Source organism: Prunus persica, chromosome G2 (genome assembly GCF_000346465.2).
Source record: "Prunus persica cultivar Lovell chromosome G2, Prunus_persica_NCBIv2, whole genome shotgun sequence".
Taxonomy (NCBI): Eukaryota; Viridiplantae; Streptophyta; class Magnoliopsida; order Rosales; family Rosaceae; genus Prunus; species Prunus persica.
The window spans coordinates 14,848,385-14,920,157 of record NC_034010.1 but is presented as its reverse complement, the minus strand read 5'-3'; the positions used below and the strand labels follow the sequence as shown (position 1 = coordinate 14,920,157).

At 36.0% G+C, this 71,773-nt stretch overlaps 7 protein-coding genes across 10 annotated transcripts; 3 read left to right on the top strand and 4 right to left on the bottom strand.

The window, feature by feature from the left end:
- On the bottom strand, positions 32,441-37,111 carry LOC18785709 (uncharacterized protein SYNPCC7002_A1590). The gene is made up of 6 exons (XM_007218144.2): positions 36,717-37,111; positions 36,407-36,597; positions 36,257-36,302; positions 34,908-34,990; positions 34,675-34,791; positions 32,441-32,741 (listed from the first exon to the last, which is right to left on the bottom strand). Exons 1-6 carry the CDS (start codon positions 36,934-36,936, stop codon positions 32,670-32,672), a joined length of 729 nt encoding a protein of 242 aa, XP_007218206.1. The 5' UTR covers positions 36,937-37,111; the 3' UTR covers positions 32,441-32,669.
- Positions 38,256-42,314, top strand: LOC109947619 (myosin heavy chain, embryonic smooth muscle isoform-like). Of its 2 annotated transcripts, XM_020558201.1 has the most exons (7): positions 38,256-38,352; positions 38,898-38,931; positions 39,054-40,390; positions 41,034-41,201; positions 41,328-41,774; positions 41,859-41,927; positions 42,050-42,314. In XM_020558201.1, the coding sequence occupies exons 2-7, from the start codon at positions 38,922-38,924 to the stop codon at positions 42,194-42,196; spliced, it is 2,178 nt and encodes a 725-aa protein (XP_020413790.1). In that variant the 5' UTR covers positions 38,256-38,352; positions 38,898-38,921; the 3' UTR covers positions 42,197-42,314. The 2 variants fall into 2 exon arrangements, with proteins under 2 accessions (XP_020413790.1, XP_020413791.1); XM_020558202.1 differs by lacking the exon at positions 41,034-41,201.
- LOC18787569 (glutaredoxin-C9) lies at positions 43,357-44,037 on the top strand. The gene has a single exon (XM_007219098.2). The coding sequence runs from the start codon at positions 43,422-43,424 to the stop codon at positions 43,878-43,880; it is 459 nt and encodes a 152-aa protein (XP_007219160.1). The 5' UTR covers positions 43,357-43,421; the 3' UTR covers positions 43,881-44,037.
- On the bottom strand, positions 44,121-48,981 carry LOC18786277. Its single transcript, XM_007220972.2, has 5 exons — positions 48,035-48,981; positions 47,464-47,921; positions 46,587-46,699; positions 45,420-45,524; positions 44,121-44,839 (listed from the first exon to the last, which is right to left on the bottom strand). Exons 2-5 carry the CDS (start codon positions 47,855-47,857, stop codon positions 44,192-44,194), a joined length of 1,260 nt encoding a protein of 419 aa, XP_007221034.2. The 5' UTR covers positions 47,858-47,921; positions 48,035-48,981; the 3' UTR covers positions 44,121-44,191.
- On the bottom strand, positions 49,183-49,899 carry LOC18785289. Its single transcript, XM_007219666.1, has one exon. It carries the CDS (start codon positions 49,897-49,899, stop codon positions 49,183-49,185), a length of 717 nt encoding a protein of 238 aa, XP_007219728.1.
- On the top strand, positions 51,747-59,707 carry LOC18787358 (protein BTR1). Of its 3 annotated transcripts, none has more exons than XM_020557111.1 (8): positions 51,747-52,100; positions 53,605-53,843; positions 53,938-54,044; positions 55,904-56,097; positions 57,874-58,001; positions 58,824-58,919; positions 58,996-59,057; positions 59,145-59,707. In XM_020557111.1, exons 1-8 carry the CDS (start codon positions 52,016-52,018, stop codon positions 59,239-59,241), a joined length of 1,008 nt encoding a protein of 335 aa, XP_020412700.1. In that variant the 5' UTR covers positions 51,747-52,015; the 3' UTR covers positions 59,242-59,707. The 3 variants fall into 3 exon arrangements, with proteins under 3 accessions (XP_020412700.1, XP_020412702.1, XP_020412701.1); XM_020557113.1 differs by having other exon boundaries at positions 51,748-52,100; positions 57,940-58,001; XM_020557112.1 differs by having other exon boundaries at positions 51,748-52,100; positions 57,937-58,001.
- LOC109947046 (glycine-rich cell wall structural protein 2-like) lies at positions 60,950-61,969 on the bottom strand. The gene has a single exon (XM_020556414.1). It carries the CDS (start codon positions 61,840-61,842, stop codon positions 61,222-61,224), a length of 621 nt encoding a protein of 206 aa, XP_020412003.1. The 5' UTR covers positions 61,843-61,969; the 3' UTR covers positions 60,950-61,221.

The following is a 71,773-nucleotide window of genomic DNA, read 5'->3' as shown; positions in this document are numbered from 1 at the left end:
TGTAATACAACCTTAGACAACTAAAAAATGGAGATTCAAATGGCTATTCAAAAACAACGACGTACCTAATTAAACAACCGACGTCTATTTGAAACAGATTTCCGCAGTGTAAAATCAATGCCAACAAAGAACGGCAGAAGTTATGAATCGACCGACGTAGAAAGTAAAGACGACGATTTCAATAAAAACCGCCGTTTTTACTCATAAAATAACACGACGAGGTTTTCGTACAAGACGCCGTATAATTACAAACAAATCCACGGCTTTAAAATACAAAATATCGCCGTATTAAATTAATGTACAACGACGGAAAATATAAATATATCGACGTCATTCTCGTATAGTTCTACGACGTTATCTTTAAATCGTACAATAAAATTTAACATCGTATTTATTCATTTTATACGTCGTACCTTTAATTTAAACCGTCGTCTTAATAAGAATTTTTGTTAACAATTTTTTTCTTTGATTTTCTTATCCTACGTCGGTAGATCTACTTAATGACAAGAATTGAAATAACCACGACGGTTTATATAGAAGACCGCCGACATAATCAGATTTGTCTGAGATCCCAAGGGTTACGAAATCTTACCAGATGGAACTCTGTTCCACATCATAATCTTAACAGATGACACAGATTTGCAATCAGAGAGACAATTTTTTGGAAGTTGATGATGTGTGTGCGTTTGTGTATCTACAAATATTATACCTAACGTCGTTGCAAATTTGCAATCAGAGAGACAATTTTCAACGACGGTTATATTATACCTAACGACGTTTAAAAAACAAATCAACGTCGCTCAACAAATATATTACGTCGTCTTAGTCTTACTTAAGACGACGAAAAACGACGACAGTAATACAAAAACAGTCGTTGTTTTTATATTCTTTCTTTATTTAAATCTGTCATCCAAAAAAGAAACTTTACATATTCCAGAACATTAATTTCCTTCATTTTAAATTTCCTCCGGAAAAAAAAAAAACTATATTTATAACGCACTGTAATTGAAAAATAAACTGAAAGGTCACGGGAAAAAAAATTCTATTCATAATTTAAAAATTCAAATCCACGTCGGTTATATTAAACCTAACGATGTTAAATGAAAAGATTCCACGTCGCAAAACAAATATTGCGTCGTGTTAGTTAAAAACGACGGCATAACAAAAAACCGTCGTTGTTTCAAACTGAATTAATTTAAAATTTCTTCGGGAAAGCAAAATCTATTAATAATTTCCTCGGGTTAGTAATATTGCGTCGTGTTAGTTTACAAATTCTAGAACATTAATTTCCCTCATTTTAAATTTCCTCGGGAAAGAAAAATCTATTTATCACGCTTTGTAATTGAAAACTAAAACTGAAAGAATTCGGGAAAAAAAACTCTATTTATAATTTAAAAATAAAATCCACGTCGGTTGTAGTACACTTAACGACGTTTAACAAAATAATCTACGTCGGTAATTATAAATCTACCGTCATCTTACCTTAATATAGACGACGAGAAAAGACGACGGTAGAACAGAAAACCACCGTTGTTTTAGTTTCTTTAACAGTTTGGTCCTTCATCTTTCTGCAGGACTTGTATAGTTCAAAGCATTGACAATGTCTTCATCATATCTCCCAGCAACTACTGATTCGATTGCTCATGCTTTAGAGGCCATCTGAAGCCATTTCTATTCTTTATCGCATTCTTGAAACCCATCTTCTTCTTCTGAAGCTCTACGGATAAAGGAAGAGGCTATCACAAATCTGACGGATCTTCTTAGTCAAAAAAATTAAGCAGAGGATCAGGCACATCTGATCTTCAGATTTCCCTGAGAAGCGAACTTTCCTTCGACAGCGAGTGGAGGCCAGGCTTGCATCTCTTTTGATGGAAAGCAAGGAGTATTCAGAAGCACTAAGTGTCCTATCAGGCTTGATCAAGGAAGTGAGAAGGCTAGTTGACAAGCTTCTTCTTGTCAACTAGCCTAAATGTAAGCTCAATTTCTCTTTGAGAAAGACATCCAAATTATTGTCTTTGAGATGTGAGAGACAGTGTCTCTGAGAGAGGAAGAACTTGGAACCCTAAATGTAAACCGCGAAAATGAATGAAAGCGACAAATTTATAGAATAAATTTTTAAAACCAACGGCGGTCCTTACCAAAAAACCGCCGTTTAAATTGTAAAATCAACGTCGGTATTACTGACATATATTACAGAACTCCACGTCGGTACATTAATAATCACGACGTCTTAAATAATCTACCATGACGCGAGTTATTACTTATGTACTTTAATTTTTGAGTTTACTACGACGGTACCTACAACACTACTGTCGTATTTATTTACCACGTCCGAAGTTAAATTTACCGTCGTATTTTGTACTTTATACGTCGTAGTTATATGTAACCGCCGTATTATTTTTTTGAAATGGTTTTATATGTAAGCAACTTTTCGTCTACTTGACTTACACATTCGTCGTTTTTATATTCTTATTTTATTTAAATCTGTCATCCAAAAAAGAAACTTTACATATTGCAGAATATTAATTTCCTTCGTTTTAAATTTCCTCCGGAAAAAAAACTCTATTTATAACGCACTGTAATTGAAAAATAAACTGAAAGGTCACGGGAAAAAAAATTCTATTCATAATTTAAAAATTAAAATCCACGTCGGTTATATTAAACCTAACGACGTTAAATGAAATGATTCCACGTCGAACGAAAAATATTGCGTCGTGTTAGTTAAAAACGACGTAGTTAAATGTAACCGCCGTATTATTTTTTTGAAATGGTTTTATATGTAAGCAACTTTTCGACTTACACATGCACTGTTTCCAAACCCGATTAAAAATTTCAATCTCCCAGAGAAACCTTTTCGTCTTTTTTCCTTGTCAGAGCATTGTCAGAGTTTCTCATCGTCTTCCTCTCGTCTTCTTCGTCGTCTCTGAACTTAAACATCGATCATCTTCCTCTTGCTTTCATTGCACGCAAAAGGTAAGCTTTCATTTTCACTATTTTGGTTACTGTTTTGCATGCTCATACGTTTTTTGTTTGAAAAATCTTTTTACCTTTTTTCTGGCCAAAATCATTTTACTTCTTTCCAAGTTTGATAAAATATACAGACAAAGAGGGAAAGTTTCCAACTTTGAAGACAACTACCTCAACTAAATAAGACGACGGTAGACCACGACAGTTCGTCAGTTGTTCTAGCGTCGTCTAAAAATTGACAAAGTTGTTTTTAAAATAATAGTCTTTTTTTATATGCTTGTTTAATTGCAGGTTTGATTTCTCTGAACAATGGTTTTTGTTTTTCCCTTATTTGATAAAATATAAAGAAAAAGAAACTAGGGTTGGTATCTAATATAGACGACAAAATATCTTATTGTTTTACGTCGTGTGAATGTTAATACCACGACGGTGTATTACTATTGACGTCGTATGAACATAAATACCACGACGTTATATAAATAATAGTTTTACCACGACGGTGTATTACTATTGACGTCGTGTGAACATATATACCACGACGTTATATAAATAATGGTTTTAAACATTTATTACGTCTGAGATTATTTCATTGCGTCGTCTAAAATCATATCATACGTCGTATTTTTTTAATACCGTCGTTTGTGTTCTTAATGTTTTCCTGAAATATTTTCACTTGCAGTTTTGTCTGTTAAAATGGTTTCTCAACAACAAACTAAGGATTCTGGCTCCAAGAAGCTTGGAATGGTAGCTCCTCAAGACAAGTCTTCGAAGGAGATGAAGTCTTCGAAGAAGATGAAGTTTGCTTCATCATCTGCTGAGACAGAACCAACCAACCAGACAACAATCTCTGATGATTCAAAGACTGGTCGAGGTATGAGCACAATGCCTCGTGTTGTGAAGAGAAAGCTTCAGAAACTGAGGCCAATTGTTGAGTACAATAAAAGGGGGAAAGGTGTTGGCCAAGCACATATTGAGATGCAGTCGTATATTGGTGTGTTGGCACGCTCCAGGATCCCACTTGTGGATAAGAAATGGTCCCAAATCCCCAAGGATATAAAGGAGCAGATTTGGGAAGCAGTTGACATGGCTTTTGTCGTAGGCCAAGGGGGCAAGACCTCTGTTTTAGCTTCTGCTGCCAAGAAATGGAAGGATTTCAAGTCTACACTAACGAGGCATTATATCCTTCCATACACCAATGACAGGGAGAAATTAAGCCAACCCCCTGAAACATATAAATTCATAGAGAAAGCACAATGGGATGCCTTTGTAGCTTCAAGGCTATCCAAAGATTTTGAGTCTGTGCATTCTCAACATGCACAGATTAGGGAGAAACTCGAGTACAATCATCGATTGTCTCGAAAAGGATATGCTGGATTGGAGGATCAATTGGAGGAAACCATGCCTGGGGTAGAAATTGATCGATCTACCTTATGGAAGAGAGCTAGACAGGACAAACATGGTAACATCCCTGATCCAAAGGTGGCAGAGAAAGCAAAATTAATTGTAAGCCTACTATCACTCTGTTTTAAATTTTTATTAAACTGTGAATTATTCTTATTACGTCGTATGTTATATTTTTCGTTGTGTGAATGATATTACCACGTCGAAAAGTTTTTAAAACGTCGTTAAAGGTCTAAATAGGAATCACTACTATGTTTTCTGTAATTATAGCATAAGACGTCGGTGGTTCATTTTCGCGTCGTGTGAATGATATTACCACGTCGAAACTTTTTTAAAAACGTCGTTAACGGTCTAAATAGGAATCACTACTCTGTTTTCTTTAATTATAGCATAAGACGTCGGTTGTTTATTCATTTCGTCGTTTTAAATAAATAACCACGTCGGTATAACTACCGTCGTGATAAGTTATAATAACGTCGGTTTATACGTTATTGCGTCGTGTGAAATTATATAATACGTCGTTTGTACATAAATAACCGTCGTGTGTTTTTTTGTTTATCTTTGTTTTAGGATGAATTGCAGAAACAAGTCTCGGAAGGCAAAGTCAGAGTAGATGGCAGCAATGATGTGCTGACCATGGCTTTGGGCCCCGAGCATCCAGGCAGAGTGAGGGGAGTTGGTGCTGGTGTTTCCCCAAGGCAATATTTCAATTTGCCCAAACCACAGAGGGTGAGCTTTGACGACCGTTTGAAGGACAGTTTAAGAGTTCTCCTTCAAGGAGAGACTAAAAAGATGGAGGCTAAGGCAAGGGAAGAGGCCTTAAGGATGGAGGCTAGGACAAAACAATTGGTAGAGGCTGAGAGGGAGCATTTCCTGAGTCAGCTTTCCCAATTAATTCCCAATTTTGATCCAAGCATGCTTAAACCAAGAATTAGCCAAAGCCCCAAAAATCCAATGTCTGACAAAGCTAGCTGCTCTGGAGGTGATGTGAGATCCCTACATTTGGAGGATGATACTGCCAAAATGGGGAAACATCAGCCAGATGAAGAGAAGGAAGAAGAAAAAAGAGATGAAGAGAAGGAAGAAGAAAAGGAGAAAGAAGATGAAGAAAAGCATGACGACAAGGTATGTTCACATAACTTTGCCTTTTTTATTTGTTTTTCAAAATTTCAGACGTCGATATTTTTATTTAATCCGTCGTTTGTTTACAACTTAGACGGCGGAATTTTTTTAAGACGTAATAAAATATTTAAACGACGGTTTTTGCACCGTCGTTTAAATGGTTTCAGACGACGCTTTATTCATAAAACCGTCGTCTTTATTGAATTACCACGACAGTTTTTTCACCGTCGTTTAAATACTTTTAAGACGACGTTTTATTCCTTAAACCGTCGTCTTTATTGAATTACCACGTCATTTTTTTTATTTCTTTAAACAGGTTATTGAAGTTGGTGATTATTCAAATATGGAGGCGCCATCTTCTTTAAAAACCCTTTGTCGTTTTGTGGAAACGACACTCCTGCCTGAGGATAAGACACTCCAATTTACAATTGATAAGGAGGTGTTTAGTGGTGAGCGCGATACCTTCCTCCTGCCTGAAGATATTACACAATTTGCAGGCATGGAAGAAATTGGAGCTACTGTATTGGCTGTATATATGAGGTTTGTACTTCTAAAATAATACCTCGTTGGTTTATATATTGAGTCGTCTTAACTAACTAACCACGTCGTCTTAACTAACTACTGTCGTGATAAATATATTATAACGTCCTCATCTATTTTAGTACGTCGTGTGAAATATTATAATACGTCGTTTTTTTATACATAACCGTCGTGTTTTTTTGTGCTGACTTGTTTATATTATTTTATGTATTTAGGTACTTACACGATGTTTTGAAACAAGCCAATATGTGCAGCATGGTTGGCTTTATCGACCCTGCTACAGTTAGTGCCAACTCTGGCACAATAACTGAAAGATCACGACTGGTAGCAGCTCGACTTCAGAAGACAGACGGTGAACAGATTTTCATGATGCCTTACAATCCAGGGTTAGTCTCCTTAGGATTTTGTTTTTATGATTTTCAATAAATGACAGCTTATAAACTAACCACGTCGGTGTTTTATTTTATTTAGTCGTTTGAAACTACTAACCACGTCGGTATTTATTTATCGTCGTGATAAATATATAATGTCGTCGTTATCTACTTTATTTCGTCGTGTGAAATACTATAATACGTCGTTTTTGTAAATAACCGTCGTTTTTATATTAATTTTGTGCAGCCGTCATTGGATCTTGCTGATTGTAAGAGCAAAGAAGGAGACCGTCTATTTTCTGGATCCTCTGCCAGGTCATCGTGTGGTCGACGAAGAGGCGAAAAACATCGTGAACAGTGCTTTAAAAATATATAATACCCACATAGCCCGAGCAGGACGTAAAAATGTAATTTGGAAAACTCTCTCAGGCACACCAAAGCAACCCAGCAATGTCGAATGCGGGTATTATGTGATGCGCTTCATGAGGGACATCATCATGGATCCTTCCTTGGGGGTTTGAGTATAAGGTAAGAAGAAATTACCTTCATACATTTCACGTCGTTTTTTGTATTATCAACGACGGTCATATAAAATTAACGTCGTTGAATGGATATACTACGTCGGTTATGAAAAATATCGTCGTCTGTGATTGAATTTCTTTTTATTTATAAACCCTAATAGTCATTGTTTATGCAGTATGCCAAGGGAAACCAGGAAGCTTCATACCTCCAAGAAGCCATTGATGAAGTCCGGAATGAATGGGCAGAGTTTGTTTTCCAAATTATTAAACAGGGCAATTATTGAACACTTGATATTTATGTATAATGTACAAATTTTCTCTATAATATGTAATGTAAAAATTTGTTGAGGTTTTCTTAAATTAAAAAAAAAACAAACATACAAATTGCTTAACCGACGTGTAATACTTTTCCAACGACCTAATAAAGTCAAAAACCGTCGTATTTTGTTGTTTCGTGTTTTTAAACAAATACGACGTAAAAATATAGTTAGACGACGTTCTTTGAACAATTGAGTCGTTTATGGTTTACAACATCTTCAATTTCTTAAGGGTTTAGGGTATCATCGACGACGTTTATGTAACGACAGCGGTTAAGTCGTGGAATATATATTTTACGTCGTATAGTTAAATAGCCGCCATGGTTTCTCATTTTAACGACGTCATTTTAACGACTTAGTAGTCTATTACAATTTACAACGTCTACAATTTATTAACACCGACGTGGTTTGTTGTTGTGGTAAGAATATTTTATTATTTTTATATCAAAATATTCAAAATAAATTTAAAATAAATCAAAAAATTGAAAAGTCAACTCCTATGAAGTCATTGATATATTTTCTTCCACATAAACCTTGAAAAAATTCATTTTGAATAACAAAAATTTAAAATGACCATCCAAAACAAAATTGTTTTGATGAGTCATAAAATCACTTCTAGTTTTATGGTTTAGGGTTTAGAGTCTAGGGTTTAGAGATTAGGGTTGTTATTTATTGGGGTTTATTTTTAAAGTATAATTTTTGGGTAGTCTAGGGTATATGTTAGGCTTTAAAACCATAAAACCTTTTATAAACTTAATTTTTTAAATTGTATAATTTAGTTTTATGGGTTTAGGGTATTAATTTTTAACGACGGTGGCTGCGTCGTGGAATACATATTTTACGTCGTACAGTAAAACATACGACATGGTTTACGCTTTAAACGACGTCATTTAATATGTAAGTCAGTTTATATAATTTACAACGTCTTTAATTTCTTAACACCGACGTGGTTTTTCAGTGGTCGTTATATAAAAAATTCAAAATAAATTTAAAATTAATCCGAAAAATGAAGCTTCAAAATGAACGGCCTTACGTTCTTAATCCGAAAAATGAAGTTTCTGTCGTGGAATATTAAATTTACGTCGGTACTTGTAGAACTTTCGCCTTGGTTTTTCTTTCGACGTTTTAAAACGCGCGAGCTCTAAAAATTTTCGCGCAACCTAAATTTTTTTAGATTTGGCTCTTATTCTTATACTTCGAACCCTGAAACCTAAAATTTTCAGATTTCGCGCGACATAACATTTCGCTCTCTCACTTCTGCTCTAATTAAAAGTTGCACTCTCCAGGCTCCGTCGAATCTGTGAGCTCGTCCAACCTGTAAGTACAAACCCTATCTTCCCCTTGTAAATTCATTGAATGATATTAGGTTGTTTTGTTAAAGGGTTTTATGTGTATGCTTTGCGATCTGTTAATAATGTGCTTATAGGTATGGGTTCATGAATTTTCTGTTTAATGGGTTCATGGATTACATTATCTGTTATGTTGAATTGGGAATGGATTTAATTTTGTTGTATCTTTTAATCACCCTATGTTATGTTGAATTGGGAATGGATTTATTGTTTTCATGCTTGGTTTCATGTATATGTTGGTTTCTTGCTTGGTTTCATATATATGTTGTGTTCTTAATGGGTTTTGTGTTCTTGAAAATAAACTGAGACACGACGAATTTTAAGGCATACGACGACGATTACACGACGGTTTTTTTAAACTACCGTAGTTGTATTACTTATACACGACGGTTTTTTCATAAACCGTCGTTTGTATTACTTATAATAGACGACGTCTGTTGAAAATCCGTCGTCTATATATGCCAAATACGTCTGTTTTTGTTTAAAACCCGTCGTCTCTGTTGTGTATTACTTGCGATTAGATCATTGTATAATCTGCTTAGTGATGGTCATTGCCTGTATTTTCACTTTATTATAGATAATAGGTTATAGTGTCGGAGATGGATAAGTCATGGATGCACTCGGATAGAAGATCGAAGGCATATGAATTTGGGGTGGAAGCATTTTTGAACTTTGCTGTAGAAAATCTTCTAACTACAACACATATCCGTTGTCCATGTGTTAAATGTGTTAATTTGAAGTTGTTTGGGGTTGGAATTATAAGGGATCACTTATACTTTAATGGAATTGACCAAAGCTATAAGAATTGGACATTTCACGGAGAACCTTGGGAAGCAACTACTAATGCTAGTAGAAATGTTGAAGAAGATGATGGCCATAGTAGGTACAGTTTTGTGTCTGAAGAAATTGATATGGATGATAATGATTTTGGTGATTTTGGTTCGGATCCGTATGAGTTTGCCAATGTGATTGGGGATGGAGATCAACCAGTGTACCCTGGTTGTAGAAAGTACACGAAGTTATCGGCATTAGTGAAGTTGTATAATTTGAAGGCAAAACATGGGATGAGTGATGTCTGTTTTACAGAATTATTGATACTTCAAGGCGATTTGCTTCCAGAAGGAAATACAATACCAACCTCCATGTATGAGGCTAAAAAGACTTTGTGTGCATTGGGGCTGAGTTATGAGAAAATGCACGCATGCCCCAATGATTGCATCTTGTATAGGAAGGAGTATGAGGATTCAACTAATTGTCCTACTTGTGGTATCTCAAGGTGGAAGGAAGGCAAAGATTCAATCTTGAAAGAGGGTGTGCCAGCGAAGGTGGTGTGGTATTTTCCCCCAATTCCAAGGTTTAAAAGGATGTTTCAATCACATGAGACAGCTAAGAGTTTGACTTGGTGGCATGCTGCTAGAAAATCAATTGACGGTCAGATGCCTCATCCGGCGGATTCCCCGTCTTGGAAACTTCTTGATGATAAATGGCCTGAGTTTGGTAATGAGCCGAGAAACTTGAGATTGGCTCTTTCATCTGATGGATTCAATCCCCACAGTTCTCTAAGTAGCAGATATAGTTGTTGGCCGGTTATCTTAGTTACATATAATCTCCCTCCATGGCTGTGCATGAAACGAAAGTTCATGATGTTAACCTTATTGATTTCCGGTCCTAAACAACCCGGAAATGATATAGACGTCTACTTGGAGCCTTTGATTGATGATTTAAAATCCTTGTGGGTTGGGATTAGAGGAGTGTATGATGCACATAATGGAGAATACTTTACACTCAGAGCTGCATTAATGTGGACAATTAATGATTTCCCCGCCTATGGAAACTTATCTGGTTGTGTTGTTAAAGGATATAAAGCTTGTCCAATATGCGGCGATGATACACCTAGTCACAGGTTGAAAAATGGCCACAAAATTTGTTATATTGGGCATAGAAAATGGTTACCAATCAATCATCCATATAGGAGGCAACGTGCAGCTTTTAATGGGAAACCTGAATATGGCATACCTCCCGAGCCATTAACCGGAGAAGAAGTGCTGCATATGGTTGAAAATGGTGACAGAGTTTGTTGGAAGAAGAAATCAATATTCTTTGATCTCGAGTATTGGAAATACCTTCCTGTGAGGCATGCCCTAGATGTTATGCACATTGAGAAGAATGTTTGCGATAGTATCATTGGTACATTGCTGGAGATCCCTGGAAAAAATAAAGATGGGATTGCTGCTCGATTAGATTTATTGAACATGGGGGTCAAAACTGATTTGCAACCCGAGTATGGAGAAAGACGTACTCGTTTGCCTCCTGGGCCTTGGAATTTGTCAAGAGCAGAGAAGAGAGAGGTTTGCAATTCTTTCTATGGTATGAAGGTCCCTGAAGGTTATTCTTCAAATATTAAAAATCTTGTATCTTTACAAGATTCAAGACTTCTTGGCCTTAAATCACATGATTGTCATACCTTAATGCAACAATTGCTCCCTGTGGCAATTCGTTCTGTTTTGGAGAAGCCTGCAAGGTATGCAATAACTCGTTTGTGCTTCTTCTTCAATGCTATATGTGCAAAGACTGTTGATGTTTCCAAGCTAGATAAGTTGGAAGAAGATGTAGTAGTTACTCTGTGTTTGCTTGAGAAGTACTTTCCCCCTTCATTCTTTGATATCATGGTTCATCTAGTAGTACATCTTGTCAGAGAAGTTCGTCTATGTGGGCCAGTATATTTTAGGTGGATGTATCCGTTTGAAAGATATATGAAAGTGCTGAAGGGGTATGTTCAGAATCGTACTCGTCCCGAAGGTTGCATTGCTGAGCGGTATATAGCTGAAGAATCGGTAGAGTTTTGTACTCAGCATTTATCTGATGTTAGTACAGTTGGAGTGCCTTCAAGCCAAAAGATGGGAGTTTCAAAGCCATTATCAGGTTGCACAGTGAGCGTAGTTGATCAGGACCTGTTGAATCAAGCACATCTATATGTCTTGGAGAATACGGAGGAAGTCCTACCTTATATCGAGTACGTATGAGTTTTATTCTTTAAGTTTCCATTTTAAATTATTTCTTATGTTTATCTTATATATTTGGGACCGTAATGCTTGAATTTTTCGTGTCATGTAGGCAACATATGATCCACATCAAGACTGCTTATCCAAAATTTAGAAAGAGAACAAAGTGGCTGCAGGATAAGCACAATAGCACTTTCATTCAATGGCTACGCTTCAAGGTATATGTTGTTGAATAACATATTTCTCTTTTAATTTTCTTCTTATTTCTATGTTAGATTGAATTAAGATTTGATTAATTTGCAGGTTCAAAGTGAACTTGAGGAAGACAATAATGGCGTATCAGAAAATTTAAGGTGGCTAGCAGCTGGTCCAAACATGGCAGTGCCATTATATAGGAGCTATCTTATTAAAGGTATTAAATTCAATATCAAGGCACAAGATGATGTGCGGACAACTCAAAATAGTGGAGTTTATTTACTTGCACATACCATGCAAGTTGCTAGTGCCAAGGATAAAAACCCAATTCTCTCAAATATGGGTTTCTATGGTGTCATTCAAGAAATTTGGGACCTTGACTACCAAAAGTTTACAATCCCAGTCTTTAGGTGTGATTGGATAGATAGTTCTGGTCTTGTAGTCGACGAACTTGGATTTACCCTTGTAGATTTGAGTAAAATTGGACATAGGAATGACCAATTTGTTTTGGCTTCTCAAGTCAAACAAATATTTTTTGTTGACGACCCGATGCATCGTGGTTGGTCGGTAGTGTTATCAATGCCTAATAGAGAATATAATGATGTTATTGATGATGAAATCTTAGGTGATGTGATAATTGAGTGTGAGCCATTTACTAGAGGGATGCCAAATGTTGACACATTTGATGAACTGGTGGGTGAGTTAGGTGCTCAAAATATTCGAGGTGGGTGTGAAGATATATGGATTGAATGATGCTTATGTAATTGGCAGTGTATGACATTCATTTTATAATATATTGTAATGTGATTTCTTCACTTTCATTATACAGGTTTTGGCCACAAAATAATCAGTGCAAAAAATACTGGATCCAGATTACATCATTATATTCTGCATAAAAAACAACGTCTGTTCAAATAAAACACGACGTTATGGTGAACCATTTATTCAGCATATTTACCGACGTCTTAAAGCAACGTAACAATGAAGAACCACGACGCTATTGTGAAGCAATTATCCAGGATATCACGTCGGGGAAGGATTAAGAACCGCCATGTAATTCAAAATAACACGACTCCAATCCCATAATAACGACGTCTAAAAAACGAGATATATAATCTGAACGTTAAAAAATACGACGTCATCATACATTTTCCACGTCGCAAGTTCTTTTATAAACGAAGAGGAACGAAATGAATTCCGACGGAAATTCATTATAACCGCCGTCTAATAACAATTAAACGACGTTATTTGTAATACGGCTCTCATCATAATCTACACCGTCTATATGTTCTGTAATACGGCTCTCATTTATTTGGAACCGACGTTGTTTAGAAGTTCAACGTCGTCTATATTATTAAGTGCGTCGTGAGTAATGAATACATATAAATACAACGTCGACTATATAAATGTATACGTCGCAAATAATGACACTGACAACTATTTCCACGTCATCTTTTTTAGAAAAATCGAAGTGGAAAATTTATTTCACGACGGTTTTTTGTAAATAAGAGACGTAGTAGATTTCAATAACGTCGTCTTCTCATGTATTTAAAGACGTCATATTTTTTCTTGTCGGGTAAATTATATTTAACGGCGTAGTATTTTAGTTGTCGTCGTTGTATGTATATCTTGCGGCCTTGTTCTTTTAATATGTGTCATATTTTTCCTTTTTAACGACGGTGATTTTTTTGAGTTGGTCGTCTATTCTCATCCTCGACTATTTTCTAGAACTTTAGCAGACTAAACACGTCTGTTTTTATTTTTTTTCCGACGTTGTTTTATTTAACAACGTCTAATATTTATCGTCGTTGTTTGTTTCTGAAAATAGGACGTATAAATTTTGTAATGCGACTCTCATATATTTGTAACCGACGTTGTTTAGTTTTTCAACGTCTACTCTATTAACATATACGTCGTAAATAATGACACTGACAACTATTTCCACGTCATCTTTTATCGAAAAATCGAAGTGGAAAATTAATTTTACGACGGTTGTTTTTATATATGCGACGTAGTAGGTATCAATAACGTCGTCTTCTAATGTATTTAAAGACGTCATATTTTTTATTGTCGTGAAAATTATATTTAACGTCGTCGTATTTGTATTTTCGTCGTTGTATGTCTATCTTGCGGCCTTGTTCTGTTAATATGTGTCATATTTTTCCTTTTTAACGACGGTTTTTTTAGAGAGCTGGTCGTCTATTATCATCCTCGATTGCTTTTTTTAGATCTTTTTGCAGTACAAAGACGTCGTTTTGTATTTGTTGATGACGTTGTATATTTTAACAACGACGGTTATTTAGCGTCGTGGTTTATGAGGGAAAAGATGACGGTGGATTCCACGACCATTGAAAAACCCAATACACGACGGTGATTTACCGTCGTCTTTTTGCTTTTTTGTAGTTGTGCTAGCACTGATCAGATCTGACTCGAGTGTGGTTGAAATGATGGTTTTTTTTTTTTGAGGACCTTTCCTATTGAAATGGGCGATAGCATACTAAACTCACACACACTACACAGATGCTAGAACTCGAACCCATGACCTTGCCTGAGGGAGTAAGTGGGGTGGAAATTTGATGGGATCGGACAAGAAACGGGTGTGGAAGTGTGTGGATTTCAGGTTGTGAATCAGATCCAATGACAGGCAGAGAGAGAGAGAGAGAGAGAGAGAGAGTGGGGAACAAAGCCCTATGTTTCTTTGGGTTGTTTAGGTTAGGGCTTGAGCATTGTTGTTGTTGTTGTCGTTGTTGTATGTATCAATGCATGAGGAGAGAGAGAGAGAGAGAGAGAGAGAGAGAGAGAGAGAGAGAGGGGATGGAGAGAAAGTGGTCGACAAGCTGTGATTGGGGGTTATGGACTGGAGTTTGGGGTCGGGACAGGGGGAGAAGAAATTGAGAAGGAGGGGGAGGGGGTCTGGGTTCATTGGGGGTTGGAGGGTGGTGGTCATGGGGGAAAAGAAAATCGGAGGAAGCGGGCTCACTAGGTAGTTGCGGAATAAAGGAAATCACAGAGAGAGAGAGAGAGAGAGAGAGAGTTTTTTTAATTTTCAAATATTTTATTCATATGTGAATCAATTTAAAATTTTATTTAAAAAATATGGGACCCATAGTGCCATATAGGCAACTAATGGAGATATCTAACGGAAACCCTAATGATAGAACCACATTGTAACGAATTTAAAAGATCAGGGTATGTTATTGTAAACTGTAACCACATAGTACTAACATGTCTTAAGGTTGTAACCACATGGTACTAAACTGTAATTAACCCATATTAATTTGTCTCATAACTTCAACTATCAACATAGAAGAGAGTAAAAAGGATTATACCATTGAAGCACCACCCTTGGTATTGGTAAAGAGTCTTTCACTCTTGGATGGGCCTTTAAATATATTCTCCAAAGAATATGGAGCCTTTAAGTCTCCACGCAAAGCCAAGATATAGAATGAATAAGAGATGACCTTGTTTAGATTAAAGTACTAGCAAAATCCCACCAAGGGTGGTCGATTATATGTAAGAGATAAAAGAGAGAGAGAGAGAGAGAGAGAGGTGTTATCTCTCTCCCTCTTACCAAGTTGCATAAAACCCTAAAGATGAAGGCTATGCTATGCTTATACAAGGGCTTCAATTAAGTGAAACCCTAGCCTCCTCACTCCTTGGCCGGCTGTTTCGGCCTAAATTTTGCATGCCAGCCCATATTGGCTATTGGGTTCACTTTCCAAAAGGTGTTAGGCCTTGCTTACCAAAAAATGGTGAATGACGCATACTATTCAACAAAAAGGGGAATTATTTTGATAATAGAGAAAAATTACCACCAATGGTGATTTAATCCAAGAATCAAATCATTTGAATTAATTTAGCCCAAATTCACAATTTCTTAACTATTAATGTATGTCAAAATGACTCATCACCTTCCATGACTAAACTCCAAATCAAATTGATGACCTTAAAAGCTAGAAAGGTGAATTCAGACTTGCTTTAGTTAAAAATCACAACTATTTATTCCAAGATCGCCGGATTTCTGCTACTGACAGAATATTTATATTTTTGGAACTAACGTTGGAAGAATCTGGGTATTATTATTCATTTCAGTTCAGTGTTTTGCAAAAGGAACGATCATGAGGCATTTAGGAGCATTGATGAACAAAGAGCCAAAAAAATAAATCAAAGCAACTGGCTGACAATCTTTTACCACTTGTGCATTGATGAGGATTAGTCCAAAGCCGAAAATATCCACGACTATTCACCATCACATTTTCTCATATAAACACAAGAGTGCCTGGACTGAAAAGAAGACACCCAACCAACCAACCAATCAAACAATACTCAATCTAAACAATCACCTCAAATTGATCAAAGATCACACGATCTTGCAACTACCAAAAGCAAGCGAACAATTTTCCCCCGAAAGCAAGCAAACTCAAGGAAAAGCTCAGACAATCAAGGAGAAAACAAGATTTCTCTTGCAATCCAGACGAGGTAAATCAAACAAAATTCAAAAGAGATTAATTTCTCTTACAAATTTGGTTCAGCAAATTAGACAATTCAAGCAGAAGTCAGGTCATTCATTATATGAAAACCTCAACAAAATTTAATGTCTTTGAATTGTCTAGAAAGCTGCCAGGTCATTCAGAATCAACCAAAACAGGTGCCAGCCTGCATTTCTACTCACTTTTTTCAACCTCTTTATGGCTCCACTTGTTTATAGCTTTGCCAACTTCAATATTGGTATCAATTTTCAGCTAATTTCTATTAGTTGAAGGTGCTAACGTACATTTCCAGTGCAGAAACATCCAGTTCAACCAATAGAAATCCAGTACAACCTGATCCTGAATCGATTCTGCCATTGTATTTTAAGCAGAAGTCAAAGCCTAACACTATGAGGTCCATACTTGGCAATTCATTTTATGCTTTGTACTTCAGATAGTTCCACTTGGACTAGTTTGTTATATATTTCATGAAGAAGGTTGGTAACGTTAGCAACACCAATGTGCGAGGAAACTGAGGTAGAAGAAGAAGCCTTAGTTGCCATGAGAAAGAAGAAAAAGAGAAGTCGCTTGACTTTTAGATTGCTCTGATACCAAGATAGATTTTTGGTAAGCCTACAATTTTCATTCATTTAGGTTCCTATGTATTGTATTTATAAATCACGTATAGTCCTATTACAATAGGAGTTACATTCAATGATATACAAGTTATATCTTATCAGATAAAGAATGTAATATACAAAGATGACTACATGAGAATGAAAGCTATCTAGAACTCTAAATAATTATGTCTAGTCAGGATTTATAGGATTGTTGGCATGAATACTGGAACTGCTCATTAGTAGCTCCATCAACATTGAGCTTTTAGAAACCTTCAGGGAAACAGCTCTAAATCTCATTCTGATTAACCCTACAAACACGTAGTTGTTCTTAAAATTTATGAATTCTTCATAAAGCTCAAAAATTCTCTCAATAAGATGGATAGGATTAATTCGATTATAAAACTGCACTGTGAGATACACATTCGTTTTTAATTGAGTACATCCTCAATTGAGAATTCTTATATGAATATATATATATATATATTAGATTTTCTCTTTTGTGGAACTCCCACTCAATTAAAGCAACCATTTACTTTCTATCAAGAAAACAAAAGAAGCAACTATTTGCTTTAACGGGTCAAATCTGTTGTAGGTGTGTGTAAAAGATCTTATGCCAAATTCCACAAACATTCAATTACATTCATCTATTATGTGGATGAGCACTCAAAGTAGATTTCAATATCAACAGAAATATCTTCTATAATTTTATCTCTACTCTCCCTCTCCAAAACGGATATCAAATTTAAACTTTTTATTTCGTTAATAAATTGGCAGCAAAAAGTAGCTGACATATCCCAACATAGAAAAGTGCTTAATTTGTGTGTAATAAAATTGTTTTGTTTTTTTTTCATAAACAGATATAGAATACAAATTATTTTCTGTCACATCCGAATTTGAATACAATGATTCAAAAAGTAATTATAACAAAAATCAAAATCTAACCATTATATGATGTGACACGTCGGTCACTTGTTAGAATTAAATGTCTATCAACTTTATCAATTACCTTTGACAAAGGCCCAATTATCTCTTGCCATTGCTCGATTCGAATGGTATCCAACCATCCAATGCATTATGTTGAGTTATATTCAACGCAAAATCTATTGACAATGAATAAAGAGACATATGAATTCTGTATTTTCGTTTCTCGATATGAGACAATATTCTCAAACGTTTAATCACTTACGTGTAAATAGCCGGTTCATATTTAGGAAAACGTACTGCAGTGTTTGTACTTTCTCAACGCAGGCTCCTTATGTTAAGGGCATAATTTTTGCATCCTAAAAAGGTATGGAAAAGCTACCAAAGCTCTCAAAAGCTAGAGTGTGAAGATTATAGTGACAGTAGAGCAGAGGAGAATAAAGGCATAGCTTCACAGAGTCGCAAAGCCAAAGGTAGAAATCTAAATACCAAAAAGTGAGTGGTGTGACTTTTTTTTTCTTCTTTTTTTTTTTTTTTTGGGTGGGAAGGACCATTTTTCTTTTTTGTGGTTGAATTTGGCACGAGCGAAATCAGGTCCTTGTCTTACTCTTACACACATTTGGGGTTGCGTGACGGCATCGTTTCATGTACGTTGGGCTGCCTTTTTCAATGTGGCTCAGTGCATTGGTCGAAAATTTAAACTCAAACAAAAAAGGTCGTCATGTGTTGATTGTTTGGGGCAGAGACCAACAAGGTAGTCTAAGAATCTAACTTTACAAGTTCATGTTGGTGTAGAAACCCGAGGAAACAAACATCACTCCGTTGGCATTAATGGCATGGCGTTTAATACTTAGTCAAACTTGTTAACGGAAAAATCATTAATCCAATTCAATTAGGATCATTGCGGATCTAAGAATTTTTTTTTTTTGGGCAAGAAAATACTATTATCAAGTTATTAATAATGAAGATCAATCAACTCTATATTAAGGAGAAAAAAAAATCATATAATGCACAAATTAGTAACACAAATTTTACACATTCTACTTAGTTTCTTTATTGAATGACACAAAAAGAAGAATGAGAAGAGTGAGTCTAGAGAACGAGAAGACTGACATGAGTAAAAAAGTAGAGCATGCCACCCCTTTTGCCCTGCCTTAGTCTTCTCTGAGGAAGTTTATCCAACAAACTTGCCCCCATTCAATACAAAATTTCATAATAATTTGGCACCTTCACATGTAAAAAAAACATAATTGAGTGAAGGCAAGTGCCTTCACTAGACCCTTAATAGATCCGTCATACTTTCTGGAGTCATATTTTGTCACACGGATTAGGTTTTACGTACATAATTTATCGATCATGTGGTTCGGCTCAGGGATGTGGTCATTTTGCTCTTCGACCATTATGTCACGTGGTTTGTGGCTAACAATATGGCCTCTATTTTGAAAGGTGGTTTTAAGAACATGATTAAAACTTTCCAACTCTTACCTTAACTAAGTTTCATAAACTAATTACAAATGAGGCTGCAAGAAAATATAGATATAATCATATAATAAACAAGTAAGGCAGAAAGAATATTAGTCAAAGAATTTCTAATGAGGCCCTCTTGCAAGTTAATTAAGCTAAATAAAACATGATTTGTCCTGTGCTCCTTTTATGATTGGAGAATAAGATTCCAGTACAAGTTTTGCTTTATCTCAAAGTCAAGAAAGTTGAGAAAATGTCATAATTATTTATTTCAATTTGCAGTTTAAAGCTGGATATTATATAATTAAATTAATTAAACTGCTACTCGTTGGCTATCTTTTGCTGTCAAGTGATGAAATTGGAGGGCACTTAAGTTCCTCTAGCATGCCTATGATATTGAAGTGAAACAAAATTATTTTGTTGTGGACCCATTGATTGAAGGGTTTGAACTTGCCTGATGACCAATGTAGAATTAGCATCCTACTATCATTACCACTAGTAATACTTCATTGCGCTAGGCAAACCTTTTTTTTGAATTCTTTTTGTTGGAAGGGAAGGTGGGTTTAAAATGGAAAAAGCAAATTACAAACAAATAAATTTCTGTTTAAAAAAATTAGAAGAGAAAGATATGAATTCTCACATCTCATAATGAGATAATAGAGGAATAAGATATAATTTTGTATAATGCTATAATACGGTCATAATGGTATAATATGTTCACGCAGTGGCAGAGTCAGAATTTCATATATGAGGAGGCCTCTTACAAAATATTTATAAAAATAATTCAAACTCACAGTACATATACAATGACATCTTTACACTTCTTCTTTTTTTCTTTTGGTAATCTACAAATTAATTGAAAGATCCATTGAACTCAATAAAGAATGATTCAAATTTATACAAACCATAGGCAAAGAAAAACAATAAAAAAATAAGAGAAAGATTAACAATCTTAATTAAGTAAGTCAACCCAATTGAAACTTGATAATTTGGCAACAACAAAAAAAATTTGATAATATATTATATGGAGAATAAGATAACTAATAGCCACAAATCTAGAGAAATGGGTGAAAATAACTCTTATATTTGAAGGACTTGTGTAAAAAATAATAATATGTATACTAAGTTTTTAGAAAATTGATCTAAAACATGAAAAAAGATGTAAACTTGAAGAAAAAACCCTAGAAATATTAGAAGTATCATAAAAGATATTAATATATAATATTTTGTTGTAAATAATATTGGTGAAGCCCACATAAAGAGAAATGATAGAAGAAAAATGATGGTGTTGAGTATGGTAGTCAAAAGAAGAAATGATGGTGTTAGAAGTGGGATGATTAGTCAAAAGATGAAATTATAATGTTGGGGAGAAATCATTATGTCTCCATTAGAAGCCTTTTACTTTGCCTATAAATAGGCTTGCTCATTCACTTGTAAGACACACCAAAATGAAGAGAAGAATGAGTGAGGAAAGAAAGAAAGGAAGAGAAGGAAGAAAGAGGGTGAATGAGTTGAGAGGAAAGAGAGCAAGAGAGAAATTCTCCAAGAGAGAAAATTGAGTGAGCCATACTTATTGTAAACACTAAAGTTGTAGCCCTATTATTTTACATAGTGGAAAAGTTACTACTGCTGCTCTCCGGGGACGTAGGCATAGCCGAACCTCGTTAAATACTGTGTCTCATCTACTTTACGTGCAGCTCAATATTCGCACATATCCCAGTTATTTTACAACACGTTATCAGCACGAGAAGCTCTCAGGTATAATTTTTGTGCTGCACTATTATTTATACTACTAACCATTGTATATATATATGAAAAGTTGATGGTAATATAATATGTTATATCTATTCATTTTTCTATTACTAACCACTAACAAAAATGGACCATTGGTAATACTAAACATATTATCAGTGGGAGACCGTTACTAATACTAACATTTTTCTTATTTTATTCGGTGGTGGTTTTAACCCCATATTTATTTTATTTACTGTATGGTGTAGGTTTATTACCCATACAAGCATGTTTACTTTATCACAAATTTACTTTTACTTAAAGTATGATGTAGAATTAACCCTCATACTTTATGAAATTTACTTTACCGCACATTTATTTTATTTACTGTATGATGTAGGTTTATTACCCATACAACAGTATTTATTTAAAAGGGTGGTGCGGGTTTATCGTCCACGCCTTTACTTTTATTTAAATGTATGGAGCAGAATTAGTGCCCATACAAGCACGTTTACTTTATCGCAAATTTACTTTTACTTAAAGTATGATGAGGAATTAACCCTCATACTTTATGAATTTACTTTACCGCATATTTAATTTTATTTAAGATATGGTGCGGAATTAACGTCCATATAGCAAGTAATTTATTTTATCGCACATTTACTTTTACTTAAAGTATGATGAGGAATTAACCCTCATACTTTATGAATTTACTTTACCGCACATTTACTTTTACTTAAAGTATGATGAGGAATTAACCCTCATACTTTATGAATTTACTTTACTGCACATTTACTTTTATTTAACGTATGGTGCGGGTTTATCGTCCATACAAGCAATTCATTTATCAATAATTTAATTTACAAGCAATTTATTTTATGGATTAATTGTGTGGTATGATGAGTTTTTTTTTACAAGGATACAGATCAGAACCAGAAGTTTCTTGATCCTCATCATACAACTACATCAGAACTTGAAGATCCTTGATGATGATATTGATATGAGAGCTGGCAATCTCTCCAGTACTATATTTGTAAACATGTGATCGGACTTGAGGGTCCTTGATTCTTGATATGTAAATAAGGACTTGGGGTTCCTTAAATGATGTAACAGTATTATATTGGTTAATAGTGCCGTACACATGAAAATAACTGTATTGGCAAATGTACTGTACACATGAATAGTGCCGTATATATGAATAGTGATGTATTCATAAATATTTACCATTTTGGGTAAACTGTCACTATTCAAAAAGGGAACCTGCAGTTCCTTAAACTCATGGATGAGCAATTAAATGAGATGCCAGAAGTTCCTCAAGATATGGACAATTATGTAAGGACTTGAAGTCTAGAAATATGTACAGAAAATTGTAAAAATGTCCATACCATGAGAATATGTGATTTTGGCTTGAGGTTCAAAATCTAACAGTGTTGAGAACCTGAAGTTCCAACAATTAAATGGACAACTTTTGAGGTATTATTGCAAATAGTGGTACGCCACATATTTCTTTGGCATAAGAAAATGATGAATTTAATAAAGTTCGATTTTATTATAATCGACACCTCAAGTAAGAAATATATTTTGTGAATTCCGGTTGTTAAGAATACACCGTGAAATGGATAATATCAATATAAATCTCAAATGATGAATTGAGGCTCCCCACATATTTTGATATATCTGGGCCGGAAGCACATGGATTCAAATATATGAGAAATCCCGAATTTGAGATTGTGGGTATATAGTAGTTAACGCTCTTCACTACTATATTACGATATTATCGTAGCTTTTACTCAATCCATATTTCATGTCCATTTGAAAAGGGCGAATAAATTCTGAGTTTTGTGTTTAGCCCAGGCCAAAAGTTACGGGCTCCCATACGATGAAATATGAAATTTGGGAGAGTCGATGTGGTTATTTGAACCTATAAGGCACAAGGTTCCAAACCGTCATTTTGAAAAGACATAAAAACCACATATGCAAGTTTAAGAATGTGCGCAATTATTATTACAGGAACATACAACAGATAGATTTTTTCCTGCAATGAAGGTGCAGGCCCTGTAAAATCTATAAAAATACATTATGTTCTAGAAGCCTCTGAAGGAAGAGGACGGCGCCTCTTAAGCTTAGCCATGAGCCTCTCGTGGTCTCCCAAAATTCTTTCATTGGAGACCTGCAGCATGTCTAGCCTTCTCAGTGTATCAACAGAGTACGAACTCACCAGTTTCAACAAGGCATTATTCTCTCCTTTAAGTTTCTCAACCTCCCGTTGAGACTCATGAAGCATTCTTTGGAGAGACAAATTTTCAGTTGTTAAATTCTGAACCTCGTTTGCTCTAGCACGCAAACGATCAGCCATGTTAGAAACAGAAGCAGCACTCTGAATGCTAAAAGCCATTGAGTCATCAATAGCCTCTTCCTCTGATCTCCCTGTCAACAACATTTCATCCATTGGAATAATGAAATTCCTAGCTACTATGACAGCAGTAGCATCATTCATCATCACAGAATCATTAACTGTGAGATGACGATTTTGGGATACAAAGGATGGACGCCAAACTTTGGCGTCACTGGTTGTTGTGGGAGTATCATTTAAATTGAAATAATCTGGGCAGGAAGAAGAGGAAGCCATTTTTAAGAAGGTTTCGAAGAAAGTCTTAAGAAAACTAAAGTTTCAGAAAATGAAGGAAGTTAAGTTGAAACGCAGTTGCTCCAAGTTTTGCAAAGGCAATATCTATAAGAGGAAATATGGCTACAGTTTTTCAGGATCCCAATATCTTTTCAGATCCCCATATTCTCTTTTTCTTTCCAGATTCCAAAACTTCACGTGGCCTTCATTAATGTTTGTCGGCACTTTCGGCGTTTTCAAAGTATTATTTTCGTCAAAAGCCGATCTTGCTTTGCGGATTTCACGGAGCTACTTTTTCAAAAGTATCCCGAGAATCTCGCAATTTTCTTATGGTTAATTTGAAGTTTACCGGTTCTACCTATTCATTGTATTTGTGTATAAATGTGATACTAAAGAAATTTTCTTTGCAGAAGACATCCAGTTTTCTCCATACCTAGTGATGCGATATCTACTTGTTTTTCTTATCAGTGAGCACTTAATATGCCCGAGAAGCAAGACTATCTCTGATCATCCATTCAGGAAGCGAGACTATCCCTGATCACGTTCCCGCCACATCAGGGAACTGTGAAGGCAACCTTATGCTCTAATCTCCGGAAGTTCTTCTAGACTAGAAGAAATGAGAGCTTGTTGTTTGCTCCCACCAGCTTCCTTCCTTGATTGCTGAGCTTGTTGTCTGCTCCCACCAGCTTCCTTCCTTGATTGCTTACCTTACCTTGCAATCAATATCACATTATTTTTGCATTTTTTCTCTTTTTTTTATAACTCTCTGTTCATAAGAGATTTTATTTCTTTAGAATGAACATCTGAAGAAAGAATTCATAAAGTGATCCTAACTTTGAGGGTTATTTATTTTTGACAGAGAAAAGAGTTGTGATTTTGCTCTTGCAGGATATAAGCAATATTTGTGTTATTTTATGCTTATATACTTATTTGATATTTTATCTTGAAAGGTAACCAAATGGGGAGATAAGTCTGTTCCAAAAGAATGGCTTGTATGTATCCATGAATTATTAATGCAAATTTTACAGATTGCAAGTTGGATACATTGATAATACACTGCACAGATTAAAGTCTCATAAGAACAGAATATGGGTATAGCAGTGATCAATATGATGCACGCCTGTTGCGTAGCAAATGATGTGGATTGAAGTCCCGAAAGGACAATCCTTTGACATGTCAATATTAATATTGTGCACACCTAATGCGTAGCAAATTGTATGGGCTAAAGTCCCAGAAATTAATTGACATGTATGTATTAATATGTGGCATGCCTGCTGCATGACAGATATATGGGTTCTAAATGTTCCAACTCCTTAAATAGAGATTATCCACGTCCTACTGCAAAATAACGCTCCATTGGAAGTTATAATCCACATTCTCACATCATAAAAGCCCCCTGAAGTGGCTTGGGTACCCAAAGGCAAATAAATGCTTATAATTGATGCATGCGCATGCACATGAGAATGATGGGATCATGAATTGATGAATGACAATTTTTGGTTTTGGAGTAGCTACTCAAATCATCAATGGGCTGTGTTGATTGGAACCACGTTCAATTATTAAATGTCGACAATATCATTGGCCAAAATGGAATGAGGTAATTCCATTATAGATGAGAATGAACGTGAAAGAACAAACCCACAATACGAACCCCAAAATTTGTTAATACTGAAAGTTATACTTGGGTGTTCGGAATAAAAGGGAATATGCCTACTTTGTATGACACAATGTTTCTGGCAGAAACAAGGAATGTTGGGTTTTCTCCATATTTACAGATTGAATTGTGCCTCCTTATTACACATTTACGGAGACCAACATGTTATCTTTAAGGGTTATTAAATGCACGGAGCATATCACCAGTAGTGATTCCCTAAAGATGTATAAATAGCCGGGTTAAAGCTATATAATGTGTCATAAAGTTTAATCCCTTTAAACAAAATCCTTGAAAGGATTGAAATTGCATGAAGCAAATCCCTGAAGGATATGTGCCTGAAGCACAAAATCTATACTCAATACTAATGTGCATAAATTGTCTCAGTGAGTACATGGATTATAATGTGTCTGCAACACATTAAAGCTTCTGAAGAGTTCAAGAAATATTTATCTCGACTTAAGGATCGAGCATCATGCCAACGAGATTCTTGCTTATACTAAGAAAGTATTGAAGCATTTTTATGAGGATTATCCGTTGGACACTTTAATGATTTTCCGGAAGTATATTGGACCGGACATCATATTTTCCAGATAGGGCTCAACTCCATCACCATCATTTTGGGATGATGTGAGGTATATTTGATGCTATCTCCGCATAACACCATGTACGGGCATATTCTTTCAAGTGAACTTACAAATAGCCCAAGTTTTGTTAGAAACGCGGACTCTGAAAATTTCTATGATTTACATAGAGATAGCTCACTGGAAATATATTTACTTACTCAACTACGAGAATTATTAATGGTTATATCCTCCACTCACTCCGAAAGATTCTCACTCCAAAAGATAGTCATGAAGACATCAGGGGGAGATATTAATCAGGGGGAGCATCTAGAACTATGCTGCACTGATTACTGTAATCTTCTTCATTCCATCAGTTTTCTACCTCATTGGGTTTTCTCCAAGCAAATCTTTAATGATGCAACCGACATGTCATTTGTGGTCTCCAAGGGGGAGTGTTGTAAATAATATTGGTGAAGCCCACATAAAGAGAAATGATAGAAGAAAAATGATGGTGTTGAGTATGGTAGTCAAAAGAAGAAATGATGGTGTTAGAAGTGGGATGATTAGTCAAAAGATGAAATTATAATGTTGGGGAGAAATCATTATATCTCCATTAGAAGCCTTTTACTTTGCCTATAAATAGGCTTGCTCATTCACTTGTAAGACACACCAAAATGAAGAGAAGAATGAGTGAGGAAAGAAAGAAAGGAAGAGAAGGAAGAAAGAAGGTGAGTGAGTTGAGAGGAAAGAAAGCAAGAGAGAAATTCTCCAAGAGAGAAAATTGAGTGAGCCATACTTATTGTAAACACTAAAGTTGTAGCCCTATTATTTTACATAGTGGAAAAGTTACTACTGCTGCTCTCCGGGGACGTAGGCATAGCCGAACCTCGTTAAATACTGTGTCTCATCTACTTTACGTGCAGCTCAATATTCGCACATATCCCAGTTATTTTACAACATATTTGTTAATATAAAAATTGGGAGAAGGGGGGAGGGAAGGTGGGTTGTTGGGGGTGTTGGGCTTGGACCACACTGGTCCTTTAAGGGTAGTTTGATACGGCGGACTGTCATGGACTGGACTAAATACTATGACTATTTTGGATTAGTTTGGATTGGTCTAAGCTGGATTAAGTACTGAGCTACGTTTAGTGCTACGTCGGACTAAGGAGCTGCACTATAAAAATAGTGAAGATCTATGTTTGGTGCTGTGTCGAACTAAAAAATAATTCTTAAATTTAATTTGGGTTTTTGACCTAAAAGATAAATAAATGCTACAAAGAACCCCAATTCAAAGATTTATAACAATATCTGGCAAAAACAAAGAAAGATTTAAAACAATAATAAAAAGAAAACAAATAAAATTTCTTTTTTTTTAAAATAAAGAATAAAATTATGATTTTTTTTTTTTTGGGGGCTTCTCAAGATTCATCTTAGTTGGTCAAAACATTGTTAAAGGAGCTAAGCTAACTCTATATAATTCTAGGTTTTTCAGGGACCAGGTAAAATAATAATTAAAAAAATTATATACATATATATGTATAATTTATGTATATTTAACTTTTGACTTCAAACTGAAAAATATAATTTGACAAAATAAAAATTACTTGCGATAAAGAAAGCATCACATCATGAATTATTAAACTTGTTTCAATATCAAAAAAATATCAAACATTTGTAAATTACTATAGTTTGATTTTCCAAATGCAATATCAAAATAATTATTGTAATATTTAAATTTAATTAAGGATTTTTATCTATAAAAAAAATAAATGCTGCAAAAAAAAAAAAACCATTCAAAGATCTAAAACAAATAAAATTCTAATATTTTTCAAAGAGAGGCGTCGGACTCACGTGTTCTATTTAGCTAGCGTGTTTTTTAGCGAACCACTTTTCAGACTCACTGTATTAGACGAGTGAGTAATGCGTTTTTTTCACTATTGGACTACACAATCTCATTTAAGTTAGTCCCGTCTCTTACCAAACAAGGATTTCAAATTCTATTTAACCCAATCCAATTCAATAAGACATACCAAATATGACCTTAATAATTTCACTCTGTGTTCACGTATTATAATATAGAAAGATGACATAAAACATTTGTAGATAAAGTGATCACCATCGATCCTCGAAATATATTTCTCTATATTGAAACAATTCCTTATCACTGGAATTATTGTTGTGTGTGTATTATACGCATTTTATATATTATTTGGAGGATATTGGGTAAAAGTTCATGTGGACAAAGCTAGAAGGAGCTATGATCTTCCTAATCTAATGCTCCTCGAGGGCTTATAGGTACTTTCCAAACTGTTTTGATGTTTTTATTCTTTTTCAAGCTAATAATAGAGCAGGATAAGAATTATAAAGAATTCTCCTGTTGTCGTAATCTAGAAATATGCATATGTAGGTACAGGTGTCCTGCCTGCATTGGATCTGTCATGCATGCTGACAAAGAAAGAATGTTACAGTGGAGCCCACGTGCATCTGCTGCTTCTGCATGGCGACACATTGCGTTCCATCTCCCATTATTAATTATGTGAAATGAAAGCCCATGCGTTTGCTTTGACCTTTAGCAAATAAGTGGATAGACCACCAAACTTTTGTAGATAAAGAAACAAAGACAAACAAATGTAGCCCCTAAAATGCTAACCTAACAAGCATGGCTCTATTGTTTTATATTCAAAAGAGAGCAACATCCGTTTATGGGGAGAATATAATGAGGAGTTATAGTAAGGGATTCTTTAATATTTATTCGATTAATTTTAGAATTATTATTGAACGGCAAAATTGAACACTCACTTTCAACATAAGCACTTCATTATTAAAGCTCCCGTTTGTTTATGTCTATAAAAATGGTTAGTTCTCAAAAGGCTCTACAATGCAATCAATCACGGCCTTATTTTAGGTTTGATTACTTCTTTTTAAATTGGGGCTTTTTTATGAAAAAATAAAGTGATATTTAGTCATATACTCATTCTTAGTACTAATGATATAGATCAACCCTACACTATCTAATTTCTATAAACAAATCCGAAAAATGACAGCTGACCATATTAATTTTAATTTTGATTATTAAATTACTTTGATGCCCTATTGAGTATTTTGGGTTTTTTATATATGAGATTTTGGGGTTGGGTTTGTTTTAGGAAAAAAAAACAAAAAAAGTTTTTGGTGTGTTTCTAAAATTCATTTCATAAAAAGTTTTTTTTTATAATTTGAACTCCTATATTGGATAAAATAATAAATCTAAAAATAAATAAATAAACCAATCGTTTTTTTAATCTCTCTCTGATAAGATATGCAAACAGGTAAATCTGGTAATTTCATATCGCTCTTCTTGATCTAGTGAAAAAGCAACAAAAATAGAATACAATAACAAGTGGAAACAAAGAGCCTTGCCATGGTGGACTGTCGACCAGCAATGGAGCTTCCAAGGTATGAGTCAGAGAATTGGAACGGGAATTGAGTGATAGAGTTATATATATGTTGATGTGGAGTGATTTTGACCTTTTCTTTTTTTTTTTTTTTTTTAAAAATAAAAATTTTGAGTGGCAAAGATAGATAGAGTTGGGAGGAATTATATAAGAAAATGAAAAGGAGAAATGCTAATGGGTAAAATGGTCATTTTGATTAAATGACAGGACATCTAATTAGTAATGTGATGTGAAATTAAACCATAATTTGCCACATTAAAATTTCATAACATTGACGTTTAATCAAAAGTAATAGGTAATAAATATAACATGACACACGTTTCGGAAAAAATTAAATAAATAAATCGAAATAAAATATTGATATCCCAACAAGCGAAACAAACACAAAATGATGGAAACATATAAAGAAATATGAAAAATGTGGCTACTTGGCAATGAATTTCCAGACATGCCATTTTCCATTAGGTAGAATGAGTGCCCAAAGCCGTAATACAAGTACAATTATTTACATGTGTCCATTAAACATATGGACAAAGGCATCGGAAAGGAGAAAACAGTGTAGGATACGTTAGGTAATCTGTCTAAGTTTTGCTCAACTCCATGCAGATTGTCTCCTCTCAATTCTCTAGGGTTTCAGCAAAACTCCATCTCCAAGAAGCCAGAAAATCATTTCCTCCATCACACTTTGGTCCCTTGGAGTTATCTAGGGCTTGGTCTTACTCTTCCATGTGGAGAATAAAATTAGGTCAGAATTAGTGGCCTTTTTGGAAAACTAAATCACATTGCAGCCCCACAAGGCTTCTTGGGTTTTTAGGGTTTTAAAAGTGGGAAGGGATAAGGGATTTGGAATCCTAAGTTTTGGATAGAGATTTTGGGTGTGGAACATGAAAGAGAGGGTGTGTGGTTGGGTCCATGAGACATTTCACTTGGGTGTTTGTTTATGTCTAGTTGTGTCAAGGGAATATGCCGTCTCTCTGTTACCCAAATTAAGACAGGTGAGTTCTCATCAGGTTGTCTTCAGGATTCTTCCTTTTTGTTTACAAGTGGGCGGAAGTATTTAATAATTTGAGCACTTTCAACCATTTGTCATGGTAAAAGACAAGGGCTGTAACAATTCACATGAATAGTGATAGCCATTGCAAAAGGCTTATGGTGTTTCCACCTATTGTCATGGCAACCACTATTCACATGAGATATGAAGAGAGGAATTTGTATAGAGTTTTGGTGTGGGAAGTGAAGACTATGACTAAGTATTTATTTTTTAAAAATTCTGAAATTTTTAGTATTTTTTAAGATTTTTTTTCGTTGCTGATGCCATCGCTGAAGTCAGCAAACCCAGGTAATAGCCAGGCTATTCTTGCCTTCGGGCCTGTCCAGGCTTGAGGCTTAAGCACACTAGAACCATGAAACGGGGCTTGGGCCCCCCTCCTGCCCTGGCAAGGGCTGCACGGTGAAAGTGCTCTTATAGAGAATGGGCATGTGGTATTTTTGTTTAGGAACAGTACCCAGGCAGCAAAAGATAAAAGATTAATAGAAAAATGTTATGCTTGTAAATTATGTACTAGCCTTTATATAAAGTTGAATATATATTGTTTGTGCAAATTTCTCACGGGAGAATATTCGCTTGAAAATCCTTCACTCCTTGAGCTTCTTTCTCTCTCTTCTTCGATTTTTGTAATATCAAACAGGAGTAAAAAAAAAAAAAACACCACGAGGAGGTGTTGGCCAAAGACCCTCCAATACCTAAATTAGTTTGATTGAATCTTTGAGAAATAATAACTAAAAAGGGTACGGAGTTTTCTCTATGGGAAAAACCAAGTGACCGGAGCAGTTAGGGGTGGGCACGGTTCGGGTTGGACCGGGTTTTGCCTTAAATTAAAACTGATCCAGCACTATTCATCCAATTTGGTTTGGTTCGATTTTAATTAAAAAAAAATTCAAAAACTGTTCGGTTCAGGTTGAACCGATTTCTGTCCAGTTCCAGTTCCAATTCGGTTTTGAACCGGATTATAAAAATGTTTTTTAAAATTATTTTTTTAATACAATTCTCAACTGAAATATTATTTTTTTACTTGAAAATTAACAAATTATTCAATTTCATATAAAAATAAATATTAAAGTTAGAAAAGAGAGATATTTTGAAATTGAACTTGGATAAATAATTTTTTTTTGTGAAATTTAAAAATATAGCATTAAATATAAATATACATTGAAATTATATATATTTTTAATTTGACCGGTTCGGTTCAACCCAGTTTGATTTTTGAAGACATGGAACCGGATTCGAAATAGATCCAAATTGGTCCGGTTCGGTTTTTGACCGATTGTTGACTTTTTGGTCAACTCGGTTTTTTTCCGATTTGGTTCGGTGCGGTTTGACTCGGATTTCCAATTCGCCGGTTTGAGTGCCCACCCCTAAGAGCCATGATAGGAGAGGCGAGAGTGGTGAGGTCGGCAGCAATGGAGGTGTTGTTGGCTTAGTTTATTCTGATGTTTGGGAACTTCTAAGGGTTGCTACTAATGGGGAGAAGTGGTTCATGTCCACTTCAGTTAACACTTGGGCCTTCTATTTAATGGTATTCTGCTGTATAAATAATGTGTCTTTGCAGATGTGAGACCTTCGTTCTAGAAGCAATTCATTTTCATTGATACATTTATTTACTTTTCTTCTTAAGAGTAATACAAAACAAATAAGAAACTGTGCAAAGTCACCTTCCTACAAAGACCAGCCTCGAAGAAATGTTTCTTTAACTCGTCCAAAAACAATAAAAACAAAGAAGGTGATATCACTTGTAGGTGAGAAGAGTACATCCTTACGGGGTGGCCTAATTTGGCTCCTTCGACCAAAGAAAAAAATGACTATTGGGTAGCTTCTGGGGTCTTTTCGTTTGCTTATTTTTATATTTTTATATTTTTATTATAAATATTTTGAGAATAAAAGATAATAAAGGTCTTCTGACCCCCCAAAAAAAAAAAAAGATGATAACATATGATATCAAGATTTGGACATAGGCGGGCAGAATAACCGGGCCTCCAAAGATGGCTAGAAGGTGTAAATAGAGTCCCTCCAAAACTAGATTTGGTTCAGTTAAAACGATCCAGTCTTAAAAGCCTCTTAGGCTTGCAAAGAGGTACAGCATCTAAACGCAAGGAATTGTAGGAGTAACAGAGAGTGAGTCGATAATATGTTACTGATGACATTGGTAGAGCAATCTAGGTCAACAAATCAGAAAATTCATTTCTTTGATACATTTACCTGATCTTTTTCCCTCTTGAACAAACCAAGCTAGTAAAATAGAGAATTAAAACAAGTGTGCAGAAATGATTCGCACTGTGTATAACAGAACAGCAAACATAATACAAGAGGCCAATAGAACTCGCAAGCGCTTATTATCTACAATTTCATATCTCACCAGTGCCAAGAGGCTGCCTTGATCTATCACCAGAAGCCCATGCTCGATAATCTCTCACAAGCTGCACCAAAAATTATGTGAGCATTCCAAGTATATCACAAGGAAAATCTTGAGAGGTAAAATTTGCAAGGATCCTAACTTTCAAAATTGAATGTTACGCCTTCAAACTTCCACAGAAATGTATGATGTCACATCTTATCATAATTTGAAATGCTAAATCATGTCCTGTAAGTGTCAAAATCCATGAATTGTTCTTCGAACTATCTTCTTACAAGTGAAGTGAAATAGACACCCTAAATCCGAAGGCTGATCTTATAACATCTATGATAAAAGAGCTAATTCCATTGTGGTGCTGGCAGTCAAGCATCAAAAGTGCACCGTGGAGTTTGAACAATGAGTATCCACAATCAAAAAGTACATATAAAAAACAAAAACACCATTTAAATAATTTTTATGGAACAAAGCAACGTTACATATCTCATAAGAGCCCATGGGTAGAACTAGCCCTTAAAGAAGGGCTTGTAAGGGAAGGGTGCCCAAGAGCTCTTATACCATCCCAAAATATGTTTTTTTTCCCAATGTGGGATCTTGAGCCCTAACATTCCACTATGCTTCCGTACCCAACCTCCTCGTCTACCCACTCTATCGATACTGGCCCGATGGTAGGCCTTTCCATTTCCTCCCTTTGAGATGGCTCTCACTTACCCACTAGTATTCGGCAACTCAATATTATGCCCATACATAATACCAGCCACCTTGATCTAGCCTATAAGTTGCCCCTTCCAGGGAGTCTGGCCCAGTTGTGAGGTGAAACTAGAATCTGATACCCAATGTTAGGAGTCCATGGGTAAAACTTGCCCCTAAAAACTGGCTTGTAAGGGAAGGGCCCCCAATAGCTCTTAAACCATCCCAACATATGCTAGTTTTCCAATGTGGCATTTTGAGTCCTAACAATATCCACTCCAAAGATCAAAATTCAAAAGCCTTTGACAGGTGTTTGCCCCAAGCCAAGTTGTGCCAATCCAATCCATAAATAATTTGAGAAAGCAGTTCACAAGATTTACTATGTGCCAAGACAGCCCAAGAGCATACGACATCGTTCTCCTACTGATGCAAAATTAATCTGCAAGAAAACTACTGGGAAACTGAAACCTAGAGAGGGAGAGACAGACAGACAGACAGAGTGAGAGCGACTGTATATCAACTTGGGTCATGGCTAACAAATTCACATATGTTAATGAATCCCATGAAAAAATGTTTCTCAATGATTTTATTCACTGAAATTATAGAATTTTACATTTTGCTTCATTTTGAACCCTTGCTTTAAATCAATTCCATCCATTATGTTATACCAAATTCTTGCTTACTTCTTTTATCAATTATACTCATCTTTCATGTCCTCCATGGCTCAATTGGAATGAGATACAATGTGAAAATCAATTTTGATTCAATAGAATTCTGTAATGCAAATGAAACACATTGCAGTGCACATGAACCAGTTTGTTGTCATAGCCAAAGCCCTTTTTTCATCAGTGCACTTACATAGGGATTTTTTTACTTCTTATTTTGGTCAAATCAAAGGCCATTCAAGCTTTGGCTTACAACAACTCGAGTTCATTTATCTTGAACTGTATTACTAAAGAAAAAAAACAAAGATTGTGAAAGAGAAACTGTGACTAATGACAGAACAAAGCAATCCAATTCTTAAAATAAGCATAAACATTATGCTATCAGCCCATCCATCAAAAAAGAAGGAAAGAAGCCAACAATTTACATGCAAATAGCAAAGGTTTGAATTTATTCCAATTTACCCATCTAAAAAGGAAATTTTTAAGACAATTTTATATTTATTTCCAATTTAAAATAATGTATACTTCAGAGGCCATGGTCAGATTGGTTTTGAAATCAATAGATTTAAAAATAAAAAATAAATAAAAAATAAAAACCAACAGAAGGACAAACTGCAAAACAGTATCGAAGAAATTTCCACTAACCTGCGACATAAACCTGGGAAGCATAATTCTTAATATTTGTTCAAGGACTTGGGTCCCGGATGATTCAATAGCTTGTGCTGGGATTGCACGAAATGCAAAAGGAATCTCAATGCTCACCTTAATTTCACAAAACAATCCAAGTTAGTTTCCAGACATAGTAAAATATCAATTAGCATAGTTATGCAACAATATATAGAAAATTTAAATAAACAAAAAAATCTTGCAATATACACCTCAATGACAGTATCTGATCTGAGTTGCTGTAGTGAGGAGTTGCTTTGGTTGTTAGTGCATGATATTTGATTCACCATAAAAGCTGCATTCCCATACCAAATCAATGTCAAAGAACTCCTGAAAAGAAGTATAAATCAAATGACTCAACAAAACGAATGCCTTCTCTAGTAGAAATGAAACTCTTTAATATTAAATGTTTTCATCATTGAGAAATGAAACCAAATACACTACCACGATTCACCTTCCCTACTATCTCTACAAACACTCTGCATGAACCATTCTGCAGATGGACATTTTTTGACCAATAAGTTTAACCAATATTAATCAGTGAATACCATTATTTCAGATGATGACAGTTTCCTTCTGCAGTCATTGGCAGTCAGCCAGCTTTCACAACTGCGGAAAAGCCACGCATACACAACTGATTGGTGCAGAAATTTGTGAAACAGATAAACCATAAATAACCAATTGATTCACTCTAAAATCTGTGAAGGGGTAAATATCTGGATTCGTGCAAAGACCTCAACAACCTTAAGCTTTGACGCATCCACTTTCAGAGTTGATTAATTTCCTTTTCAGTTCAAGTTTGAAAAAAAATTATCTTGCATGCCCCCAAGGCTTACTAAAGAGAAATAGATAGGGATGTAAATGAGTTGAGCCTCTTGACAACTACTTGGGAGCTCCTCAATAAAGGCTTCGTCGAGCTCATTCAGTTATCTAAGTTATCCAATCGTGCCTCGACCAATTCAGAATTCTGATATTTACATCAAGAAGCAGACAATGAACCATACCAGGCCTTTCCAAACCAAGAAGCAGAGTAAATTCTAAGGTTAACTAATTCATGGTTTCGACCCTCATGAGTACCTAGTATAGTTGAGCTTGAGCTTGGTTATGCATGTACTCAGAAGAGCTTAAACGACCACCCAGCTCACTTACACCCCGACAAATGGAAGAAGTTTGTGTGACATCAAAAGGTTGCAGGATGCATTGATTACTAGTACATGAATTGATTCTGTATGTGTTACTAAATTATACTAGGTACTCACGAGACCATGAATTAATAAACCTCAGAACTTGTTCCGCTTCTCGTGAAACAACTATTCGAAATTAAGCAGGCAATCATTGATGATTGTTCTTATGAAGCTCAATGATGGCTAACCTGTTTCCACAATAAACGAAAATAGAGTGCACTAATATGTTTTGAACCCTCAAGAATATTTTGCAATATTAAAGTAGTATAGTTATAGCAACATGCTGTAATCAACCTCCACAAATTTGTTTCAACAGAACGGGCTTTACATAATTCTAATTCTGACTATCTCATAAAACTAAGCAAAAACTCACTCACCATCAAACTTGTCGTTCTGCGCAACCGCGATGGGTGAGCCATCAAGCTGTAACAACAAAGCATAAATGAGAAACAAAAGGGCACATGATAATATTCATAAATTTTTTTAAAAGAGAAAACATTAAAAATGAAGAATAAAACTACACACACCTTGCAGGACAAGAGCTTAATGCAACAGCCATTGGGCTGCTCTTCGACCCTAACCAGAAGAACAGGGCAAACCTCAAATGCAAAGAACTTGAACCTATACACATAGCACCTGAATGTATTCTCATCAACTCTCTCGATCCTCTCTGCATCTAAAACCGAGTATTGACTCGCCGGTAAGCTCATATACTCACCTGAAAACCCCAACAACAAAAAACCATAAATTTCCCAAAAAAAAACAAAATTGGACAAAATTGAGAAAACAACCATGAAATTGCATAGAAAGAAATCCGAAATGTCATTCTAACATTACTTAGAGGCCGCTGGAGCTGCGGAACCGATACCGATTCGGTTCGCCGAGCGACGAAGCGCGCTTTCGGTGTCAAATCGGCCGAAATATGAAGCGAGGGTTTCGGGGGAGCGAAAGCGAAAAGCACATGTTTGAGTTTCAGTCTCGGAGACGTCCCGTTCCTCAGATTTTCGTACGGACACGAAATGGAACCAAATTTTATAGAGAACGAGCTCAGTGCCATTTTTTTTTCTTTATATTATAAAATAAATATTTAAATATTTGCCCCGAAAAGGAAGCAAAAATAATTAGGAAATGATTTATTTATAAAAAGATTTGAATTTGGGAGGTTTGTGTCCGCTTATCAGATGAGAGAAGCAGAGGAAGAAGAAGCAGTTGAGTGGTGAAGGATAACAGGATAAGACAAATAATCTACCAAATTTAACTGCTGCATTTAATTAAATTTTTTTTTTTTCTCATCACTAGAATTTTGTGAATAAAAAAATGTCAATATCTGCATGAAATTATGTTTTTATGTAGATACTGTTTCTCTCGAAGAAGTCGTTCTTACTATAAATTATAGTGCAAAAATAATTCATTTAAAATATATATATATATATATATATATATTCTATACGTGTTATGCAAAACTCCTTAAGATTTCAAAAATTATATAACACCCACTAAAATTTCAAATTTTTTTCACAAAATCCTTTCCGTTAATTTTGCACCTAAAAGTGGTTGATATCATAAAAAATTAAAAATAAAAATACTCCAAATGATACTCAAAGATTGAATTGCACATATACCCTTAAAGCTTAATTATTGAGGTTGATTTTGTCATTTGGAGAAGTTTTTTAAAATATTAAAAAAATTAAATTTTTAATAAAAAAAAAATTAAAGGACTGAGTTCCGTGAAAACAATTTGAGATATGTGAGAGAGTTTAGTGTAATTTCTAAAACCTCATAGGATTTTGTAAAAATACTATAGAGCATAGAGGGTGTGCAAATAACACTTTGTGGATTCGGATCATTCTCTCAACAATATGAGAAAGGTTGAACTTATCACTTTGACCGGCTCCAGTTAGTTTGTTGTTCTTGTTTTCGTAAAAAAAATTAATGGCATGTTACTTATTATTAATATATAGATATTGAAATGATTCCAATTCCTTATTTCCTCTATGTTTATTAACACATACGAAATAAAAAATTATAAGAATCTATGATAAAATTCATAATTTAATACCCTAAAAATTAAGAATCAGATCAACCATTGATTCAATTTCAATTCCTTATTCTCAAATTCTTAAGTGTCCCGATAATAACTTCTCCAATAAGGAAGTCTCATGGAATACAAAAGCCAAAATCCTGCTGATAATATTGGAATCATATTCCTCCAAGATAACCAAGTCTAATAACCCGAATCTATCTCTTCCGTTAATAATATTATTATATTGTTACTAATAATGTTGTATCCAGTTAGAATTGTAATTGGCTTTGGGAGATATAACCCCTTTCCCACGTTATATATATACAACAAGAAAAGAAAGGAAAATCGTCCGTATAAAACACGCACCCAACCAAACCCTAGCTATCTCCATTCAACCTAGAAGAAGGGACAAAACCGAAGCTTGGAACTTGGATCTTCTTGTTACGTACTGTGAGTACTGAATTCCTTCTTACACCTAATCTTTTTTCTGTTTTCATGAATCACTTTGTGGATCCAAAATCAAAGTTTTAAAGGGCTTTATCCTCTTTCCATTGGATCCAAAATCACTCAATTTGCGGAAGAAGGGCTTCCAAAACTGGAATTTTAATACCAAAAAATTTCGAGAAACTGACATGATTGACTTTATTGGTCGATTTATATTGAAATAGAATTAAGGTATTTGAAACGAATTGATAGATGCTTCCCTGTACGGGTGGAAGTTAGAATAATTTGAGTTTTATTGTTTTTGAGTGTGTAAAACAAGCATTTGATCGAGAAGATTTGTGTATAGACGAGAAATCTCAAGTGTATTCTCACATCTGTTCGTGTAACACTGATGCATAGAATTACATAGTATTTACAATTGTTTAATTTGCAGATCTTTCTGCTAAGAACGTACATGTACATATGAAAATTCTAATATGCTATTTGTATTGGTATACTTCAATTACTATGTGCTAAATTATAACCTGGGAGTTTTGTTTTCTGAATTGTAGGTGCTCACAATTCGGTACGTAGAAATGGAGTATGGTGAGTCTGTTTTTTGGTTTTTGTTTTTCACAATTAAGGTTTCTGATTACCCTTTGCCTTTAGAAAGGGCTGCAAGATAACTAACTTATATTATTTTTCATGTTATGTATGTTGTAAAATAGGATACTTTCAATTTCAATCAAGTCACCAGCAGGCCTTGAAATCGCTTGAAGCTCAGATGATTGAGCATAAGAAACTACTTGTGCAGTTGGAAGCTGAAAAGAGAGGGCTTAATGCATGTCTTGACAAGACTAAGGCTCAAAATTTAGATCTTGGGACGGAGCTTAAGCAGATGGAAGTTGATAAGATGGAGCTTAGAATGAGAGTGCTTCAGTTGCAGAAGGAAAAGGAACTTAATAACAAATATTTTTCTCAGAGAATGCTTGTGCTGCAGGGTGAAGTTGATCGGAACCAACAGCTTTGGGCTGACAAGGTGGATCTTATGAAGCAGATTGAGCAGCTTGGGGTAGATAAGCAAATCCTTGAGGAAGATGCTGAGCAGAGTGAGTGTTGGAGGAGAGAGCTTGAGGTGGAGCTTGAGGCGAGTGAGATTGAAAAGGGAGATATTGTAAAAGAGCTTAAGGAGATTCACGCTGAAAAGAAAAATCTTGAGGGACAGATTGAGAAGATGGAATATTATCAGAAAGAGATTAAGAAGAAACTTCTTGATCTGCAGGATGAAGCTGAGAAGAAAGAGCTTCAGAGCAAAGAGCTTAATCAGAAAGTGCTTAACCTGCAGAGTGAAGCTGTTCAAAACAAAAACCTTAAGAGTGATCTTGAGAAAACTCTTGCGGAGAGTGAAGCTGAAAAGAAAAAGCTTGAGGCGTTTCGGGGTGAAAAGGAAGATCTTGCGAAAGAGCTTCAGGAGATTCGGGCTCAAATGGGATATATTGTGGAAGACCTGGGGATGATTAAGGCTGAGATGGGAGATCTTGAGAGAGAGCTTTGGCGGAGTGAGGCTGATAAGACGGAGCTTGAGAAGAAAATGCTTGAGCTGAGTAGTCAAGTGAAGATTAAGGAGATTGAGAACAAAGACCTTAATGATAAATTGTTTCAGCTGTGGAGGGAAGCAGATCAAAACAAACTGCGTAATGATTATCTTGAGAAAAAGTTTGCGCATAGTGAACGTCGGACGAAAGAGCTTGTTGGGATTGAGATTGAAAAGAAACGTCTCGAGAAAGAACTCGAGGAGATTCGATCTAAAACGGGAGATCTTGTGTCAGAGCGTAAGCATAGTGAGACTGAGAAGGAGGAGCTTAAGCAGAAAGTGCTTGAGCTGGAGACTGAAGGTCGTCGAAACAAAACGCTTTTGAATGATCTTGAGAAAAAGCTTGAGCAGAGTGAATGTCAGAAGAAAGCTCTCAAAGAGGAGCTGGAGATGAATAAGCAATACCTCGACGAAGAACAACAGCACACTGTAAAAGCTTTTCATCGGAATGAGATGCAGTTGGATCAAATGGTAATTTTCTTGTTCTCCACTCGAATTATAAATTTACTTTGGCTATTTTTTTGGATTAAGTAACAGGAAATTAGATTGTTATCCTTAAATAAGATGTTATTCTTATTAATTTGAATGTATAAGTAGGTTTTAAATTGTGTATATCATAATGCACACTTAACCTAAAGGACCTAAAATTCTGTACCTATGTTATATTAAAAAAAAAAAAAATTAGGGCTTTTCACATGTAAGTCCATAAGTAGGACCCAAAATATAAAAAAGCCCTATAATATTCAAACCTTATGAAAAAGCTCATTTTGACTTTTCAAAAAGGACCAAATATACCATACTAGCCTTGAAAAACCTAAACATTACAACATTACCATTGAAGTTTTTTTCTTTCTAAAAATCATAATGTAAAGATAATAATAGTATTTCACACATCAATGGGGTCCTTTTTGTGTTTGTTTTCTTCAATTTATAGCTTTTAGTGTTTATACATAAAATCAATGCAAGAAATAGGTTTTATTATAAATTTCTCAAAAATTAATTAGGAGACTAAAATCAAAATGATTAGGACTCTATCATGATTGATGTAGTTTGATATTTTAATTTGAATAACAATAATGATTCTTGTCTTCTTCTTCTTGTTGAATCTCAAAAGAGGAATCTTAAAGAATTGCTTGAGAAGAGTGAGGCTCAGAATCAAAATCTTATGAAAGAGCTTCAGCAAACTGAAGCTGCAAAGTTAGGCCTTAAAAATGCTCTTGAGGGGAGTGAATTCCAGAAGAAGGACCTCCAGGAAGGCCTTCACAAAAATCTTGGGCAAATTGTATTTTCCTTTTTCTCAACTTAAAATCATTTTACTTAAGCTAGCTTTTCTTTTAATGAAAAAACAATTTTATTCAATGATTAATCGGGCAATCTTGTTTCCGGCTGTGATTTTCAAAACAAAAAGATCAGGAAAATGGTTGAAAATAGTGAGACTCAGAAGGAACAGATTGTGCAAATGATTGAGCAGATTAAAGATGGAAAGCTGGATGCCGACAAAGCTCTCGAGGAGAGTGAACGCCAGAAGAAGGAGCTCAAGGAGGTGCTTGCAAAGAGTGAGGCTCAAAAGGAACATCTTGAGAAAGAGCTTGAGAAGATTGAAGATGAAAAGATACAGCTTAAGGAAGCTCTTGAGGAAAGTGAGCTGATGAAAAGACAACAAGTGATAGTTTTTGGCCAGAAGGAACAACTTGTGAAGGCAGAGCTTAACAAGAAAGTACTTCAGCTGCAGAATGAAGCTGATCAAAGCAAGGAGCTTAAGAAACGCCTTGAGCAAAAGCTAGGGCAGACTGAAATGCACAAGATATTACTTGAGAAAGCTCTTAAGGATAGAGATATTCAACTGCAAGAAATGGTAATTTATTTTTTTCTTGTTCTCAACTTCAAATCAATTTATTTACTTAATTATTCTTTTTGTAATTATTATTTTTTCTTTCAGAATCAGAGATTTGCTTTAGAGCAAAAGCATAATGAAGAAGTGGTGGCAGATTTGTCGAAAGAACTAAAGGTTTGTTTAATTTCCATAATCAATCATATTATGCATTAATTAACCTATTTTCATTATGCATTAATTAACCTATTTTCAAATGTTAATATTATTTTGTTGTTTTATTTTTTGTGATTGACTAGAATCAGGAGAGTTCGAAGAAAGAGATTACATCTATCAACAGTGAAATGGAGTATCTTCATTATGTCAACAAGAAAAGCACAGAAGAGTTGGATGTTGCTGATGTTGCTGCTGCTGATGATGATGACGATGATTGGCTTAAAGTTTAAAGTGGCTATGTTAAGGCCACGTGGCCCTACCTAGACTTTGAAGTTTATTAATTTGGGTTTCTTTCAAGTACATAAGATGCATATAAACTTCTCTAAATAATCTTTTTGCCCTTTGGAACTGAAGAAGATTAATTATCTTTGTTTTGATTGAACTAGCCTTCAGTAAATAACTGAGTTTTAAGTCTAAAATCTTCAGTAAATTTTCCCAGCTGCTTTCTTAACCCTTTGATTTTCTCAATCTCTTTGTTCTTTTTTATTTTCTATTTCTCTAAATATTTTAATATTACGGGATCTCCATGAAATTCATCCTACACTCTTCTCTTAAAAATATACACAAAGAAGTGTTAGTTGGATTGGCTCAGGCCTTTGTTGTGCTCCCAAGTGGTCTTAGGTTCAAGCCAATTATAAGTGTGCGAGATGATGAGATCCCAAATTTTAAAAATCTTTCTATTTAAACCCAACATTCATCTGAGTTCACCCTTACATTTTGGAAGGGAGGCTAGAATGAGGGTTAGAGATTATAACGAAAGACTCAATTCAATACAAAACTATTATTAAACTGTTGGATTGAACCCTGATTATAACCTCTCATTATAGAAGAAGCTCCCTACATTTTGGTGTGGAGACTAATCCATAGACAACTTTAGTCAGAAGCCCATAAAAAGAACGTCACACCAACAGCAACCGACCTAATAGATTTTTATTTGCTTTAATTTGAGGACGGCATTGTGACGCGTTGTGGATTTCATTGGGTAGTTCTGGTGCTACATCTACAACTACAACAAAACAGTTTTCTCTATTTGATGGACATCACAAATGATTGTTCATGACGTCGTTTGAAATCACAATATTATTATTATTTTGGCACCACCAGAAGTGCGTATTTGATTGGACCAACACACAAAAAATGAGAGACCCAAATATTCAACAAACGCACATTAATTCTGATTTTCACACAAGAGAAACAGAAAAAAAATTCCAAAATATTATTATTATAATATATGCAGCAGCAGCAGTATGTATTCAGAAGCATAATGTGACACAAATGTAAACGTCATGCACAAACAAGAATACCTAACCTTGCCGTTGACGTGGACTCTTTCAATAACCAAGTCACCCTCTTTGCCTTCTTCAATGTTATATATATATGTATATACTAGCTCTATATTACATACTAATCTCTCTCTGATCTCTTACTTGAGCTTGCTTAATTAGTACACACAAAATGCACCAAGCAATTCCATACAAGTCATGGGCACCAATTGGCACCACCACCGTAGTACCACTGATCAGACGTCCAAATCCGACCGCTGTGGCGGCCGAAGACAAAATCATCCAAGGAACAAGGAATGATCATGTGATGATCAAGAACATGGTGTCCGAGACGGCGGTGATCGTGTTCACGAGACGCGGGTGCTGCATGGGACATGTAGTGCAGCGATTGCTTTTAGGCCACGGTGTCAACCCAACCCTGTACGAGGTTGGTGAGGGAAAGGAGGACGAGATTGCTGTTGCAAAGGAGTTGGAGATGATTTGTGGTGGTTCGAAATCAAAGGTGGTTGTTATGTTTCCTGCTGTGTTTATTGGTGGTGAGTTGTTTGGGGGATTGGAAAGTGTTATTGCTGCTCATATATCTGGGGAATTGGTTCCCGTTTTGAAACAAGCTGGGGCCTTGTGGCTTTGATCTTACTTTTTCATTTTAATGTAGATTTTTTTGGAATTGTTGGGTTCTCTTTTTTGCTGGAATTTAGGAATTGTTGGCATTTTCCTAGCTTGTGTGTAGATTTTAGAGTTTGGGATACGAATTTGTTGTTGAACAAAATAAAGACGGTCTTTCTTCATTTTGTGATTTCCAAAGTCCATAGCTGCAGCCAATGGATAAAAAACCTAACCAAGAAAAGCAATCGGGACAATTGGCCAGAGAGATTGGAAAAGTAAACCGATTGGAACAACCAAGTACAAGGTTACATATTGTGGATTTCTAGTTTAACATAATCAAATAGTATCCAACCAATTATCAAAATCATCCTGTTCTTCGGACTTTGTTCCGGAATGGGATGATCGAAATTCATGGACAGCCCTTTCTTTCTGGGCATGAGATGGACCACTTTGTCTGATCTGTATGGATGTTTCATTTATCAAGTCGTCAAGCTCATCATCAAAGTTAGCAGTCATGAGTACCGATGAATCTGGGGCTTTTCTCGGAAGTTGAAGTGGAGCCATGAAAGCCGCTTCTTGTACTGAAACAGTTTTAACAGAACTGAAGCCAGATGAATCATTTATCTTGGTCTCACCAAATGAGTCAAGAAGCATATCCAGTTCTGCCTCTGCAGTTGATGCCTCAAATGATTTCACACTGAATTGTGTTTCGGACTCTGATAATTTGCTTTGATAATCAGATTTGCCAAGTTTACTTGGATCGATATTACCCTGAATCGCGGAAACTGATCCTAGGTTAGGCAAGATTAGGTCTGGATGGCCACTTCCGGTTGAACCAGACATTGTAATCTCAATATCATGATCAGCAACCTGGACCTTCTCTGAAATTGATTCTTCAGGCATTCCTCGGGTTGCTTCCTCATTACATGTTGCTTGCATCGGGTCAGAGGACTGACTGCAGGTCGCCTCTTGTCCCTCCACATGCTGTTACATAAACAAGGATATGTTACTTATCTGTAGCACATAAGATAAATAGCAACAGAAAGCATATTTATTAACGAACATCTAAAAATTATGAGGCTGAAACTTGTTACTGTAAATTTTATCACCACTATTTCCTTCCACAACCATGGAATAATATTCTGCTGACGTCACTCTCCCACACATTTAAGCACTGATCACTATACTCAAAAGTACTACTTTCACCTCATAGGTGCATGCATTTTCCACTTTTGACCACTATCTTGTTTACAATTATAATTTCCCTCTGAGTTTGCCCTTGCAGTGCATGTTTCCATCCCAAAACCCAACAAGCAATACATATGAAGTTTACTGTAGTCTACAATTAACCGCTTCATAGTTGTAGTTCTTACATTTCATACAGAAATCAAATGCAGAATTGGTAATCATCCCAAAATGTCATTGGCATTTCACAAGTGAAAACTACTAAGGACATTTAAAACTTCAACAAAGACAGCACACCCACAACTGCATGAGTTCTCATGTGCATCCAGTTTTTATTTATTTTTTATATTTAGTTCTCTTCAGTTTGGGGAAAGCATACCAGCTCTGGTGGCAATAGTTCTGCTTCGACGAAAAGCCTTTCGGGTAAGGCTATCTTTTCCAGTTGTTCTGCAAGAGCATGCAAATTCAAGGAGAGAAATGACACCTGCATGGTGGGTAAAAATAAAAGCTGAGGTGGCTTGGAGAATGAGTAAAACTGAAAAAATAATAAGAAAAAGAAGTGCATAGCTTAACAAACTAGCACAGGACAAGAATTTCATTTAGCCTACTACAAGGACGTGATTTTACCAAAACTTAGAAAACTGAATTTCATTAAAAGAATAGAAGAACCAATTTTATTGCTACGCAAAAGAAATATTACATAGCCGTGGACAAGAAGTCAACTTACAAAGAAACATAATAAATCCTTTCGGCAACCAAACAACAAAACCAGTGTCTGTCAGACCAAGCAGGCACATCAATGATTGACATCCTTATATCACACTTGCAAAAATTAAAACTCAGTAGTCTAAATGACACATGCATAAAACACATGTGATGCAGAAATCTGGGAAGGCACGGCCACAACAGAGAAAAATACTGTTGGTAACTCCCAAAATTCATTTTTATACCCCTTTATTTCTGTATGGGGCAAAACCTGTCTCCAATTACCAACATAGCCATTGGCTGCATGGTTTAAAAGCCAACCACCATGTATTACCTTGTGGCTTGTGCTTTATAGTAAATTGTAATGCACAATTCCTGATATCAATAAATGAAGCATCCAAGTGACTAAATATATTGAATGTGTTCCCAGCATATACAAGGGTAAAAGTTATATTTATCCCTTCGTAATAATTATATACCAAGTAGTATATGACCAATTTTTTTATGTGTATACATTCCTAATCTCATTCCTCATGGGTGAGCACGGACCAATTTATTTATAAAAGAAAAGTACTTTATCACTATTTGAGTATGAACTATTCAATGTTGATTCAACAGTTGGTGAATATTGAATTTCTGTTTACCAGGTGAGCAGGCTATCACAATCCTGTCTGTGTGCATCTATAATGATTGCCTTATCATTCTTTCAAGTTCAACACGAATTTTTTTCTCAGCCATTACATCAGATATATATGATTGAGATGCATTAAGAAATGTGCATAGATACATATATGCATTGCATACATACATGTTCATAATAACAAAGTAAATAATGCATTACCTCATGATGTGCAGCAGTCTTATCCTCCACAACAAAATTATCATCTCCAATCCTCGATAGAATACTCTCACCCCTGACTGAAAGCATAGATCCTATCCCCTCATTCCAGTCCCCTGCACAATATGCAATTTAATATTGGAACTATAAGGACCTCTCTGGCAAGTAAACAGTATTAGATTATAGTATTGCTTTCTTTTTCTTTTATTTTCCCAACCTACGACTTATGAAGGAAATTCCTTACTGTATAATTGGAAACACTGGTCAAATGCAAATTATGTGTCAGCTTTACTTAATGTTGTCAAATACAATGACTAATGATAATTAGTGACAACTCCAAGAAACTATATGAGAATCAGGTAGGAAATGGACATGCAATTACATCACTATACTAAGACTTCAGATATCACATGCCTCAGAACAATCTAATGTCATTCGCATAGACAAATTTCGAGCCAAAGCTGAAGTATATGCACTGATTGGGAAAAACAGAAAGAAGGAAAAACAAAAATTGATGAAGCTGCATATGGATAAAGGTGCAGGTTAGAACTAAAAAACTGATTCAAGTGAATTATCACATACTCATTGTTAGTTGCATCCTATGGTGAGTCCTTATATGGTTCAGAAGAATTTAACGGAATTCCTCCACATGTTCTTCACATGAAAGAAGTAATTTTAACAAAGGAAACAGAAATCAAGTTGAACCAGCATATAAATATTTGCAAGAAAAACTAACCAACAAAGATCAACCAAATATTTCACCCAAAAAAAATGATCAACTAAATATGCTTCAAAAATTATCCAATAGAAACATAAATTTCCCTATTCAATTGTACAGAAAACTAAACCAAATTCAGTAACATGGAAGCAAAGAACATACCAGGTAGAACATTATCCAAGGAAGGAAATGGGTCTGAATAAATGGTTAGCTCAGACTGAGCCTGAGCCTCGGCAATCAGATGACGATAGTCTGCACCTTTACTCATTGGCACAGCAACATCAGGGGCTCTATTCAGCCCATCACTTGCTGGCTCTTCGGAACCTGCTTCGAATTCTTCCTCGTAACGATCCCAATTCGTGGGGAGTGCAGAGGCACCATGTGTAGGATTTGTTTTCTCCTTAACTTGCTTGCCCAATGGCTTCTTTGCAGGTCCGGCGTCGCTTGCCTTCCCGCCATCTACCGCCGGAGCTTTTGCTTTCTGATTTGGATGATGCTTTTTACTATGGCGCTGAGCGTGAGCCCTATTTGATTTCGCTAAAGCCTTGACGTCCATTGCCAAAACGAAAACCGATTTACATTTGCTAGAGCATTGCTGCTAGGCACTCAATTCGCCGTTTCTACGAACAAAAATTAAGATGAAAAAGAAAAATTAGGGTAGCAAAAGAACAATATCAGAACTTAATATTAAAAAAATCAGAAGAAGGAAAAAAAAAACAAGCACTTGAATTACCATTTCAATACGGAGAAACAACGGAAAGTGAGAGACGAGGTGAAGGTTTCGATTTGAGGTTAATTTGACTTGGAAAAACTCTTCAAATTTTTCTCTCCAGCAGTTTCTCAGCAGCCAAACGGAGTTCAAGGGATAAGATTGTAAAAATTCACGGATAATTGAAGAAAAAGAAAAGGAGTTCGGGAGGCGACGACGAGAGTAACGGTGAACAGAAGGAGAGAGACGATCAGAAGTTCTTGAGCAGCTCAGGTATTCGTTAAGCAGAAGGTCGTCCTCTGCCCTAATTTTTAATGAGACTCTTTTGAATTACACGGTGCCGTTTCAGGTGACACACTCTTTTTTTTTTTTTTTTGGTGTGTTTTTGAGAGAACACATATTAAACTGCACAAACAGGTCCACACTATAAAAATGGGCACTTGAAAGAATTTATCAAAAATACCATTATCTAGCTCTAAGCATATGTAGAGGTGGGCACGGTTCGATTAGGTTCAACTTATCTCTCAAATTGAAATCGAAACCGAAACTTACATATTGTTCCTACTCTTTGTCTTTTTTCTCTGTTTTCTTTTCTTCTCATATTGGTTTTTTTCTTTTTGGGTCAAAGGCTTCTCATATTGTTTAACTTCACATTTGCGCTCATGTTCACCATTATTTTCTTTATTTTTTTTTACTCATTTTACATATACTGTTTTTCTTCATTTCTTCACTGGTTTTTCTTAATTATATTATGGGTTATGTGTCATTTCTATCTCACAATTTTTTTAGGAATGTTTGTAGTAATGTAATTCTTTGTCTAATCTAATTAGTTTGGGGATCAAATGGAGGTTGAGACTAGCCAAAAAAAGTGCACTAAAAGGTAAACTGAAATAAATATGTGTGTTATGAACAAAATTATGGTATGTCGCGGAAGAAAAACTTACATATCACAAGTTCATATCTTCTCTTTATTTCAGAAGTGACACAACAAGATAAATATATCCTAAAATAATACCGAATAAACAAATACTAAAAATTACCAATAATATAACTTTTTGGTCCAAAAATATAGTTAAAAGTGGATGAATCAGCAAATTACTCTATAGATAACAAATTGAACAATTGATACATGAAATTGGATTCATTTACTATGAAAAGAATGAGATTACACATCAATCATGATCAGCAGGCAGGGAATACCGGCACAACGGGCAAAACCTACTTTTCTGCAGCCACTCCACAATGCAACCCTCATGGTAAAAATGTGAACACGGCATTCGATTCGCCTCGGAACCAACTACAATATCCTCCATGCAAATCGAACACATTGTCGAGAGTTCGACTCTAGCCTTCTCCAACTTCTCAATGAACGCCCTACTCGCAGGCACAAATGCAGGCTGATCACTACCGTCATCCTCAACCTCCAAAACATCCGTGCCCCCAAACCCCTCCTCCATGTAATTCTTCTCAGCAACATAAACATCGACGCGCACCGCGATACGCAGAACCTTGGGCGCCCCACAATGCTCCCTTGCGGCCTTAAAAGCTTCGGGCAATATGATCGTGTCAATCATGTCTTGATGAGCGTGGGAGGGGACTTGAAGCCGAGAAAGGGTTTGGGATATGGCGTTGGCCAAGTCAAATGGGTTGTTAGCTAGGGGTTCGACTGTGTCTTCATTCTCATCCACGCTCCAATTATCGTCTTCCAAAAACAACGACATATCTTCATTGAAATCAATAGGCTGCTGCAGCAGGCACCGCCGAACCGTGGCCTTGACATCCATCAAGAACTTGGTGCACGGCAAAGACTCGTTTTCGGGTTCGAAAGCTTGTTGCAGCCATGCCTTGCAATGTGTCTCGCCCACCACTTTCAAACTCTCACTGGCCATGGAAGTTATATTGTTTCTCGAGTGCAAGAAATTGATACGAGAAAATGGAGAATGGGTTGAATAAGGCAACTGTCTGTGGAGATGGAGAGGGTTTATATAGGATGTGCTTGGTTTCCCAATCAACCTAGGATTCATGAATCCCTAGAGATGTATTCTTTTCCTAATTGCTTTAGGAGAAAGATATTGGGGCGGGAGAATTTTTTTTTAAATATTTTTATTTTGGTTTTTGGAGTCTTGTGTCCAAATGTTCAAATTCTCTTTCCTGATATATATCGCTATTAATTTAAAACCTTTTATGGAGCCATTTGTTGGATTTCTTTCCATAACGATTGGATTTCTTTCCATTATCTGAAAACTTAATTCAAATATGTATTTCTCAAAGGAAAAAAAAAAAGAAATTTGAGATTAAATAACCCAATTTTCGTTTTAAGTATGACAACTTTATTTATTTATTTGAGTTTAATACTAGTTAAAAATTCAAATTAAAAAAAAAAAATTGCATGGGCAAAAAGGCAAATCTCATACATTGTGACATAATGTAAAATGTTTGTGACCTAAAAAGTAAAACAATTAATGGGTCAAACCCAAGTAGCCCAAGTGAAAAAAAATATCACTAGCCTGGTGAAACATTTAAAATTTCATAAATTGCACTTAATTAACTTAAAATATATAAATTAAAAAATTAAGTTGCCACGTTAGTAGCATGTGCTAAGGAGCTAATTATTATTTAATGTGTAATGGGTATCCTTTTAAAAAGTATTAGATAGATCGTGGGAGATGGTACGATAGATTAATCGGATTTTTTTCTTTTCTTAATTTCACTCATTAATCATAAGAAAGTAAATATAAATGAACTGTAGCTGATTGTATTTTATTTGGACATTAGAACCTGGATAAACTTTATTTGGTACTTGTAAATGATATTTAACAATCTGTAATACCGTTAGAGTTAAGTCGTCAACATTTTACTACATGATTTTCATTAAACCTAATTTAGAAAAATTTCTTAGCAACTAAAATTACCTTCTAAAGTAAACCTTTTTTGAGTTATTGTTACAACGAAGTGTTTCCGCATTTAGTACTCTTCGTTGTGCACTAACAACGAAGTGCTTCTGCATTTGGTAGTCTTCATTGTGCACTAAACATAACGTGCTTCTACACTTAGTAATTTTTGTTGTGCAGTAACATTAAAGTGTTTTTGCACGTTATAATTGTAAAAGTAAGTACATAAAGTTGACCACAAGATAAATTTTTAACAAAAAAAAATTGTGACAACATGATGTATTCGTCTACATTACGAACCATTTAATTATGAAAATTGGAGCTACAAGCCCCCAATGATTTGAAATTTACTCTTATAATTCATCTAAACCTAATATTGTTAAAACTAAAAGCCCACAAATTTTTTTTGGTTGTTTAGAGTTTGCTTTCCAAATGCAATAATTTTCCCCTTCAAATTATGAGCATAAAAACATAATTGCAAAATGTTATTTATCAAGTTTTTAGGTCACATTATTATCACATAGTAAATAAATAATTTTAGTTTTACTTGGTCTTTGGTAAAAATGCTCACTACATCGTGAATTGTAGGTGTAGGACAAGCGATCGTATGGTGGGCCCATCAATGAAAACGTGTGGGGGAGGCGGTTACGCATCAAAAGCTATCCTATCATATCATAATCAGATGCATACTGAACGTGGGGCCTCGTGGCCACAACATCCACGGTTGAGATTCATTGCGTAGGACCTCTTCCTAAAGTCCACGACATCAACGGTCGAGATCTACCGGTTCTGAAAATGCAAAATAAGTTGGGAATACAATACTAGGACTTGGAGGCGGTTCTGACGGCCAAAACAAAACAAAGAGAGAGAAAGAGGAGAGAGAGAGAGAGATGGATAGGTAGGTAAGCAGGCAGAGACTAGAAGAGTTTTTCCCCAGCTCACAGCTAAGCACTCGCTCACAGCGAAAACCAAACCCTCAAAATCACATTTTGCTCTCTCTCAATAATTTCATCGAACACCTTGCCTTCAGAGTTCAAACGCCATTCCAATTCTGCGAATGCTCTAGAGTCTCTCTCTCACGTTCAGTCTCTGAAAGAAGAAGCCAAGGAAGACAATGGAGTCCACTGAGTCCTCCTACGTGTCGTCACCGGAGGCCCCGCGGAGGCGCTCATCCCCGCCGCCCAAATCACCAGCTTCAGGTCGTTCTCTCAGACACACACACACACACACTCTCTCTCTCTCTCTGATCTGATCCGCTTTCTCTCTCTGCTGTCTTTCCATGTGTGTGTTTTTCTGTGATTATTGGCGATTGCTGTTGTTTCTGTAGTTTAATTGTTCGGTTTAATGGTACAATCATGGCAATGCCAGCTTCGTTGAAGTCATGTTTGCTCTCTGTGTACTGAAACCCTAACCCTAATCCTTACCAACAACATTCTGTTTGTTTGCTGAGAAAATTGGAGGAGATTCGAATTGAAAGAAGATACTGTTCTAAATTACGTTTCAGTATATCAGATTTGGCTGAGCAAGTCTATTGTTGTATAGTTTTGTGCTCTAAACTGGTGTGATGGCCATGACAATTTCTTGTGATTGGTGCGATGGTCATAATATAGCATAATGAGTTCTATTGCGAGTGTCTTAAGAGTGAAACCTCGAATAGGATCTGATTTCCTTTAATCTTAATTGCTTAGGTTTTTATTTCCCCTTCCTACTCAAACCAAATGGTGTCTTAGAAATTATCAGATTTTCTCGGAGTTACCGTGGGTCATACTTGGTAAGCTTGTATGTTGAATTGTGGTATAGTAGGAAACACCTGGACTCATGATTCAAATTGCTAAGTGCGGATCCAGTTCGGCATGCAAAGTGGGCATGTGAAATTTATGAGGGATTTTTCTTCTTGGCCTTGCTCTTTCTTTTGGTTTTAGGCCTTGTCTTATCATTGGCAAGGATGGAGGAAAAGAAACAGAAAAATTAAAGCATAGAACAGGAAAGGAAAGAAAGGAGTATGTATAAGACACTGTTGTTTCCCTGGCATATTTTAAAAATCTGTAACACCTTAATTAAACTTTTGTAGGCCAACTGGAAAAGGGAGACATGTTATGCATTTATTAGTCTAGCATGAACAGATAGGATCTTTTCCTGGATTGTTTGATGCACAGTTGGGGATCACAAATAAATGGATTTGATAGCTTCTTAATAATTTTTGGTTTGCTTGGTTAGCATTTCACATGCTTATATGTTATTTCTAGAAAAATCCAATAAGTTATGAATGTCAACTTTTTTGGTTGATTGATCAAATGCCATTTTTATATTCTGTTTTTCAGGAATATTAACAGGTAATGGATCCTTTGTGGATAATAGACAGGGAAACTTAATTTTATACGTTTGCTCACTAGATATAATGGAAGGAATTAAAGCAAATGTGAAGAGAGCTTAGTGAGTGGCAAACCCTTCACAGATGTTGTTTTTGTTTTACTTTTCCTTCATTTGTTTCTGTGTGAACTCTTGATATTTAACCTTTTCAAGGCGTTTGTGCACTTGCAATATGTAGTATTACTTTTACAGTTGTATGTAATATTCTTTCCAAGTTAGTTTTGACCAATTATTTCCTAGACACAAGTTAACTCATACATGTAGCTTCTGAAATGTAATAAACCAGCCTTGTTATTCTTATGCACCAGTTTTCTTCTGTTTTGCTTCTTCCAGATACTATGGAGAAGCCCACATACGTTAGGTTTCTGGTATCAAATGCTGCAGCTGGTTCTGTAATTGGAAAGGGTGGCGCAACAATCACTGATTTTCAATCGCAATCTGGAGCACGAATTCAGTTGTCACGCAATCATGAATTTTTCCCTGGAACAACCGATAGGATTATTATGGTTTCTGGATCAATTAATGAAATACTGAAGGCTGTGGACCTTGTTCTTGCTAAGTTACTGAGTGAGGTACTTGTTATGATATGGTTTCACATTATATGTTTCTTCAACAGTAGTAAACTATATATTTCTGGTGTTAACTGTGCTTTCTCTATGTTGGTAGCTTTATTCTGAAGAAACTGATGATGTTGAACCAAGAACAAAGCTGAGATTAGTTGTTCCAAATAGTTCTTGTGGTGGCATAATTGGGAAGGGAGGGTCTACTATAAAGTAAGAACTATTTCATAATAGCATAACATATTGTTGCCATGCTTACTGATGAAATAATACTTTTTCTCTTAAGGATAAGATTCTGAATTACTGTGTTTGAAAAACTTGTTTAATTTGTTCTGTCTTATAGAATTTCGGATATTAGAGTTTCATTTCTATCCACATTAAATGTTTTTGGTATATAGTTTGAAAATTCTCTGTTGATTAGATGATATTGGGATTTATTGATGGCTGTCATGTAAGGTTTAGATATATCAGAAACACTGGTGAGAGCAACGCTTTTCCCGTTGTTTCCTTAAATAGAAGTGACAAAATAAAGTAACACTCCCTGGTGTTTGAACTTCTCTCAAGCGTTGAGTTCATGTATAAAATGCTTATATTGCATCTTTATGTCACCAGTGACATAGCTATGACACTTTTATAAAAGGTACAGATACTTGAAATGTGATTCAAAGTATATTTGCATCTTTACTTCAATGGTTAGGAAACCCATCATTAATGCATAGTCTTAGTTCTACTAATATAAATGTGTTATGGTGATTCAAACATGTATCTAAGTAAGGAGAAAACTGAAGATATGAAATTGGAGATATTGTTCTTGACAAAATTTGAATGAAGTTGCACAAAGATGCTTGTAAAGTGTCTAGATGAGGTTTTGGATAGAGTTTCTGCTGTTAGTAATCATGAGAGAATCATCAGTGTTTTTGCTAAACTAGTGGATTTACATGCTATAATTATTGAAGAGTGGTTAGTCAGCTCCATATTGTTGGGCTCCTGCTCAATAACATAATTCATTGAGTGAACTGGACTCTGTTAAATTATCTAGGCCTTGCAAAATGAAGGGCTGTTATGGATTGTGATAGGGCTCTGAATGGCGCATGATGCTAGGTTGGCTGTTAATATCAAACAAAAGTTGTAGCTTACATTTAATTGTTGTGCCTGAGCCTGGTTCATATGGCCTATAGTTAGACGCCTATCACCTCTGCCCATTTGTGTTGCCGATTCACTTGCTTATCTTGTTCAGCTACTCAATTTTGAAGGAGATCATGACTTATGAAGAGAGTTTTCAGTATACAGTTGACGGAGATGCCCTATTGATTCTTTTTTTGGGGGAAAAAAAGAAGGAAAAAGGGGGGGTTGGGGTTGGATAGCACACATCAGAGAGATTTAGTGAACTTTTAAGACAGGTGGCAGAGATGACCTATTTAATATTTTTTGGAGGGGGGGTTGTCGGGTGGCACATTGGTGCATATAGAGTAGTTCATATTGCGGGGTTGGTGGCACATTCGTGCGTGTGGAGTAGTTCTTATTTAAAAGAGACTTTTTTATAATGAAAAGATACGATCCATACGGTTGGACAAGGAGTCCGCATCAGCAATTATATTAAGTGGACATTTTGGCACTCAACTTCCCCTTCCTTAAAATTTTGTCATTTGTTTGTATTTTAAAATTGCTGGGCCTTTGCTTATATTTTTGCATGATTTGTTAAATTAAAGGACTTTCAATAAAACAACTCATACCAAGGGAAGCCATGCTTATTCCATGTTGCTTTGTAAGATAAAAAAGGCTTAGTAAGATAAAAAAAGATTAGCAGCTTTTTGGTGCTTAGATGCTAAGGCAGAAGATTTACTAATTAGTATCTTTATGATTTTTGAAGGCGTTATCGGCACCTGTATAGAGGACATTTTATTTTGCTTATTATTTTTTTGGTGGTAAAAATTTGTAAACTGATATTTTCCACCCATGTTTGATCAAAATTTTACTACTTTAATTTATACTTCAGTGTCCTCATTTGTATGTGTCAGACCCCTCCTCACCCCCCTCTCCCCTAAAAGTTGCTGACATTTTCCTTTGACCAGGTCATTTATTGAAGGGTCACAAGCTGGAATTAAAATATCCCCTCAAGACAATAATTATTTTGGGTTGAATGACCGGCTGGTGACAGTAACAGGAAATCTGGATGAACAGATGCGGGCGGTTGATTTAATTGTTTCTAAGCTATCTGAAGACCCCCATTACACTCAGTCTATGAATGCTCCATTTTCTTATCCAGGTGTGCCCGCTTATGATCATATTCTTAATTTATTGCTGTTAAAAAAAAATCTTCATTTATGGAGCTGCTTGGGGTTTTTGCATGCTAATAGTGCAACTTGGTGTGATTGTGGGCACCCACTTTTGAAATGAATTAAGGAACATGATTTATTGATGGTGTATTGGTTTTTACTATTAAACGTTTATTTGTTTTTTGTTTCATCTTGAAATATGATTCTTTAGATTGTTTCAAGTAAATAAAGATTTGTTTTTCAAAACAAATTATTTTTAATTATTTTACATTCCATTTGCTTTCATGTAAAATGCATAACATATTGGACTATGCTAGATCACTATCCGAATTGGCGAGCACACTTCTGCTCGAGAGGAAAGAGGTTCCCAGTTTGGAACTCCTCTCCCCCACAAAAGAAAAAAGAATGTTATAACTATTAAAAGGTTCATAGAAATCTGATACTTACATGTTTCATTGTAGTTAGCCTGGGGTCTCTGATCACATTTGTTTTTCACTCGAGTACACCATATTTTTTTTCTGGATTAGGCGTCCTTGGTTATTGATTTTGTTAAATTAAATCCCTCAAAATATGTTGTGGTGTCCATTTTTTTTTTTCCTTATTTAGGGGATAGATGTGGTTTTATTTGAAAAAAGGCCAAGGTAACTTATCTATAATTGTTAAAGTTGTCAACTTCAAAATATTATAGCTTGCATTGAAAATGTTCCTTCTCTTTATGAATTTTGTATTTTAAATCATTCGTTGAGATCTCTCAAACAAGATACACAATGAAAATGAAATTATGTAAAACCAATTGAAGTAACTTTGATATATATGCATTGATCAAGAGATCCAGTCGTGATCCTTCTATAATTCTATCATAGCACACACCAAAAATCTTCTCTATCTATGGTCTCATTTGTACAAGAGTCCAAGATGCTCTCATAGCTTTTCCCATGACTCCCAAAGCCTCTATGACAATGAATATATTATGTATTTAATTTCATCACTTGAGAAACATTAGATGACACACAACTTGGTTACAAGAATCGTGCAATTTTATCATTGGTGCATCACACCAAAATAAGTAGGTTTAAGTGGTGTACCTATGGAACAAATTACATATGTAATGTTCCCTATGCATCTCCGAAACAAATACGATAAATTTTTTGTATGAGTTTATATTGGCTCTGTGTCTTGTTTGATAGAGTTTGAGGAGTACTAGTCAGAAGTACGAATTTTATGATAGACACGTATAATGAAAGATGAGTGATTTTACTTTTTGAGAAAAATTCTAACATCACTTCAGTTGGTTTCCTGTGTGTGAAATAGAATGGCACGTTTGTAGTTTCTGTTTTTTTCCTTGTATGTGTGCATCCATTTGACTCTTCTACTTAGGCAACACTTGAAAGGTCTGAAAGTCATTTGACAGGAGCTAATAAATTTGTAACCCTGTGACCGGGATCCAAATTTTCGTTTTAAGTTTTCTGCGCAATTGAGGGGCATGGCTTGGCCTTGCACTTAGGACAAGCCCTTTAGAAAGTCGGTGGATTTATGAGTGACCTGTCCGAGTAGGGCCTTGTAGTGGACGTTCTATGTGTGTAACATTTTATGACAATATTTGTAGATCATAATATTTTTTTACTGTTTTTGTAAATAGTGATTCTTGATGGCCATTTGTTTCCCTGCATGATTGCATGATTTCATATAATTGCCTAAATTGGATTGTACAAAACTGTTATGGTGAGATTTGATGCCTAGTAAGTTCTCTCCAACTGAACTTATAGGTGTTTTCTTCTCCGGTTTTCATGGTATTCCATATACATATGTGCTTCCTTCTGTTGCCACAGCAGCGTACAATGCAATGAGCTATGGACCACCAAATGGGACTGGAGGAAAGTTTCAGAATAACAAGGTTCATCCTTTTTCCACTAAGATATAATCTTATTTAAATTAACAGACATGAAGGGACTTGTGATATAATTTTTCAAGAACAGATATGCTTATTAGGCTGCCAGTTTCTTGACTTGTTAGCGTTGAGGAGGGATAATAGTTGTGAATTCACATTAAAATATTACAAAAGTTAAAACGAGACAGTGGACGTGCTTGAAAACATGACTTGTCAAGTGGTTCTTCTGGAACTGATTTATACTATGCTCAGAATAGATAAAGTAAAATTGGAAGTTCTGTTGGTAGGCGCATCAAAATGTGTCATTGATTTGATCTGTTAGTCCGTTTGGAAGTAGAAAGTATTGCATTAGCCTCATTGCCATGGAGGTTAAAAAGTGCCACGGAATGACAATGTGTCCTGCATAATTTTGTCATTAAAAAATGTAATTGATTGCGATTTTAAGAGCATAATTGTTTCATTTTGTCTATCTCTCTGTCCGATCTTCATTAATTAAAAAATGCCATTTTCCTTTCTTGATCCATTATGAGTGGTTCTAGCCTTCTAGAAAGAGGATACTGGGTATGGTTTTAATTGTTTGTATGTTGTGGAAAATGGCTGCTCGACACCCCAACAGTTTACCATTGCATAGGGTTTGCTGCTGTGAACTAATACTTTTTGTAATCCATCCTTTTTCTGATGCTCCATCCCTGTTTTCTATCAGTCCATGTAATACATCAGCACTGTTTTTTTTCTTTTTCTTTTGGGCATGTCTGAGTCAAAACAAGCTACCTTCATCCTTTGAGCTGTTGGTTTTCAAGTGACTAAAGACATTCTTTTGTTTTCTAGGAGGATCGAAGTAACTCGGTCACTATTGGCGTTGCAGATAGTCATATCGGGTTGGTTGTTGGCCGTGGTGGAAGGACCATAATGGAGATCAGTCAGGTTTATAATTAGCAACTTATATCTTTTACCTTGATAACATCTGCAGAAGCTCTAACCAGTGAATATGTTTTTGCAGGCTAGTGGGGCCAGGATAAAGATATCTGATAGGGGCGACTTCATGTCTGGAACTACTGATAGGTATAAGGAAATGTTGAGATCATTTGTTTGCTGCTCACGCTATGATCTCCAATATCTTAACTTTCCTCCATCTGTCTAATTCTGCAGGAAGGTGACAATAACAGGGTCACAGAGGGCGATCCGTGCTGCCGAGTCTATGATACTGCAGAAGGTGTCCTATGCTTCCGAAAGGGCGATGGAATAGCTTTTCCGACTATCTCAACTCATTCTCTTTGAGAATCTCTTGGTGGACCTGTCTGAATTTTTCTTAAACATTTTCTGATATTTAAGTGCGTCCACTTACGTTCTCACGGGATGATAATTTGGTTGAGAAAAATCTGAAAGGTGTAGTAGGAAGCAAGAACGGGAAACAAATTTCTTTTTGGCAGAAGAGCAACTTACAGGGGCTATCTGAGACGACCTATAATATTTCAGGAAGGAAAATGTTGGAGAAAGTCATTATTTATTGACCAAATAGAAGGATTAGCAATTATTTCTTAATTTTATACAATTGTAACTTCTGAATTTGTAGGTGTTGTCTGAATACTTTGTTAGATATTGTCCATCAAATCATCAAGTTCTTATAATGAAACATTTTTTCCCTGTTGGCTATTGAACAACCCGGATTTATGTATATTTAATGCGAGATACTCAATTCATTCCATAATTGTGAAGATTGTTGTCTTAATTCGGAATGAAATAGTTATCATGTTGCAACAAAAAAATTCCTTTATTTCGTTCTTTAAGAAAAAGAGACATCCGTTATATTTAAGTATTTTAACTTATACAAGTTAATAAGCTGAGTTTTTATGCATAAAGTAGATGTATTAGTTGGATTTACGCATTTTTATACATAAATACATGCTCATACATGCATTAGTGAACATGGGATTTTCATGTTGGGTTCGACCATTCTTGTTACTTTTTTTTACTAGGAAAAGAGAAGGTTACAACAGAAAACCTCCAGTGCACCATACCCAAAGAGGTCGAAATATTGAGAATAGAAAGGGGGAGGCAAGAGTCCCACACTTTAGAAGGAGAAAGCGAATGCCCTAAACTAGCTAAAGCATCAACCACAGAATTCACCTCTCGAAACACATGTTGAAAACACTCGACCATTCAGGTGAACCGAATTGATGGTTGCATTTTGTTGCTAAACCCTAATCAAGGAGTAGGAATTGAGACAAGGTCAATGCGTTGTGCGTCAGTTCCCAACCTTTTCGAATCCTAAATTACTTTAGAACAACCCTTTTGAATCCTAAATTACATTTGTTGATCACCATTTGGTTAATGAGTTGATTTGTGCATGGTAAAAAATGATTACTATTCCACATGGCCAAATTTTTTAAGAAAAATATTAAATTTGAGAAATTATATCTTGCTAGACTATCTAGCAACTTAAAATACTCATATTGTCAGACTATAAATTTATGCCATTTGTTTCTCTTGTTAGATTTCGTAATAACATAAGATGATTCATCCATTATGTGGTTCTGGCAACATAAATATCAGTTTGGCAAGAGAAGATTATACTACTTCTTGGCTGATTCTCACATGAATGTGTTTACTTTCTCAAAACAAGAAAAGGGTTTTAAGGGTGTCTTGCATTTTTGGCATCTGTGTTTCGAGTCACTGATATACAGCTTGTCTACATATTACCATTATGCAATGTAAAATTAAGTTTCTCAATAAAACCATTTGCAACACATTTACTTACACATCAAACCACGTCTCTTAAAATGGAGAAAAATTTGTACATTACGTAACATTGTTCTATCATTCTTAATTAATCATGTACCGTTATAAGTGATAATCGATTCACATAACGACACATGATAATTAAAAATATTAAAACAATACTATTCTCGTGACTCATGACATGCAAGTTCTTCTCAAAAGAAAAGATTGATGGCTTATAGAGTAGAACATAAACTTTCTTTATTATTTGACACAAACAAAAAAAAAAAATTCTTAAATAATAGTATAATCGGACTAACAATGTGATAATTATAAATGTTTAACAGGGAAAGGTGGCATGCACATATGCTACGTCCACCACCACATTTATACCGATATATGGATGCATGCATAAAGTGATGGTGAAATTTAAGCACTTATTTCAGAGTTACAAATGGGCAACATGAAAATTTATCTAACAGTCAAATAAGTTCATGTAATATTATATTCATGGTGAATCATCTTCCCCGCCTCCACCACCGTATCCTGACCCATAACCTGATCCGTAGCCAGAGCCCCTACCACCGCCGTGGCCACTTCCACCGCCGCCACCACCGCCACCTCCTCCACCACCACCGCCACCGCCACCTCCCTTGCCGCCTCCGCTTCCATATCCACTTCCACTTCCATATCCGGAGCCATAACCTGACCCACTTCCTGAACCCGAGCCTCCACCTCCGCCTCCACCACCACCTTTACCGCCTCCGCTGCCTCCACCACCTCCTTTCCCACCACCAGACCCATATCCCGAGCCACTGCCGGACCCATATCCCGACCCAGAACCACCATTTGCACCATATCCACCACCACCACCACCGCCTCCACCTTCACCTCCACCGCCTCCTCCTTCACTACCATACCCTGTGCCACTCCCATAGCCATGCCCCGAACCATACCCGGACCCGGACCCGGATGCTGAACCACCTCCTCCTCCCTCTCCTCCTCCTCCTCCACCTCCACCACCACTACCCCTACCTCCGTTGATAGCCTTTGATGACCTAGCAGCAAAGGAGAGCTCCACGAGGAGCAAAACCAAGAATGCAGCACCAATCACCTTAGTGCTGGCCATACTCAAACTTCAAAAACTCAATGTGGGTTGTGTAGGTTGGTCAAGATTCTTGAGAATGTGAATATATTTAAGCGTACTGGTTGATGTTTGTGAGTGAATAAGTTTCCTCAAAAACCAATGCTAGCTGTGAGTGCATAAGGCAATAAGGTCTCTATATATAGGCATCCGAAAGCAAAGCCAAGGTACTTTTTCAAACTTTGATGACAACATGATATTCTAGTAGCTTTTTTTGCACTTACTAAATTATCATCAATGGGGACGTGTCTCTGTTTTTCTTGATTGTTAGTGGCATTGGTGGTGGTGGTGGGTGTGGCGGTGGTGCTTTTGTGGGTGACCCCGTGTTCTTGTCTTCATGCAATTCCTTGCTGTTCAATGAAAGTCTTAGCTCCACTTTTGACTCCATATGGTCCTATACAGGGATCTACTTAGGACGTGGGCCCACATGCCAATGCCATGCCAAAAAGATGCATTCACACTTCAATAATCTGTGTTGCATATATGAAGGCCATACTTAGTGCATGAGTTTTTCCATTAATGATTCAACGAATTAGCTACTAGTAGTGGTGTTATTAATTATTTTTTGGTGATGTGTGTTACATGTGTGTTTCAGATCGTGGGTTCTCATTAGTATATTAGTCACATATCACAATTGTGGCCAAAGTGACACCTAGCTAGTTGGAATTCTTCGCCATCCTTGTGAAAATGGTTTGAAATATGGGTTATTGTGGGCATAACGAATGGGAATTCAAGTGTTACAAATTGAAGGTGATTCGCAGATTTTAGTCAGTTTGTTACAAGGTTCCCAATTACCTCCTCCTTGGCATCTCTTGTCACTAATGCAAAACGCCAACATGGTAGCTGATGATCTCTACTTGTATTTGGTTTACACACTTTCCTTTGCCTTTGTCTTTGAAGTTTATGTATGATTTGGAATCCATAGAGGATCCTCCTTGTAATTTCTTTTTTGATTAAAAAAGTTATCAACTCTAATTGCAAGATTTTTTAGTAATCATTGTCGTGATGGCATATTAGATCATACTAAGATACCGTGATTAACTCGGGCATTGATCACCATATACACAAAACTAGCTCTAAACCCTAAACTCTAAAATCCAAACTCTATACTTACTGGAATTTATCACTAAAAAACTAAAACTCAATCCTATATGACAACTTGACAAGCACTTGGCATTCGCAAGTCATGGCTTGCCATCAAATAATCTCAAATAACAGCTGTAAATTTTGCTGACTCTCCTTTGTGATCATGAACATCATTTTCACATCATGTTCCCTTGCAAATTTTTAATAACCAACAAATAAAAGGAAGAGAGCCGATTGTCCTACGCGTCTGAAAGGTTATCTCAAACTTTGACAATTGAATTGCGCTTTGCTATGGTTAGCCATTTCAACAACAATTATGCTTTTGGAAGGTCCTGAAAATCTCAGGCCACAAAAACCCACTACTCTCTCTCCTCACCAACCCAAATTCCTTCCTTAATCGATATCGCATGTGTTAGTGGGTCTTTCTTGAAATGTACGCTTTGAATGACAAATGGACCTATATATGTTCTTCCCTATCTTACTTTGCGTGAGTGACCATTTAGGGCTAGCTTGCATGCACTTCACCCCTAATCATAGCAATGTATGTGTACAGTGTACCCATCATATCTTACCAAAACAGCATGGGCTCTAAATATATTCCTAAGAAAATACTTACTTTCTTTCTTCTGTAAGTCGGAACTCCTATTTTTCTGCCAATCACAATTAATTTGATATAATAAATAAATTCTTTTAAATTTTTTTTAATGGAAATCTTTTTGCATAATTGTGAATAGCACAAAAGCGTCTCATTCTACTGGAGAAGGAGGCAAGCTATGTGTGACTAGAATAATACTTCCCTTTTTGCCTATAAAGAGGAACTTCTCTTTACCTACGAATGTTGCTCAACCACAAACTAACATTTGTCTTTTAAAAAAAAAATTCTCAAATGTGCATTTGTTTTTCACTTTAATCATTCTTAACAAGAGAGACACGTATATATCAAATTGTAGCTGAGCTACATCAGTAGAGAAAGAGAAGTTCCTCCTTATGCGCAAGAAGAGAAGCATTATTCGCTTATCGATTGAGCATAGGTTGTATAGGTTTGTATCCACATTTAAAGGATCACATGCTTAGTGGACTGATTTGAGGATGCAAAAGAGACAGTGGAAGACTTCGTACGCAGCGCTAGGCCTTAACTAGTGGTTTACGCGTAATCATGAAATCATGATTCACGTGCGGTATTGGGAGGTATTGATTGACATGTGTTATCATAATAATACGACATGTGTTATCATAATAATATAATTGGTTAGTTAGTCAGTTAGAATGGTTATTTAAGGATCAAACTCACAGTTTATCGCACTCATTCTATTGTACCAAGTGTTGTGTGAGCTAATTAGGGGATTTATATCCTAATCAGAGTAGTTGACTACATTAAGAACATAATTACCTCTCTTGATAAACACACTTACGCAAGGATCAAACTCACAGTTTATCGCACTCATTCTATTGTACCAAGTGTTGTGTGAGCTAATTAGGGGATTTTTATCCTAATCAGCGTAGTTGACTAATTCTTGTACACTAAGAACATAATTACCTCTCTTGATAAACACACTTACGTGAACCTTACGTCAGGGCCGGTTCATTGACTTTAGAGGCTTTGGACAAAAATGAAAAATGAGGCATTTTTGTTTAATACTTACCTCATTTTGAACAAACATTAAAATAAAAAAGTTTCAAACCTAGATGATAAGTAAGTCCCATTTATATGAAAAATAAATTTAAAAAACCCAAAATAGTTCAAAATAAAGCCCAAAAAACATTAGTTCCACACATAAAAGGCCTTTTTGCTGTATACTTATTAGATTGGAGGTGTGTAGGAGACATATTTCCTTTGAGAGAGAAATATGCCTTGCATTGATCTAGCTACCTCAATACCCAAGAGATACTTGAGTCCACCAAGGTTCTTCATCTCAAATTCTGTGGCCAAATAGTCTTGCAATTGAAATATTTCTTGTTCATCATTCCCCGTAATAATCAATATCATCAACATAGATTATTATTGACAGGACCAGACCCAAATTCCACTTTGGAATCCGAGCCGAATCTTGTGCGTGTCCAACACCTGGTGGTTGCCGGACACAATTGACCAAATTGCCCTTCTAACCAAAATTTCATGAAATTTAAGTGCGAGTTCTGCCGAAAATTCGACAGAGTCTCCCTTGTAAATTGAACATTTGCCAAAAATTTCTACCTGTAAAACAAGCATATATGTTTATATATAACCCAACTGCCAGCATGCATTAAATTATATCCAAGAAAATCAAGCATCATATCACTTTGGCCTCGGGCCTCAACAAATCAAATAAATTATCCTGCTAATAAAAATTCATCTCAACTTTCAGAACAACAATAGTACATTAACAATCTCAAACACTCCAACTCGTGGCTGCACCTTGTAACCTTAGGCTGCCTACGTACCCTTTCTGAGGGATCAAGCCACATATAGTTCTTTCCCTTTAGTAATGTAATTGAATATCTTATTCATTCATCATATTGCCATGTGTTGTGCAAATCAAACTGAATTCTCATGTGTGTGTTATCCTCAATCATATTCACAAATCTAAAACAATACTTTGCAACTTCTCACTACTCGTAACAATCATATACTGGTTATAGATAAGCCATACACTGAACTCCCTCTATTTTCATTTAAGAACATCTCAAAACTGAAATTTTCTCCACCTTAGCGTACCCCCATTCCTAATCCATCAATCCTATTAATACCGTCAATTCCATCCTAGCAGACCTCGGAGACACCAAGTCTACTTGAGCCACAACCTTCTCAGGCCTCGGAGATACTACTTCGATCCAATGGTCCAAACCTATCGAACCCGAAAATCGCACAATAGGCGAAATCCGTTCGAAGCTCAAATGGTATCCAAATTGGAATTAGAACATACCTATGTGCTCGTGACAACTAGGGGATCGCATCGAGACACAATGCCCCTTTTCTATAGTGCCCACGCACCGCCACACGCGCCGGTAGAGCGTGGGTGCCCAAAGCGATAACGATCGTCGGAAAATTCTCAAAATTAAGAGCCAAGCTTCCTACCCTAGGTTCAAGACATCAATTGGAGCCACTTTTGTTCTTGGACCTACCATGAAAAGTCGACGGAAGTGGTCGGAATCGGAGGCTGAAAACCTGCCAAACCTTCATCGCTTAAAATCATTCCAAAACTTAGAAATTTCTCCTAACCAACACAACTAGCAGCTAGAACACTTCGAGAAGATAGAAAAGCATACCTGGATAGAAGCAAATGGTGGTCAGAATTGCTCTAACTAGCGTTGGAAATTTCTAACAAAAACCAGATGATTTTCTGCGTTTTTCAGCAGCTGTTGCGGTTGGGAATGGTCGGGAAAGGAAGAGGAGGTAACAGTGGTTCAACATGACCTATTCCGTGGTTGGTGGCTGTGGTTCCAAGAGCCAACCGGCTGTGCGCGCGAGAGAGAGAGAGAGAGAGAGAGAGAGAGAGAGAGAGAGAGAGAGAGAGAGAGAGAGAAATTCTGGTTTTAAAAACCAATTTGGCAAAATTACGATAGAGAAATTCTGGTTTTAAAAACCAATTTGGCAAAATTACGATTTTGCCTCTACTTGAATTTTGATCGTATCTCTCTCGTTACAACTCAGAGTTGAGCCCACTACGTGTCTACGGACTCATCTCGATGTGCTCTACGCAACGGTACAACTAAAATCCCCAAATTCCTTCCAGAATAAAAAGTCAACTTTTAAACCATTAAAATATTTCGGGGTAAAATTATCTTTTACTTGAATAAATTAATAATTAAATATTAATTTAGGATCGGGTTGTTACAATCTACCCCCTTTAAAAAATTTCGTCCTCGAAATTTACGTACCTGTCACTCGAAGAAAAAAGGGTATTGATCCCGCATTTGGTTCTCGGGTTCCCAAGTAGCCTCTTCCACATTATGACTCCTCCACAAGACTTTCACAAATGGGATCTCCCTTGAACGTAGTACCTGTGTCTTCAAATCCAAAATCTGAACTGGTTGCTCCATATAAGTCAAGTCATCCTTCAATTCTATTGGCTGTTCCTCCAAAACATAGGAATGATCATAGATATATTTCTGGAGCACCGAGACATGAAATACATCGTGAAGACGGGAAAGCTCTAAGGGTAAAGCAAGCCTATAGGCTACTGGGCCCACACGCTCCAAAATCTCGTATGGTCCAATGTAACGGGGACTTAGCTTTCCCCGTTTCCCAAATCTCACTATACCTTTCCAAGGTGATAATTTTAAGAATACGAGGAAACTTGAACACAAAATCCATAGTGATGTGCTCCCACTTCCACTCAGGAATTGGAAGTGGTTGCAGCAACCCTAATGGTTTCTGTCACTATGCCTTGACTTGCTGACACACCAAGCACCTACTGTCATACTCTGTTATTTCTTTCTTCATGAGAGGCCACCAGTAGTGCTCCTTTAGAGTACAATACATTTTGGTGCTGCCAGGGTGCATAACAAAAGCTGAACAGTGAGCCTCCTGAAGAATTTCCCTTTTTAATGCTTCATCATCATGAACATACAATCTGGTACCCACCATTAAAGCTCAATCGTTTCTCATTGAATAATTAGTCCTGGTACCATTCTCAACCTCCAACCTTAGTGTACAAATCAATAGATCCTATGACTGGGCTAAAAGTATTCGTAGAGAGTAGCCAACAGTGTTCCCTGATCATCCATACTTAGCCCAACTCTCAATTTCCTCATTTCAACCAACAATGGTAAATACCTCCCTCGAAGATGAGCTACAGATCCCGAGGATTTCATGCTGAGTGCATCAGCTACCACATTAGCTCTTCCTGGTGATGCTCAATGGTACAATCATAATCTTTAATCAACTCTAGCCATCGTATTTACCTCAAATTCAGTTCCTTATGGGTGAACAAATTCTTCAAACTCTTAGTCAAACATTAATTGCTTGAAAGCATTGAAATCAACTTTGGCTTCCACCTAGGTTTACCCATTTTTATTTCTGTCAATTCCGTATAATTCATCAATTCCTCGTGTCACATTTGTAACACGTCCTCACAGGTCTCGGTAACATAAAGTCGACCTGAGCCACAACCTCGCTGGATTCAGGAGACATTTAGTTGGCATGGTCCGTGTTCCTCGCTCTGCACGTTCAGGGTATCCCTAGGACTCGTGGGGCAAATGTCAAGCATGCTGACCTAACCGAAGGCAACCAATTTATCTGAAGGCAACTGAGATACTAAAGGAAACATTTATTATATTTGGGTACCTAGGGTGGTTTAAGAAAATATATATTTCTAGAAGGTCTGGAGTAAATAAAACGAATTCTTTTTGTCTGAAAACTCTGCTGCCATCTCATCTGATAGTTCTCTGAAATTCTTATTTTCCATATTTTTTAAGCGTTCTCAACTCGGCAGCATACAAATAAAATATTTAACCTCAACAAAATATGCTAGCAAAACTCGAGCTATTTAACACTTATTCAAGATCAAATAATGAAATTGAATTGCATAAATTCATTTATGAAAATAAAAGTCCACTCACTAACTTTGCCACCCTGATTAGTCAACTCTTTTTGTTGGCTTTACCGACTCAAATACTTCCCTTGTAATAATACCTCATCTTTGCCCCTAACCTATTTGCTAATCCTAATAGGTTAAATGGTCAAACGACCTAAGACAACACTCCCTTCTACAACGGTATACTTTTAAACTATGCTTATTACAACACTCTAAACTGGATGCAATCTCCAACACTGCTTAAGCTCTTGAATCCGAGATGCCCACCACTCCAAATTTACTTTCCCCAATCCTTGACATAAAAATTTCATGTCCCCAGTTATAGTTCCTCTCAAACCGTTTATTTTTCACATGTACATTACGTTTTTCCATATGAAAACCTCAACAAATTTTTCAAACACTTACTGATGCCTTTTACTCAGCCAAGCCGACAAAGCAAGACAATATGAAGAAACGCCAATAGTTCACTAGAACAAGGATGCACACAAGGTGCCGAGTCCACAGGAATTTAACCTAATGCTCTGATACCAAGTTGACAGGACCAGACCTAAATTCCACTTTGTAATCCGAGCCGAACCCTGTGCGTGTCCGACACCTGGTGGTTGTCGGACACAATTGAACAAATTGCCCTTCTAACCAAAATTCCATGAAATTTAAGCGCGACTTCTATTACCTCACACTCAAGCACCGGCCCTTTTGCCAGGGCAAGAGGCCCTTTTCATGGGTTTGGACCTCCAACGCGCACCAAGCAGCCGGGGCAAGCCCTAGGTCCCACCAGCCAGGGCAAGCCCAAAGGCTGATCCTGCCTGGGCTTCAGCCCGAAGGCGCTGACGTCAAGGAGCAAAAAAAAATTAAAAAAATTGAAAAAAATTGAAAAAAAATTGAAAAAATTCAATTTTTTATATAAAAAAATACCAAAAAATTATGGATGTTTTCTCTATAAATACATAACAATTTTATTCACTTTCCCTATAAATACATAACAAGTTTATATTTTGTTGCATATTAAATTTTTTTTTTTTTGCCCTTGCCTTAGCCTTTTGGGGTGGAACCAAAAAAGACAAGGCTGCCACTATTCACATGAATAGTAGCAGCCCTTGCCTTGCCTTTGCCTTAGCCTTAGCCTTTTGGGGTGGACATGCTCTAAGGACAAGTCCATCGCGCAGGGCATACCCGGGCAGGAGGGGGCCCAAGGGCCATATTGCAGCTCTAGCACGCTAAGTCCAGTCTAGGTAAGGGGTAGGTCCCACGAGCCTAGGCAAGCCAACATGCAAGAATCGCTTGGGCTATTGCCCGAAGGCTGCTAACACAATGCTGACATCATAATGACATAAAAAAAAATTAGAATTTTTTAAAAATAAAATAAATACATAGCCATATTCTTTACTTTCCACACCAAAAAATCTATACAAATTCATTTCCTCATCTCTTATGTGAATAGTAATTGCCCTTGTCTTAGCCCATAGGGGTGGAAACAAAATTGTAAGGGCTGCCACTATTCACATGAATAGTGATAGCCCTTATCTTACCTTGCTTTGCCTTCGCCCATAAGGGTGAAAGTGCTCTAATGATACAAGATTCACCATGATTTTGTAACCTTTCTGTGTACTAGTCTCATTTCCTGGAGCTCTAAGAAGCATAACATATCCTTGATAAAAAAAAAAGATAAAAAAAGAAAAAAGAAGCATAACACAGCACTGGCGGACCCAGAAATTTTTTAGCGGAGGTGCAATATTAACTAAGTATGAAAAATGGTTTTTCGGAATAATCATTTTCTCAAGATAATTTTTGGCGGCTTTTATTCCTTATACATTAAATAAGAAAACTTGATTTTATGGGATTTTAGTATGAAGTATATATTGACTTAATGAGCCATCATTTTTAGCCTAAATCGTATTTTGCACTAAAACCGAATTTTCATATTTTGATTTGGTGGGAATTTAATTTTCTAGTATTTTTATTTGAATCTAAATGGGGGGTACTTCATTATTTACATTGTAAACTTAAGTAAATGAAGTAATATAAAAATAAATAAAAGTAAAAGGACAAAGACATTTACTTAAATGTTGAAAATGAAAATAAGATAATTTGTACACCAGTTGAGTAAAGGGGCAATCTGAAGCACCTACAATAATTTTTCTGGCGAGAGGAAGTGCAGCTGCACCTCCTTGCGCCTTAATAGATCCGCCTACACAGTATCGGAGCCATAAAGACATAAGGAGGTTCAGCTGCTGCACATTCCCTCGCTGAAAAATTCCTTAGAGAGGCCCCCTGCATGTGGTGGATGGCTAGACTAGTCATGCCAACCATCTGTTCGATGTAATGGTCCAAATAAAGGCTTAGCGGCAGCTTGCGTGCATGTCTGTTCTTCTTTTATTATTTATTTATTCTTTGAAGTTATCAACCTTTCTCCCCAAGCGTAAGAAAACACAAGAAAAAAAAAAAAACAAAAACAAAAACAAAAAAACAAAACAAAAGAGGAGGCCAATAACCCCCAAAGTCAAACATATTTCCCTCAAAGCAACTCAATTCTCCAACGCAAACCCTACCCAGCCAAATAATTTTGCTGGCTTTATGATGTATTTAAAAGTTATTATAGCAAGACATAATAATCTTAACTAGCAATACAAACAATTGCTAACATAAATTGATTATGAGCCTATTTTAAAGCATATTTTTTATATGCTAAGGTCCTTAATAGGACTAATTGCAAATAGTAAATTAGTGTTGATTTTATACGTCCTTTTACAGGTCAGTTTTGTTTAAAAAAATATTTGTGACACTTTACGTGTTGACCCTTGAAAGTAAAAATTCTGGATTTGCCTAGCTCACATTCCTAAACCTCGAATGCCTAAAGCTCCCATTCCTTTCACTCCTTATCTTAGATGTACTCTTCTTCCTAAATGTATTCCTCAAATTTCCCATTTTCCTAATCCTAGATTTCCTAGCCATCACAACTCCTCTACAAGTGGCAGTAACAATAAGCATTGATGATTGGTAGTTGTTGCCAACCTTAAGCAGCTATTATTTATTACTAGTCTCTGCCCACACGCTTTCGAGCTTGCGAGAGGTTTTTTTTTTTTTTCAAAATTTAAAATTTAAAATTTATTTTAGAATTAAAAAAGATAATGGGTAGTTGTGTTCCATAAAAATAGAATACATTATATGATTTTTCTTTTAAGTTTAATATTTTTAAATATGAAAAAGTATGAATTTACCATATTATCCTCATTTAATTAATAATTTCAATTCTTAATGTTTGCATTAACGAAGGGTATTTTCTGGCATTTTGAATGTTTCACCGTTTTCTGCCT

Bases quoted from the DNA above. Each gene is read 5' to 3' on its own strand.
- LOC18787358 (XM_020557111.1), top strand. From the start codon at position 52,016: ATGGAGTCCACTGAGTCCTCCTACGTGTCGTCACCGGAGGCCCCGCGG. The intron at 53,844-53,937 runs GTACTTGTTATG...CTATGTTGGTAG, and splicing joins TTGCTAAGTTACTGAGTGAG to CTTTATTCTGAAGAAACTGA. The intron at 56,098-57,873 runs GTGTGCCCGCTT...CTGAACTTATAG, and splicing joins TGCTCCATTTTCTTATCCAG to GTGTTTTCTTCTCCGGTTTT.
- LOC109947046 (XM_020556414.1), bottom strand. From the start codon at position 61,842: ATGGCCAGCACTAAGGTGATTGGTGCTGCATTCTTGGTTTTGCTCCTC.
- LOC18787569 (XM_007219098.2), top strand. From the start codon at position 43,422: ATGCACCAAGCAATTCCATACAAGTCATGGGCACCAATTGGCACCACC.
- LOC109947619 (XM_020558201.1), top strand. The intron at 40,391-41,033 runs GTAATTTTCTTG...GAATCTCAAAAG, and splicing joins AGATGCAGTTGGATCAAATG to AGGAATCTTAAAGAATTGCT. The intron at 41,775-41,858 runs GTAATTTATTTT...TTTTTCTTTCAG, and splicing joins ATATTCAACTGCAAGAAATG to AATCAGAGATTTGCTTTAGA.
- LOC18785289 (XM_007219666.1), bottom strand. From the start codon at position 49,899: ATGGCCAGTGAGAGTTTGAAAGTGGTGGGCGAGACACATTGCAAGGCA.
- LOC18786277 (XM_007220972.2), bottom strand. From the start codon at position 47,857: ATGGACGTCAAGGCTTTAGCGAAATCAAATAGGGCTCACGCTCAGCGC. The intron at 46,700-47,463 runs GTATGTTCTTTG...CATATTGTGCAG, and splicing joins CTTGGATAATGTTCTACCTG to GGGACTGGAATGAGGGGATA. The intron at 44,840-45,419 runs GTATGCTTTCCC...TTTATGTAACAG, and splicing joins AACTATTGCCACCAGAGCTG to CATGTGGAGGGACAAGAGGC.
- LOC18785709 (XM_007218144.2), bottom strand. From the start codon at position 36,936: ATGGCACTGAGCTCGTTCTCTATAAAATTTGGTTCCATTTCGTGTCCG. The intron at 34,792-34,907 runs GTGTATATTGCA...TGTGAAATTAAG, and splicing joins GATCAGATACTGTCATTGAG to GTGAGCATTGAGATTCCTTT. The intron at 32,742-34,674 runs GTTAGTGGAAAT...TTTTTGGTGCAG, and splicing joins TTCCCAGGTTTATGTCGCAG to CTTGTGAGAGATTATCGAGC.